The following is a 69427-nucleotide window of genomic DNA, read 5'->3' on the forward strand; positions in this document are numbered from 1 at the left end:
CTTATGAGCCCCGAGGAGAACACACTGCACCCCAGGATCAGAGGCTCAAACTTTTGGTCACAAGGAAGGTAGAAGGTGTGAGTAACAAAGCCTGCTCCTCAGTTAAAATTTAAAGAAAATTTAATAAGAGACAACAGGGGACCAAGTCAATAAAGTAGAAGTAACAGCGCTGGGTGCTTGACTTGGGTACTTAGCCATAACCAGAGGCACACACCAGTCAACACAGCAACAGCCCTAGTATACTCTGGGTATTGCATCAGCCTAATGCATATTTACAAATGGTTATACATTCTCAAACATTTTAACATAGTTCCTCCTCTGTCCTGCCTTTTTGGAGTATGTGCAGTTGTCCTAGTCCTGGTCATTTGTAACTTTTCAACACATTCAACAGGTTTCCATTCCTTCATTGGTTAAATGTTAATATTGCAACAACTCTTCACCAACATTAGTAACACAACACAACATTCTCATTAAAAGAACTCTAAACTTTAGCAAAACTTCTTTTACAAAAGTCATCATTATAAAACATATAGTATTTACTCTAACAATTGTGAAAGCCAATACTGTAATATATTTATCATGAAGGTGATGTGGTCTGATGGTTTCTTCTAGATGAGAACCTGTCCCCCGAGCCATCCCCCATCAAACACTCTGATGCATTCCCTCCCTCTTCTCCCGTCCCTGCAGGGTTCCCTTGCACCTGGCAAGAAGCGACTGCTGAAATTTTCTTACATGCCAGGATTACCAGGAGCCTTCAGCAGGACTTACCAGCTTAAAGTGGGTGACCTGGAACCAGAAAATATCTGCCTGAAAGGAGAAGCGTCCTTTCCCATGATCAGTCTGGACCTGCCCTGGAACATCAGAGGTGGGCACTGCCTGTCTGCCCCCAGGAAGGGCCCCTCTGGTTTTGTTCCCTACCGTGTGCCCATAGGGCAGCTCATGGCAACCTCCACCGAGCCTGGAGGGTTGCAGGACTCCCAGATCAAGTCAAGCCCCCTGGTTGCTTCATGAGTCTTGAGCAGAGGATCCCATGTGGACTTTGTCCCAGGAACCAACCTGCAGAGCCTGCCAGCTCATCTGGCAGGGTCCTGAAGGACGATGGCTAGAGAGAAAGGCTTGGGGAAGCTGTAAGAGAGGCTGGCAGGGCTTCTGGCAGGGTTGGGTCTGTGTGACATTGCAGGGGATGAGATTCAGGGAGGAGCAGCAGCATCCACTTTCCATAGATGTCTTGAGGGATTTCTTTCTGGAAGAAACCAGTGTTGGGAGGCGGGGACTTCCCAGCTTAAATGGGACTGGCACTTTGCTCACCCTTCTCTTTGTGGATGCTTTCTTCCTTCAGGAAATGAAAAATATGAGAAGATACTGAAACAGCTCATAAAACCCCTGCAACAAGACAATCAGAGGAATAAATCAGTTGTTCTGAAGAAGACTCAGAGCCTGAAGACCAAGACTTTGAAGTCTCAGACCCTGAAAACTCAGTCCACTAACAGTCAGACCTTGAAGACTCAGAATCCAAAGACTCGGGACCTGCAGCCCAGCGTGCTTGCCTCTGGCACTGTAGTAAGAACAGCTGCAGCCCCGTTTGGCACAGGCCACCCTCTCCATGTCACCTGAGCCCCTTGCAGCCCACAGCAGCTTCCTGGTGCCCTGATGACACTTGGGACCTCCCTGCCCACTGACAACCTTGTGTCACCTCAGCATTGCCCCTAGGGCTGCCACGCTGGTCATGGTCTCCTCTGGGGCTGCAGCAGCTTCCTGGCTGCCCCAGGGAGAGATGCTGAAGGCCATGCTCCAGGGATGGAGTTGATGGTGCTTTGAAGGAGATGCAGGTCATTGCTGGGGAGTTCATTGTTCCCAACCCTTGCCCTGCCAGATTTACAGACCTTAACAGCAGCTGCCAGATTGTGCCCTGGGGCTGTGCTGGAGGTGCTCATCTCCACGAGGCACCAGCTTGGTGCCAGTTCCCTTTCAAGACAGCTTCTGTCCAAGCTGCCTTGGTACAGGCTGGGGGCAGGCAAGTATCTGGAGCTCTGGAAGGTTCCTGGCTTGTCTGTCTGCCTGGCCAGATCAGCTTTGCTAACAGTGTCTGGGCAGGCAAAGATGCTGGAGTTACTTCCCTGGAGATGAGGTCCTGGCTAAGAGAGCAGGAGGTGTCACAGGCACTGAGCAGCCAGACAGGATGACCCCACACCCCCTCCCAACAAGAGTGGGCTGGGGTCCTTTCTCAGGTGCAAGCTGGGCTTTGGGAAGGACCTTTGCTAACCAGCCACTGTCTTCCCTTTCTTCAGTCAGACACTCAGCTGCAGATAAAGATGATGAGGATGCTGATAGAGAAGGCTGCTTTGGAGCTGCAGCAAAGGCTCACATCCCATCCCCTGAAGAACAGGTTCCCTGACAAGGAGCTGTGCCAGAGTCTTGTCAAGTGAGTAGGGACTCCCACCCCATCTCCAGGTGCCCCTGGGTGGGAACACCCAGCCATGTCCCCTTCTCCTGAGAGCTCCCTGTGTCTGCAGAGCTGGGAACAGCCTGGACTCCAGAAAGGCTCTGGTCCTGGTGGCTGTGACACGCTGCATGTGAGCAGTGGAGTGTCCTCCCTTCCCCAGCACCACGCTGAGCTTTGCACTGCTCAGCTCCCCACAGGTGTGGGGTTCTGTCCCTAGAGCTGGGGGACCCAGTGCAGACCTTCTAGCCCTTCCAGACAGCATAGATTCTGTCCCTGCTGCCTAGCTCTGAAAGAGACAACTCCCAGCTGAGGTCTTGCTTCCAACTAACAGCTGGGCAGCTGTGACACTGAACAAAAGGAGAAGGGAACTGCACGTGTCAGCAAACCCTTTAAAACCTAACATCAGATGATTTGGATCCTGGTGGGGTGGCAGGGCTTATCTAGGTGACTTGGCCTGTCCCTTTGCACCATCATGATGCAGCACAAGCACGGGGGCTTCAATTCAGGAAGGAGATGCTCTGCAGAGCAGCTCATGTGGTCTGGTTGCAGAGCAATGAAGATTTCCTGTGCAGGCAAACCTTATTCCTAGAGTCCAAAGCAATTTCAGGCTCAGGCTGTACACCAGGCTAGGCAGTTCCACTGAGAGCAGTGGAGGCCCAGTGGACTCACCTAGACTGGCTTTTCATGGCAGACGAACTGTGGCCAGTGTCCATTTTAAACTAATTTTATTTTCAGGTACCATTAGTAGCTGATCAAACCTAGGACCTGCACTCCTCCTGACTTCCCAAAGTTATTGCCAGGTGGTCAGGCCATGGGTTTCATGGGCTTGAGCTGAGTTTTGACAGCAGTGAATAGAGAAATAGCCACTTTATTTGTATCCTCCATCCACTTGGATGTGTAGCCAGGCTGTGGTTTAAGGACTGTCCTTATTCCTTGCAGAGTTGAGCTGCCCCAGTATGTCCTGGACATGGGCCCTGTCCTTAAGGGTTACACTGAGTCACACTCTCTGAAGATCACCAATCCTGGGCAGATCCATGTGTCCTTCCAGGTCGATGTATCTGTCCTGCAGGACACAGGTAAGCAGTGCTGGAGACACTTCCTGTGCCCTTGAAGGAGGTGTCTCAGACAGATTAGCTTAAGCCCCTGAACCTGGGGAGGTTTCTGAGCTTTTTCTTCTCAGTGCCCCTGCTGGGAGCTGTAGAGGCAGAACTCTCCTGGCCAGCCATGCCCAGGGACCTGGCCTGCCTGTGACTGCCCTAACGCTTCAGTGCAGGGGCCAATGGTGACCATCACCCTGGTCACCTCTCAGCATCTTCCACCCTTGGCTCCCACAAGCAGCAAGTTTCTTTGGACACTCTGTGGGCTTGTTTTGCCAACCAGTGGGGTCTGCTGTATTTTGGAAGTGCTTTGTTCAGAGTTCACACAGGTTCACAGCACCTGTATTCAGCCTTTACTGAGGAAGCAGCCTGTGAGATCCTCTGGTGGATCAAAAGAGGTTTCCAAAAGAGGCCTTGAGGCAAGGCTGTCCTTCCATCACACAGTGGCTCACTGTGTCTGAAGGGTGTTCAGGTGCACTCTTAAGATTTTGTCCAGGTCACAGCACAGCGTGGGGCTTTTGCCACACCTCTCAGCCAGGACACCTGTAAGGCCTAAATGCTTGTACACATTTTGTGTTTTGTGTGTATCTCAGCTGCTTTGTGTTCATCTGTTCAAGGTTTCAGCGTGGGCCTGGACCAGGTGATTTGCCTGCCCCCCAACAACAGCGTGGACTTCGACGTGCACTTTGAAAGTGCCCACAAGCCATTTGGTGACGTGGAAGTGGTGCTGCCCATAGAGGTACCACAGCTCTTGGGGCCGGCAGCAGGCTGGGCAGAGCAGCAGATGTCACCTGCACTGTCACATTGCTCTGCTGAATTCTCTGTCCTTCTCCAGGTGACAAAAGGCCCTATGTACAGCATCCGCATCCGTGCCACTGTGTCTGAACTGTCACTCACCCTCTCCAAGAACAGATTGCAGTTCTCTGACATCGTTGCTGGGGACTGCCAGGTTGAGACCATCCAACTCTACAACCAGTTCCCAGAATCCTGCAAATGGTTCATTGCTTCCAAGGAGCCTGCTCTGAGGGTAAAGCACAGGCGACATTGAACACAGAACTTGGTTGGGTTTTCTTTGTGACTCTTGCCCTTTCTGCTCTGTGGCTGCTTGAGCACTTGGGTCTACAGTGTGTTTGAGGAAACTTCTGAGGGTCTAGATCAAGGCTGGTTTGCCTTAACCTGTTCCATTAGCTGATGCTTTGCTTTGCTGCCATCTTCACCCATTCCTCCTCCTCCTCTGAGGACACTAGTTCCCTATCTGCCTGCCCTGTCTACGGGGCTTCCCTCCAGCTCTGGGCTTTGGGGCCACACTTGGTTTGGCTGTGGGTGCTCTCAGCACCGTGTCAGTGTCTCAGAACACGAGGAGACCTCACATTATTGATTTCTGTGCCCAGAATAGTCACGTCAAATTCATGACACCCGCCATACGTCAGAAGCTGCAGGCACTGGTGGATGAGCCCTGTCCCTTTCACGTGACGCCCTCCAATGGAATCCTTTGTGCAGGAAGGTGGCAGAATCTGCAAATCCAGTTTGCACCTGAGGAGGAGGTGAGATTGGCGGGTGTCAGCCCAGGAGGCCTGTCAGGGCTATCTGGAAATGAGGGCCTGGTACAGAGAGTGTGGTAGGAGCTCTGCCTTCACAGGGAGCTTTCTGCAAACCCCGTACTCAGCGTGGCTCAGTTCACCCCACAGAGCACTCCCGTGAGATGTGCTTTGAAATGCCCACAGGGAGCTTGCACAGAGAGCACCAGGGCTCTGAGGCTGCCTCTTGGCACATGGGGGGGATGTGCCCAACTCCCCTCAGCCTGCCCCTTGCCTGGCTGTATTTGCAGCTGTGACACTCAGTGCAGAGCAGCTGCCCACTCACAGAGGATAATCCTGGAATGGCTCATCCTGCTGCAGGACTGACAGACCAAACAGCCACCACCCACCTTCCTGGGCACGGCAGGACAGTCACCTGTAGTGGGGTGCTGCCAGCAGTCCCTGGGGCTCTGGCCTGCCTGCACATTCCTGTGCAGCTGGGGATTCAGCTCAAAGGACAAAGCATTCCCAAAAGTGGTTTGCCTGTGGCTGCTGGGTCTTGGAAAGTGGCAGTGTGTACCAGCATGGACACAAGTGCTTCTGTGCCCACACACACTCCCAGGGATCTTTTAATTGCTCAAGAAATGTAACCATCTTGTGTCTGGCTTGGACCAGAGCCAAACACTAAGCAGAGAAGATGACCCTTATTTCTGGCCAGCAAGAGCTCATTTGCCTCTCTCCTGGAGCTGGTGTTTGCCTGATGCAGCAGTGCCAGGACTGTGTCTGGACACTGTAACCCTGAGGGCCTTTCCCATGAGCACTGCACTCCTGCATGACTAGGTGAAAATGTCTGACAGGCCATTGTACATCCATCTGATACCCAGTTACAGTGCACACCAGCATTCATCCCAGTTACTCAGACCCAGACTACTACAGATGCTCTAGTCCCTAGCATAAGTAAATATCTGGTTTCCATTCACCTTGGAGGGACTGATAACACCAAGCATTGCTGTATTTGGGGTCCTGTCATCTGAGACTTCATGGATGAGTTTTCTGCACTTTCCTCTTTTCAGAGGTCTTACAAGAATGAGCTGGAGCTTATCATTTGTGGGAGCAGCAATCGCTTAAAGCTGCACCTCTCAGGACAAGGTCTGGAGCCACGGTTGGAGTTCAGGCCCCCAGCACTAAAGATGGGAGGGATGCCGGTGGACAGCGATGGGGTGGAGGCCACAGTGGTGGTGAAGAACCCATGCAACTTCCCCACTGAGTCTTACTTAATGGATTTTCATGAGCATCTCCTTGAGAAGGAGAAGGTGAGAAGTCTGGTCTCCATTCAGCATTCCCAGGCTTGTGCCAGGGGGATGGAGGCAATCCCCAGGGCAAAGCCAGCTCTGCTGACATGCTGTGGGAGGACCTAAACTAAATAGTTTGTGTTGTTGGGAGGAAGGGAGGAGACAGAAAATGGGTTTGTTGAATCTTTGTGATGAAAGGCAAGAAAAGGAATCTTGTGTATGGCTTCTCTTCCCTCCACACACAGATCCTGCGGTCTGAGTACCAGAAGAGATTTTTTCTGCCTCCACGTGCTGCAGCTGCGACACTGTTCCGAGAGGTGCTGCAGAATCATGGAGCACAGTGGAGGCCAAAGGCTCAAGAGGCAGAGCTCAAGGCCAGGGCTGAGGCTGAGGCCAAGGCCATGGGCAAAGCAGCAGCAGGTCAGAAAAACAGTGAGGGTTTGGTGGTGTCTGTTTTGCCTGTGGTCACAGCAGGGACTCCAGCCCATACACCCTGAACTCTCTGTCACCTTGCTCTCCAGGGAAAGCCCGTGCTTTTAGCAGCTGCCTGTTCCCCAGCTTGGTGGAGGAACTCTTGGCTGAAGGGCTGTGGCATCCTCTTCCAATCCTGAGTGCAGCCAAAGCAAGCTCCTATCTGCCTGCCATAGACTGGGGAAATAATCAGGATATTTCCTTGTGTCCCTTAGCCACAAAGACTAGGGCTGGATGAGTTCCTCAGCCAATAGGACCAGGCCTAATATCACTGGCTCTTTTATATTTGCACCTTCCTAGCAGCAAAAGAACAATCTCATCTTGCTTTCACCGAGTCTCCTTTCCTGGGATCTGAGGGGATGGGGACTTTACTGCTCAGCCATAGTTTGGGGGATTTTCTGAATTGTGGAGCAGGGATATGAGCTCCCCAATATCTCCTGGGATGATAGGCTGCATCAGGAAAAGCTGTGAATCCTTGCAGCTGCCCCAGAGCACCCAGCTCTGCTTGCAGTCACTCATGGTTTCTCCTCTGGTTTGTGCTAAAGATCTGGAATGGGAAAAAGCTCTGCCGAGGAACACAGAACGTATCTTGCAAAGAGATGAGGATGAGTATTATGCCCTCCTTGAGAAGAAGAAAGCAGAAATGGATAAAATAATACTGGGAAGCAAGCACATACGGAGGAAAAAGTGAGTAAGCCTTCCATGGGTTACTGCTCTTCCATGGGTTATCATCCCTGGAGGGCTTCCCTGCTCCAAGGACTCTGAGCTCAGAGGTGCTGCAGAGCAAAGGCCAGAAGCAGCACAGGGATGGCCACTCTGAGCTCCCTGGCTCCCAAGAGAGGAAGGACCTTCTTCTGTTGAGACAGAAGATCTTCTTCTCTATTTGAGTGGTGAGCCCTCCTGCCTTAGATGCTGCCTGCAGGGAGCTGGGCTCTGGGCTTGCCTTGGCACTGCCTCTAGAGGTGTCTTTAGGTCCATGGTGTTGAGTTGCACCTTCTTCATCATGTCCCTTCACCAAAACAGTGGGACTGTGGTATGGGCAGGTGTGGGGCACAGAGCAAACCTTGCTTTGGGTCCTGGTCCTGCCACAGCATTGCAAGTCCTTGCAATGCTGATCTGCCAGGGTGCTCCTTATGGTGGGACAGCACACATGAAAGCTCATGTCCTTTAGGCTCCCCTTCAGCTGCAGCAGTAGGCAAGCCCAGGAGAAGCTCTGCTCCAGCAAGGCAGCCCAGCTCAGGACACATAGGCAAAGTGTGGAGCTGAGAGTGGAGGCTGGTTAAAGCAAGGCTGTGCATCAGGACTTCCTTCAGCCCAGGCTGAATTTGATTTCATGGAGAGGAGACAGATGAGGCTGCTTCAGATGGTTTTCATGGCAGACAGCACTGGTTTGCTTGGTCACAGCTGGGTTCCAGCAGCAAATATGGCTGACAAGAGCCTGTCTTGCAGGAGAGGAGTTCCTGCAGCCTTTGCTTTCTGACTGATAGGATTATTGTCATTAAGGAGCAGGCTGTACCCTGTGGGTTGCTGAGTGAGCTGAGTAAGAATTGTAGGAGAGATAAGCAGATGTTAGCCATCTGTGCTCTGCTTTAAACTGGGAAATTAAGAGACAAAGAGCGTTTTCAGGCATCAGCACAGAGAGCTGGTGGATCAGCCTTTGGCAGGGGCTGGAGGGGTCTGGCTGTGCCTTAAGAGGGAGCTTGCACAGCCAAGACCTTATGATGGCATGGTTCAGGTTTGGCTGGTCCTGGAAGTCCCCTTCCACCAATGCCCTCACTTGGGATGTTCCCAGCCTCTGTGGGTTGAGGAAAATTTACGGAAATGGTCTGGTGGTTCTGCCTGGCCTCAGGGTCAAGGAATGAAGTGCAGGGCAGCCAGGACTGGTGAGCTCAAGTTTCTGGTGGTGACTCTCAGCGATGTTTTCTGTTTTGTTTGCTGAAGTTTGCTGAAGCGGCTGATTCAAATGCGTCAGCGGGAGGCAAAAGCCTTAGAGGAGGAGGAGAGGCAGAAGGAGGAAGAAAGGCAGAAGGAGGAAGAGAGGCGGAAGGAGGACAAGAAGGGTGTCTCTGTGGGTATCCAACCTCCAAAACCAGAGAAGGGGGAAACCAAACCCCCAGAGAAGGAGGAAACCAAATCACCAGAGGGGAAGGAAACCAAGGCCCCAGAGAAGGAAAACAAAGCCCCAGAGAAGAAAAACAAACCTCCAGAAAAGAAGGAAACCAAAATACCAGAGAAGAAAAACAAACCTCCAGAAAAGAAGGAAACCAAAATACCAGAGAAGAAGGAAACCAAAATTCCAAAGAAGGAAACCAAAATCCCAGAGAAGGAGGAAAGCAAAATCCTAAAGAAGGAAACCAAACCCCCAGAGAAGAAAAACAAACCTCCAGAAAAGGAACCCAAATCCCCAGAGTGGAAGGAATCCAAAATCCCAGTGAAGGAAACCAAAGCTCCAAAGAAGGGGGAAGTAAAAGCCCCAGAGAAGGGGGAACCCCCCAAAGCCCAAAAGACAGGTGAAACCAAGACCTCAAAGAAGGGTGAAAGCAAAGCCCCAGAGAAGGGGGGAACCAAAGCCCCAAAGAAGGGGGGAACCAAAGTCCCAAATATGGGGGGAACCAAAATCTCAGAGGACACAGCTGAGATAGAGAACTTGCTCCTGAGGATTCAGACGTATGAGTCATTGCAGCAGAATTTCTCCTACTGGAACAGGGTTCAGGGTACCCTGCGGTCACCTGTTATCCAAAAGAGAAACAAGTCCCAGTATGCAGCTCAAAACAAAGGTCAGAAGACCAATAAGCCTCAGGAGAAGGTGAAGAAGCCTGAACAAAAAATGTAGAGACCAAAGGAATCTTTAATCGTCTCAGCTGGAGGTGCACAGTTGCAGAGGGGGCAGTCAGATGATGATGTTCCACAATGACTGGGTATCATCTGTGTTGACAGGGAGGTTACCACTTCTGGGGACTCAGTTTCTTCACGCAGGGAAAGACCATTCTTTATTCACTCTACTTAGTTTATACAGTTTCAGACTTTGTGTGCAACTTTAATTAGTTAATAGATTTCTTTTTTATTACTCTATTGATTAATAAAATATATTTTAATTGTACATCAAATCTCTCTGTTGTATTGTTTAACTGTTCTCTTCACTGATTCTCATGAGACAAATCCCTTGTTGTTGCAGGTGCATTTGTTTTTCACCCTCAGAATAGATTGTTAACAAACTCTCATTCTCAAAATAGCTTCATATGGGAACTTGTAACTGCTTAGCTGCACTTAGAAGAGATGAAAGGCCAAACTTTCTCTGGAGAAAGAGGTTCTTGTTTATTAAAATAGCTACAAGGAATGGAGTGCCCAGGATAAGCCCAGGTACCCACACAGCAAGCCGAAAACAACAGTCTGCTAACCCCAAGTGCACTGGGTTCTCCCCACCAAACAAGTATCCAAAAAGAAGAAGAACCCCAACCCAACCAAACTTCCCCCATTTATAGCCCCCTTCGAGTCCAGGATCGGTCCATTTTGGATATGCATGATGATTGGTCCATTTCCAGGCTTCGCACTGAGCTTTAACGCCGTTCATTCTGGACCAATTGTTTCTGCAGGGCTTCAAATGATTGGTCAGATCTTTCATCCAGTCCCTCACTTTGCCCCGCCAGACCACCCTTGCACCAAACCCTGGACCCTTCTAGAACATTCCAACAAGCCCCCCCCTCTTAACATAATACAATTAATATAACATAATTAATACAATATAATTGAACTGTACCCTAATTTAACTTAAATTTTACCTATAACGAGAACAAGGCCTGATTTCATAAGGCCTTTCTTTTATAATTCTTCTGTCTATGACATCTCCCACTTTCCGTTCATTTAAAAAAGGCTTCTATGTTCTGATGTTGAAACAGCACATTCTTTTGAGGCTATTATCTCATGAAGGTTATCACTGGTTATCTATTAGATATGGGATAAGATACATAAAAGACCAATTACAATCAACAAAACTTAGCAAATTCTATCAAGTCATTTACACAGGGCTCCACAGCATGAGAAAAGAAAAGAATAATGTCCAATGTCTCTTAGGGAAATGGAAATAAAAAACTATTGTTTTAAAATCCAGTTACTTGAGAACTATGAGGAAGTCCATAAGCATAAGATACATAAGCAGCTAGAGAACAAAAGGAGGATCCTGAAATGACACATCTTGTAGATAATTACACCAAAAGATGGTAAAGCATATGAAAAGCTGGCTATAAAAACAGTAATACAAACATTTATGTAGTTATGACAGCAAAAATGTATCAAAGGAAAACAGTGAACAGCTCACTAGTAAAATTGATGATACCTCAGATTAAATAACACTCAAACCGGATATAAATAAATTTGGACAGTGATAGAGCTTAACAAGATGAACTTAATAAAACTCCACCCTAGAAGGATTTCAAATTAATAAACATAATTTTATTATCACCTTAGTAGAACAAAAAGCACACTCAAGAGAACTCAAAGTTAATTACTATTAATATTGAACATAACTGGAACCATAAAAAACTGGAATAGAACGTGGTTCAAACTTAGGAATACTGAAACTTAACAGAAATAAAGTCGACCAAAATTAACTTTATAAATCTTAGCCTTATACAATTTAACAGTATGTAACTGAGCATTACAATATTGGGCCTTATTTTAACAGAATTAAAATCAACATCCTTAAAAGTTACAGATATGACGTGATGTAACATAGTCTAAGGTTATTAATACAAAAAGACAACTAAAACGTGAATAATCCATAAATGAAAAAACAGCATGATGGTGTACTGGAGGGATTAAAGTTGTAACAAGCATATTAGAATTCTAAGTAAATCAGTTATGAGAAAAACTCATGGGAACTCCAAATTCCATGGAAACAGAAATTCAGTAAGACTTTTTAAAGTGCAGGGTTACTGAAAAATAAATATAATGTGCAATTTAGCATATTGCTGAACAACCCAACAGCTTTTTGTGACTGTATCTGGCATCATTTTATATGGCAAATTTGTTAGCATTCTTGTTAAAAATATCAGACCATGTTAAAATTCGATAGGTAAGAAGGCGTTGCATTTACTACTTTTCAATCTCTCCAGTAACTGTAAAACTATATAAAACAATCAGAATTTAGTCAGAAAACGAAATAAACTTTAAAAAACGTTTTCAAGGCACACAAACACAGTAGGTAAGGCTCCATCAAGCAGAAGTAATCAAGCAGCTCTGCGCCAGAGCAGGGGTCTATGGTGCTCACAGGGAAGAGGGAAAGCACTGCAAAAAGGGAAACTATGGGGAGAAGAGAGGACATTTAAACTACAATGACATAACTACACATCAATAAAGCTTCTCTTAATATTCACACAACAGTCATCCCTTAATTGTGAGGGCCAATCCTCTCATTATCCATGGATCCCAGCAGGGCCCTGTGGCCGTGAATCCAGCCTGCCCTGGGCTCGCCTGGCTTGGCCACCACAGCCCCCCCGGGGCCGCTGCACCTCTGCTCCCCCAAAACACCTACGGGGAAAAGAGCAGGGGAAAAGCAGCAATATGAAACAAACTCTAAAACCAGCACACAAAAGATAAACACAGAAAAGGCACAAGCTGCATTTTATTTCATCTTCTGCCAACAAAGTCACTGACTGAGAGTTGCATTTCCAAGGCAAAGATCTGCCTTTTGAGAAACTTCAAAAACATAGAAATATCTTTTTTACTAGATGCGTACAAGGCCAGGCATCATTGGAGGCACAGCTTTTGTCACAACTCTGCTTCCTTTTTAACTGAAAAAGAATTAAGCAGTGTGGTCATAAGTCTGGCATCTCAGCCAGAATGGCCAGGTATTAGAGGGAAGAAGTCAGCCTATAAAATCTGATTATTTTTCCTCTTCCATTGGTCTGTCAATAATGTTAATCGGAATGTATCTCTACATGTTAACATGAAGGTGTTTGTATTTACATAAGCAGTAATATATCTATAAAGACTTTTGTATTCTCTTCAAGGACAAGAAAATTTGAACGAATAATCCTTTCCTAATAGAGAGGTCCAGTTTAACTTTTCACTGATGATGTTAAACCCAAGGGTGGTTCATGTAATGCTGTCTTTACACGTCGCTGTCTTCATGCACAACAGCCCATCTTTATTCTTCACAGCTCGCATTTATATGGTTTTCTAAAGGCATTGTCTTTCATTTTAATTGGTTGGTAATTTACTGCAGTTCGGTTCATTGGTTAGTAGTTGCTAAAGTACATCTTAGTGAAAACCTTTCCTCCCATTAACGTCTCCTGGATAGAAGATGTGGGTAGAAGTCTTTCTTCTCACAGGTGCAAATTCCTTTCTCACAGGAACTTGTCAGGCTAGCTGTTAGCTGTACTTAGCTGAAGCAGCAGGCCCGAGCCATAATTTTACAAGGGTAACAAGGCTTTTATTTTATATGGCTTTACAATATTGTATGTAACAATGTTGTATGCAACTTTGACATATGATTATTTCAATCTTAAAGAATAATCTTAAATTTCTTTTAGGTGAATTTTGACCTTTGTAATTTTTGTGTATGATAGATTTAGAGTTAAAATCTGTTTTGAATCATTCCTTCATAGAATCATAGAATCATAGAATCATCAAGGTTGGGAAAGCTCCCTGAGACCATGGAGTCCCAGCTGTGCCCGATGCCCACCTTGTCCCCAGCCCAGAGCCCTGAGTGCCACCTCCAGCCCTTCCTGGGCCACCTGCAGGGATGGGCACTCCAAAGCTCCCTGGGCAGCCCCTGCCAAGGCCTGAGCAGCCTTTCCATGGGCAAATCCCTGCTGGTGCCCACCCTGAGCCCAGCCTGAGGCCGTTCCCTCTGCTCCTGTCCCTGTTCCTGGGAGCACAGCCCGACCCTCCGGCTGTCCCCTCCTGGCAGGGAGTTGTGCAGAGCCACAAGGGCCCCCTGAGCCTCCTTTGCTCCAGGCTGAGCCCCTTCCCAGCTCCCTCAGCCCCTGCTGGGGCTCCAGCCAGGGTAGCATCCTAGTGCTATACAAAGAGCAGGGTATAGACCTGCCAAAGGTGTCTTTATCACCACATTTTAAACTTTCATAAATACAGAAAGACTCTGCAGAAAGCACTAAAGTCAAGTCAGCAGCCAAAGTGCCAATGTCCTGCGCACAGCAGCGCGGCCCGGCCCGGCCCCAGGCTCGGTGCCGCGGTTGCCCGGTAACCGCGCTCGGGCCCTCAGCGTCTGTGACGGCGCCGCGGCCTCAGCGCCCGCAGCCGCCCTGATGCTCATTCGCACCCGGTGCGCTCAGCCTGCGGCACTCGGCCACTGCCAGCGGAGTTGTTCGCGGAACAGTGCTGTCTGTGAGCGACAACACGCAAAACATTGCTCTGCGAGGGACTCCTAAACTTGCAGAACCTTGGTTTCTGCCAGAGAGTCCTGAATTTCGTTTGAAGGTAAAGATTGACTCAAGTTGTACTTTCTGGTTTTGTCACATCTGTGCTCTGAAAGAGAATGCCAAAGGGAAATAAAGGATGGGATAATGCCAGTCTTCAGTGCGGTGGCATGTACAGCTGAGGGGATGAACAATACATGGTCTGCTGATGGTGCTTTTTTCTCACCGAAAAAATGCAACATTTCCTAAATATACTAGTCTATACATTTTTTCCTATAGTATGTATTTAAACTACTTATAGGTGAATGAGTTATGTTCAAGTTTCAGTGGGTTGTTATGAATCTGGTTATTAAAATTATTAAGGAGATGCCCCTGGATTAAGGTGCAAAACGAGACCATGTGCCAAAGTCAATAGTTTGGATTTTATGGAACAGTAAATGTGAGGAAGAGAGAGGGAGAAAGAAATAGAAAAGGGGGGGGGGGGGGGGAAGGGAGCTGGGAAGGAGGGAATAGAGTGACAGAGACAGATTTAGTAGAAAATATCACCATTCCATGGATCCCGTCCCATCCCATTCAGTCCTCTTCTGGTCTTCTTTGTGGTGAGGTCTCACAAAATCTGAGACTCCAATGGATTAATGCAGATTTGGCAAGGTGGGACTGCCCAGGTACCTCCCTGGGATGGGGCAAGTTTGGCTCTGTCTCTTATACTACTCTCTAATAATATAAAATCTTTAGCACCAGTATGTCCTTTGAGTCTGCCATGAATTGGGTTGTGGATTTTCAGATCTGTTGTGTTTCTCTGCATGCCATGCAGTCATCTGGTGCAAGGCCTCAGGAATGGCTCTGGGGGCACTTTGGAGGTCTTTGCTGGGTTATGACACCCCCTCAGCTGCCCCTCATGGGAATGTCCCCTGGATGTGGCCTTCTGGGGCTGGGGGGTTTTAGAGCTGAGCCAGTTTGTCTGAGGGAGGATGGGTGTCCACTGCCCCTTACCAGAGGTTGTGTTTCACCCCCAAAATTTCCTCCTTCCCCCTCTGTTGATGGGAAGTTTGTGTGCAAACCTGGCCTCAGCAGACGAGTCTGTGGCTATGACTCCCCCAGCCTGAAGGCAGAGAGAGCTGATTTTCAGGACAGCTGCTGGATTTGACTTTAGTGGGGATATATTTTTCTCCCTCAGCCTTGTTCACTTCTCCCCAGACCTGAGCTAACAGGACAATAGTGTCACATTTATTTTGCCTCAAGTTCCCTTAGGCAGCTTAACTCCCAGTGCCAAGTTCCAGTCAGGAGGCATTTTCAGGGAAGGGTGCATTTGGGGGGGTCTCAGCTTCTTTATTCAATTCTGTCACAATGGGCAAAAAGTCCTTTATAGCAATATTTAAGGCATTAGCCATAACATTCTAGTCTCTCACAAGTCCTGTGAGGAGCAGCTGAGAGAGCAGAGGTCATTTAGCCTAAAGAAGAGAAAGTCCATTCAAGATGTTTTTAAATAATATTTAAGCTACAGTTTTGTTTGTTCTAAGCATTATTAATGTTCAGCATTTTAGCTCCAGGTTTCAGTACAATCAATCTTTAAATTGCCAAGGTACCCATATAGTTGCAATAAAGTCCAACTTGAGGCCTAACAACACTAGCTACTTCTGCCTAATGAGCACTTAGCTGCTTTCAAATCATATAAAACCTTTAGCACCAGTACATCCCTTGAGTCTGCCATGAATTGGGTTCTGGATTTTCAGAGTTCCCTTGTTGTTCCTTCCAGTTCTGTTGAGGCGTTGTCACTCCTCTGTGACATCATCCCTTCTCAATGGCTTCTGGAGTGCCAAAGACACCAACACCTCGTATTTTGCTCAGGGAAAGACTGAAGGCTGATTCTGTGAGTAGCCCCTGGGGCTGTGTTAAGGCTGGAAACTGCCCTGCTGTCCCTGCTCTCCCTGCCCCTGTTGTCCAGCAGTGCTGTGAAGCTGCAGAGCCCCTCCCCAGCCCTTTGTGCCGTGCTCCTGTTGCTGGGGGCTGTCCTGGTGCAGTAGGGAACACTGTGGGATGTGTCAGGGACAGCCCAGCGCCTTGCCTGGCTGTGCCAGCAGAGCCAAGTGAAACCAATGTACAGCTGAAGCCCTGAGCATGGGCTTCTTTCATTCCCCTTTGCCACAGCCATTCCTTCTGTCAGGCTGGGCACTCACCTGTGCTGCTCTGACCATCCTGCCCTTGGGCACCTGGGCATGTGAGGGGGAAAGCTCAAACTCTGCCCAAAGCCTTGAGAGCCACGGCTGGTCCCAGCTGGAAGAGCTCCCAAGGCAGCTGTTCTCTCCCAGCTCCTGGGTGGGCACAGATGCAGCCCTGCAGGCAGCGCTGGATGGAGCCAGGGCCACAAAGGTCCCTTGCTGTCTGCAGCTCACTTGGCTGAAGATGCCCCACTGCTGAGGCTCTGCCAAGGAGATCCCTCTGTTTTCTTCTGTCCAGGGCTCTGTCAGCCCAGACAGAGAAAACCAATGCTAATTGACAGAGTGAGCTAAAACTTGGACACATTCCTGTGCACCTCACTCTTGGTACAGCTTTTCTTGCTTGCTTCCCTTGGACTCAGCCAGCAGTGCTATCTCCTGGCTGTGAGTTTTGAGTGTTGTGCAGAGATGGAGTTTGGGCAGTTCTGAGAGCTCCTCCCCACTCTCTGAAAGGTCACTGCCTCAATCCAGGGAAAAGTAAGAGGAAACAAATGCCCAAAGGGCAGAAATCCCCAACCATGTCCCATCAAATCACAGAGAGACTCATGGGACACAGCCATGTGGCTGGAGTATGTGTATTCCACTCTGTATTATTAACTCATTGGTGCTAAGTATTTCCGCAGGAAACTTCCAGGGCTTCCAGAACTGTGCTAGTGGCTGTGATCACAAATCATTCATCAGTAGTAAGTGAACAAGAAAAGCCTCCATGAGCAAGAGCATTTCTGAGACTCTTGCTGTTTTTTTGCCTTCCAGCTGACTCCCTCTGCCTTCCAGAAGGAGATGTCTCTCAGCACCAAGCAGAGGCTGGCCAGAGCTAAGAAGCTGAGTCTGCCTCAGGTTGTCCAGCCTCAAGACAAGCCTGGGACCTCCCATCACAAGGTAGCCTTTCCCTGCCCTTGCTGTTTGATGTGATAATTGAGGAGGATGCCAGAAGAGCAGCTTGGCTTGAGCCTGCTCAGCCTGGTCCAGGAGCTTTTGGTCAGCCCAGGGCAGAGGTGGAGGAGCCACTGTTTGCCCAGTGTGGGCTGGGCAGATGTGCTCACCCGGAGTCTGCACTTCACTGGGGATCAGAGCAGAATCTTCCTCCCAGCAGCTGAACCTGTCTCTGCTCTCTCTGGCCTCTCCCTGCAGTTCTCAGCAGCTGTCCCAGAGCAGCGCTCGTTTCAGCCTTGCCCACCAGAGGTGGTGTTTCAGAACTACAGCCCCGGTGAGGTCTGTGAAGTGCCGCTGGTTCTGAGGAACAGGGACAAGGTGAGTGCTGGGACTGGAGGTTTAACACTGTGCTGGAAGAGGAGAGCAGAGAAGGGTGGTTAAGGATGGCACCAGGGCATGTCCACCTGTGCCATCACAAGTGGCAAAACCATCATTCCATGTCTGTCCTGCAGGTTCCTCACTTGGTGAAGGTCACCTTGAAGAGCTCACCTTATTTCCAGCTGGTGGGCCCCAATGACGCGTGCCGCAAGGTGCCACCGGGCCTCTACACCACTGTCCGCATCCTCTTCACCCCTGGGCAGAAAAAGGTCAGTCTCGAGGGCCCAAGAGGTTGCTGTTTTCAGTGGAAACTGGACCTGCAAGGCTGGATTCAGGGCATCTGGCCTGACTTTTGAGGACTTGTTCTGGTTTCAGAGGATCTAGAACTGAGAGATACTCTTTGCCCATGCTAAAGATGGAGATAAAGGCTCTGTGCTGAGACAGTTTCTTTTGCCACAGGATTATTTCCACCAGCTCCTCTGCACCACTGAAAGTGAAGAGTTCATTGTACCAGTTTGGGCCATTGGTGCTCGAGCCATCCTGGACTTTCCTGACCAGCTGGACTTCTCCACCTGTCCGGTCAAGTACAGCACCCAGAAGACTCTGCTGGTTCACAATGTTGGAAACCGGCCTGCTTGTTACGAGCTCAGCACCCAGAGGTGAGGCAGCTCATCTGTCCTTGTGCAAAGGATATCTGTCACCTTAGGGTGATGGTAGAGTTGGGAAAGAGCAGCAAAAGGAACCAGAGCATCAGAGCTGCTGCCCTGCAGCCCTGGCTGGAAGTGAGCAGGATGGATGGCAACGTGTTTTGCTTTCAGTGTTCTTAGCAGGATGCAGCCTTTGAGCTTTCTCTGTCTCAGATTTCCTGGAGGGTGCTGGAACATGTTGGTAGCTGGCTTGCACCCTCCTGAGCACAAGCAGCTTCTGAAATGCTTACTCACAACTGTCAGCCAAATAGACCCATTCTCTGGGAGGCCACAGGCACATGGCTTTCCAGTGGTCCCTGCATCAGATGCCCAACATGAGCTGTGCTGTGGGCAGCCTGTGCTGTTCCTGCCAGTCTCAGAAGACAATCACTGTTTCTCCTGTTGGCTGAACTGGAGAGGGTAATGCATTTTTGACACCGTACCTGCAAGGAAACCAGTTCAGTTGGCTGGTGGTGTGTTGAGGGTTGTGTGATCCCAGAGGTCTTGGTGTAGGAGCTGAGGTCAGGAATGCAGCACAGACCTGCTGTCTAACCTCAGGCAGCTGAGTGGCTTTGATTTTTTTTTTCTCTGGCAAAACAGAGGTCAAAAGGCAAATTGACTTTTCTGCTGTGAAACAGGAGGGTCCAAGAGGAGTTTCCACCAAAGCCTGTCAGAGCTATTGGCAGCTCCAATCCAGGCTCCTCAGATGCTGCTCAAACAGGCTGCTGCTTTGGACTGGGCAAACGTGTAGGCAGGAACTTGTAAATCCATGCACGGTTTTTCTCTGGGATTTCCAGATCTTGTTTTGTCACCACCAAAATAAATCCTCAATAACGTCTGGTATCCCTTTACAATGTGCTTGCCAGCAGTTCTGTTGAGTGCTACAGAGCATGTTGGATCCTGCTTGATAGGGATTTAAAGAGTTTCTGAACTTCAGGAATTAAATCTTGAAGTAGATGAAATAGAGCCTAGATGCAGTGACAGAGGGAAAGATGGAGCTTGTGAGCTGCTGACTCTGGACAGAATTTTTCAGCACAGAGCTGGAGCTGCTGTAACCTAACAGACTGAATTTATTAGAACAGTTAATGCTGTTAGACGTCAGCATTAACTGACCATCACTTGAAAGTAATAGATGTTAAGATGAGATCATATTTGGGTTTCTTCCTGCAGTAAGTGTTAGTGGACACATGAGGCAATTCAATTAGCAGTAATTTTTCTGTCTTCCTTGGTGAGGGAGGCAGCTTTTAATGAGATCAATTCTCCCAAAATCAAATCATTTAATAATGGCATTTAAGACACCAGTGGACAAAAGAACGTTTGGCTGAAGCAGATAACTGTACCATGGGACTTGAAACAGATTGCAGCCTCCTTGCATACAGCATCTACCAAAAGTGCAGGTGAATGGTGCTTTGAGAGACTTGGTCACAAAATTGCCAGCTTTGCTCACTGGTCAGCTCTGTTTCTAAATTATGTTAGGAGTACTTGGTCCTTGGTATCCATGGCCATAACTTTTGCCCAGCTCTGTCAGTAAGGGGAGCTGATATCTGATGAGAGTAAGCAAGATGCAAATGACCCTTGAGCCTCATTGCAGAGAGCTGGATACAGAGTATGGGGGAGATGAGGTCATTTCATCCCACAGGATCTTGTGAGGGCTGGATCTCCTCACACTAGAGTCAGTGGCTGTTTCTGACCCTGTCTGTTCTGTCTTCTGCTGACTGTGGTTGGTTTGCTCTTTGCTTGCACAAGTGAGCACAACTGGACTGCAAAAGGGTTAACGTCCCCAAATCTCCACCAAGAGTCCTACTGTCTCTGTGTTGCAGCCCTTTCTCTGTCACTCCGGCCATGGGAACTCTGGATGTTGGTGATGCCGTGGAGGTGGCAGTGGAATTTCAGCCACTGAAGACTGGTGACCATTCCAGGTCCCTTGTTGTGCACTATGACACAGGTGAGTGCTGGGCAGTGCACAGGGCACTCTGTGCATCCCTCAGAGCAGAGCCTGTTCTAAGCAGAAAGGCTGGTGTGGCCGTGGGTTTCAAGAGGGAGATGATGATACTTTTCATAGGGTTCATTTTCTAGTCATCTGGTTTGTAGTCATGTAGTTTGTCATCTTGATCCTTGTAGAGCTCCATGTAAATGCCATTTCTAGAGAGCATGTCTGGTATTTGTTGTTTGCATCTCGCCTGGGTAACGCTCACCTGCAACAGGAATGGTGAGCTTGAAGTCTGAGCCCAGATGCATCCCAGGAGCTGGCTGGGAATAATGAAGCTTTGAAAGCTCTGGAAATGAGGGAGCCTTGGTAGGGGTCTGTTCTAGAGGGTGAAATGCTGGCAGGTTGTCAGGACAGCGTCATGCTGTGCACATGCAGCTCTCAGCTTGTGATCCATGGACTGATCCATGGAACTGCTCGTTCAGCTAAAAGCTGTGACACTTTCTTCTGCTGCCTGTGGTGTGCTCTGTTCCTTGTGCTTCCATCAGCCAGTGAGGTGAGAAAAGACTCCCCTCTGCTTTGTTCCAGGTGAAGACACCCACACAAGCCTTCATGCCAGAGCTGTGGATGCCCACATCGAGCTGGACAGGAATACTGCGACCCTGGAGAAGACGTACATCACCATGTCAAACAGCGCAACTGTGGTCATCCACAACCGCAGCGACATCACAGCCCGCTTCCAGTGGAAGGCTGTGGATACTGAGGAACAGGAGGAGCAGCTGAGGCTGAGGTGGGTTTGAAAGATCCATTTCAGAGACATTCCTTGCCCAAGGGTAAAACTAACATATGGCTTCAGGAGGTACTGGTGCTTTTAAATGGCTTTGGGTAAGTAAACCAGCCCATCTCTCCTGCCTCCCCCAAGCAGTTGTGTATCAGGAAAAGCTGCCTGAGGTGGCTGGTGGATTCTCCCTCAGCTGTGGCAGAGGCTTTGAGCCAGAAGGCTCTGTTGAGGGCTGCTGGCTTTGGAAAGCTCTCCTGAGCTTGCAAGTGTGGAGGGAACAAGTGACCCTCTGATCCATTTGGGACCCCATGGCTCAGGGTCAGCCCTTTGCTGTGGAGCTGCTCCTGCACTTCCACTTCTCTCTGCAAAGACGTGGCTTATTAAACAACCTGCTGGGTTTGTCTTTCCTATGCCTGCAGGCAGTATCACAGGATATACCAGCAGCAAAGGCACAAGTTGTATAGTTTTCTGAAGGAGCGTGAAGTGGGCATCACTTGCCGAGAACGCCTTGCTCTTCTCAACCACACCTTCCAGAGTGAGATAGCAAAGATCAGAGGAGATCCCATGCTGTTAGATGATGACATTTTCTCCCTTGAGCCAAAGGTAAATGATGGCTGAGAACCTCCCTTCCTGCTTCTCTCCTTCCTCTTGCTCCTCATCCCTGAGTAAGGTCACTTGACTGATCCCTGCCTCAGCTGGCTTTGTGCGCCAAGAGAGAAGTCATTGGGATTCTGGTGAGGTCAGAGAGCTGGTTGCAAAAAGCATTTCTGCCCTGTGGGCTCCTGGCAGGCAGCAGGAGCCTGACTAAAGCTTCCAAACTCTGTTCTCAGTGTTATTGATGAGTGTTACTCACTCCTTGCTTGTCACTGATGCTCTAGATAACAGCTTACAGGACTGTGGTTGAAAACAAGAATTGTGGTGTCTGAAGATAAAGGTTTTGCTGTGTCCTTCTGCTTTAGGAGGGTGAGATCATGCCGAAGTGCTCGGCTGAGATCAGCGTGTTCTTCACGCCCCAGGCAGCCCAGGTCTATGAGCGAACAGTTTACTGTGACATCTCAGGTATGGCTCCTTCCCCTGCCCCTCTCTGCAGTGAAGGCAGCTGCAAACACTCCCCCAGATCACTGGGCTCCTGTGCCATGGCTGGGGAGGGTCTGTGCTCAGCAGGGCACTGCTGGCACATGCCCACTGTCCCTGCAGCTTCCAGGGCATCTCCTCTATTTTGATTTTTTCCCCTCTCAGCTGTTCTGAATGCTGCCTGTATTTAGTCTGCTTCTCCTCCCTTGGGGAAAACACTCTGAGGTGCACTCAGAAGGAGGAAGAACAAAATTTCTGGCATTTCCTAAAGTTCCACACTCAACATAAGGGTAGAAGAAAGGATGGTGTCTATGCATGTATGGATGCATCTCCTGAGGGAAGGGAAGGGTCCATATCTGCTCCTGGGACATCAGGAGCTGGTCCCATGCAGCACAGAGTCAGGGACTAGCACTAAGGCAGTCTGGAAAATGCAGGAGAGCAGAAGGAATTCCTGTACTGAAATAGAAATCTCTCCCCAGGCCGTGAGAACAGGCTGCCCCTGCTCCTCATGGGGGAAGGCCTCGGGCCCCGGGTCCATTTCCACTTTGAGGAACTGAACATTGGGGAGGTTTTTGTCAGAGTAACCCACAGATATGAGGTAAGCAGCAGGGTTGGGGTGGGTCCTGCTGGCTCCTAGGGTAGCAGTGAGCCTTGTGGACCTGTAGAATTCCTGGCAACTTGGGTAGTTGTGATGCTAGTCAATTTTGGGGGGATTTCTTGGAATCTGGATCTTTTGGATGGGGTCAGAAAGGTGTGTCTGTTGTTCGTGAGACCCCAGGCCCTGCTTTTGGGCAGCCTTCTTTGGAGGTCAGCTGGGAGGCTTCCTGCAAAACCACTTGGCACATGAAACCAACACTGGGTCAAAAAGCTGCATGTTCAGAGGCTTTTGTTCCAGTCCCAGACACAAATCACCTTTGTGCTCAGGCTGTCCAAAAGCAGCTGGAACAAACTGGCTGCATTTGAGTTCAAGTCCATTGCAAACAGTTTTCAGCCATGTCCCTCCTGCATATTCGTGGGAGTCAGAGGAAAACCATCCACCCTCCTGGCTCAGCGCTGGTCAAAGCCCTTGGCAGTGCTTTCCCTTGCTGACCAGCCCCTCACCACACTTCAGCCATGATGTACCTCTGGCTCTAGAAAGAGCAAAGTGTTTCTGGGCAGGAAGCCAAGGAACTTCCTACATCTTTGCTTCTGGTTTCTCCCACTCCTGCTGTAAACAGGTTGGGCTGCAATGGAAGCTGAACGTGCCCTGCCCATGGTGGGGTTGGACACGTTTGAAATCTCTGTGGTGATGTCACTGTAATGCTGTGATGCCCAGTGCTGCTCTTAGGGCCAGGTGTGAATGAACTGGGTGATGCTGAGCAGCCCCTCTGTGCTGCAGGTCAAACTGGACTGTCTCTGCCAGTGGGAAAACCCCAGAGGGGCTCTGGTTATGTGAAGTTATCACTGCTTTGAATGAAACACCCAAAGCTATACAAAGCTGTATTTCACAGTTGTATTTTTGGCTTCTGCCATGCAGCAGCACAAGGCATCTTCTGTCTTTTACTGGTGTTAATAGTTTAATCTGAAAGTGACTCAGACTTCTGTAGGAAAGGAACATTCCTCATGTATTTCCACTTTGCTTTTCTGCTGCTGCAGGCATACCTGATCAACAAGGGGCCTATTGAGGCTCCCTTCAAACTCATCCCTCCAACCACAGCCATGGGCTCCTGCTTCACCTTCCTGCCCCAGGAGGGCATCGTGGCACCAGAGAAGCTCCAGGCCATCCGGGTCTCCTTCTGTCCCACCATCCGGGGGGAGTTTGAGGAACAATTCTGCTTCCATGTGGCTGAATCCCCTAAGCCTGTGATCTTCACTGTCAGGTGAGGAGGGCTTTGGGAGCTTGTTGGGCACATCTGTAGCTGTCTCTGGGTAATCATCTTCCATCTGCCTCATTTTGTGGTGGAGCAGAGAAAAAAGGTGTTGCCTGAGGTGGCTCTGGCTCTGGCATCCCTTTAGCGTGAGGCTGCCTGCTGCCCTGTGTGGTACCCAGGAGCTGCAATGACTCCTCCCTGCGGGGATGGCTCCTGCTTAGGCTGTTGCAGGCAGTGGGATGGATCAGCTTTGGGCAGCAGCTGCTCTGGGATGTCCCACCTGAACACCAAGCAAGGCCCGCAGGGCTTTGAGATGGACCAGCCTGGGTGATTCTGCAGCAGCAGAAGTGTTTGTAAAAACTCCTGTTCATAATCCCTGCCAGATGGGCAGCAGCAGCCTCAGCTCCCCTCTCCCAGCCATGCTGTGGGGACAAGCTGTGCTCCCAGCTCCTGTGCACAGAGGGCTCTGGTGCCTCCTTTGCACAGCCAGCAAAGGGCTGATGTGGGAGTCAGGAACTGTGCAGCAGGAACTGTGCCAAGGACTGGGGCATCTGTCAGCTGCTGAGCACTTTGCTTTGGCTGCCTCCTGCCCCCGTGGGTGCTGTGCTGAGCACAGGGTGCTGGGGTGATTTGAAACCCAGGGTGGCTCTGACAGCAGCATTTATCCACCCTCTCCCTAAGGACACCCGAACCCTTTGTGATTGCCTTTAACAGAGGCACTGCCTCCCTGCCTTTGTCCCTGCAGGGGCTCTGTGATGGGACCCACTTTCCATTTTGATGTGCCCGCCCTGCACTTCGGTGACATCGCCTTTGGTGAGTGTGCCCTGGGCTGGCACCACAGTGTCAGAGCTTGCTGTGGTGCTGAAATGGAGCCCTTGAACATAAGAGCATTCATCACTCGTGTTCCTCCACCACAGCCTCTTCAGGGTGTTCATTCCAGGGCTGCTGGTGCCTCAGGTACCCTTTTGCCATCATGAGATCCAACAGGACCAAAGGAATAAAAAGTCAGCATCACTGTTTGGCCACTTCTTGTTTCCCTTTTAGTAAGTGGCACAATAACGAAAGGCACCAGGCAGGAATATGGTTCTGTAATAGATTCATCCTGCTTAATCTGATTTCATTCCTAAGGTTTCTTCAGCTGGGGGCAGCTCTTTTATCTTTGTTTCTTTAAACTGTGCTGCTGAATGTTGTCTGCATGTGTTACCTCAGTGGCATTTGAGAGCGTGACATCCTTTTTGTGCCTCTCCTGCCTCCCTGCTGCAGTCACTGTTGATGGGCATGGAGAAGCCCTGGGCTGTGCCTGCAGTTGGTTTTTCCTCCCCATCTGGGTTTAAATGACTCTTGGTAAGCAGGCTGGGAGATGTCTGCTCCACACATAGCTGGCCAGCCAAGCCGTAGATCCACTACAATGAGCTGTAGTTCAGATAACAAAGAAGTAAAATCCAAGCACAGTTTTATCCTACCAGCAGGATATTCACACCAGGAATCACGAGGTATTGATGCCTAAATGGGGATTTGTGTCATTTTCTTAGGTTTTCCTCACACCTTGAAGTGTTGCCTGTTTAACACCTCCCTGACACCCATGGGCTTCTCCCTCTACATTCCTGGGGATGGCTTGGGAGTGCCCAGTGTTAGCAGCACTACTCAGATAGGAAAACCCAGCAGCCAGTTGTGGAGGAAGGAAGTTCAAGTTCTGATAAAGCCACAGGAATTTACCATCAATCCCCCCAGCGGGACCGTCCGTGCCCTGGGATCCCAGGATATCAAGGTATGGGAAGAGTCCAGCTGCTGGGGCTGAGGCTTCACTGGAGTGTGGGAGGGCTTTAGCTCTGGTGCCAGCTTTGAGCATCCTGGGAGTGAGAGATCTGCACTGCTGGGAGGCCTCTGCTAGCTGGGTTACCCAGGATGTTCCTCAGGGAGCACTGTTTTGTTTCCAAAATCCTGCACTGAGATCAATACCATATGGTCAAGTCCTGAAGCCATTCTTGTGTTTTTGAGAACAATTTATTTGATTGCAAGTGGGCAGAGGAAGGATGAAAACAGAAAGTTGCTGTTAAAGAGAGAGATATCATTGTGGAAAGCAGTTTTCTTTTCTTCCTGGTCTTGTTTCTCATCTCCTGGGCAGCAGATGAGTTGTATTCACTGCAGGAATCTTCAGTGGGGACAGAAAATACTCTGCAGCCACAAACTGCCCAGCATGTGCTGGGCCACACTCTGCCCTCAGCTTCCTGCTATAAGGCTGGACTTGTTCCATTCAAGACAACAGACTTCTTCTGCATTTATGTCATTGTAGTCAGGTGAAAAATTAGTCCCTTTAGCAAATCTCATATTGCCAGAGGGCTTTTTTTACTCTCAAAGACTGCTGCTCTACTTATGGACCAGCAGAAGAATTAAAGGACAATTCTCCCTTTGTCTACCATGGAACAAGAGCTGGAGGACAGCACACATGGGTAATGAGAATTTTGGGAGTTAGCAAATACTTGCTGCACTTCATTTCTTTTCTGCCAGGTCACCCTGTGTCCCAACACTGTTGGGGACTACAATCTGGAGCTGGTGCTGGACGCGGAAGATGTTGGCAGGAAGGTGTTTGCACTGCCCCTCACAGCCAGGTACCAACACCTTTCCTGCACCTGCTTGTCTTTGCTCGTGCATCCAGCACCAGCACACTGCCTGGCTGCAGCTCCAAAGGAGCAGTGCTGCTTCATGAGCTGGATCTGCCCATCTAGACATGAGAACAGTGCCAGGAAAGCAGCCCTTAGTGAGATACCCCCCTGCTCACAGCCAGCCATGGCCCTAGGCCTTTTTCTAAAGGGAGAAGGAATAACATTAATTGTTGGCCTGGGCTTTGGTGCTTGAGCTGGAACAAATTTCCAAAGGCTTGCCTGCCCTTCTTCCTGCAAGTGGTGAACTTATGCTGGCTTGTGACCACCCTGCAGCAGTGGTTTGGAACACAGTGAGCAGCCTGCTGAGAGCTGGGGTCTGGGTCCCTTCAGCAGTACATGTGCAGTGGGGAAGAGGCTCCAGGCAGGAGTGGGGAGAGCAAAAGGCCTTACAAAGAGGACTGTAGTCCTTGATGTGGCAGGTCACCTCAGCTTTCACTGCTTCCCTCTGGCTCTATTGAGTCATGTTCTCAGAGCTGAGACCAAAAGTTGTTCTTGCTGCAGCAGAATTTCACCCTGCTGTGCTGCTGTGGGTGTCAGTTTAGTGCCAAGAGGGATGCAGTTCCCTGGTGCTGTTCCCTCTCCCAGGCAGAGCCATCCAGTCAGTGCCTGGGCTGCCCTTTTGTAAAGCAAGCACAAATGGGGACAGTCAGTGTAGAGATCCATGGGGGAAGGAATTGAGGGAGCTCTAGGAACTGGAAGAAGTTGATCAGCTGCACTGTGGGCCTTGTGCCCTCCACCGCTGGAAGAGATGATTCAGTTTTCAGGCAGGACAACAGTGCTGGAGGAGAAAAGGGAGTCATTATCACTGATACACTGGAGTCTTGTGTTCCTTGAGCCTTGGTGGGCACTGGTCCTCACTGGAAAGGCTCCCCCAGAGCTCAGGGACCACTGGCACTGTTACAGGAGCCCTTGCAAGTATCCTTGGGCAGAGAAGGGGCAACACTGCTAAGACAGCTCTGGACTACTGTAGGACTGCTCTACTACTCTACTCTGTTAGATTTGCAAATACCTTACACTCCCTTGTATGCTCTTGGAGGACAAAAGTTCTCCATGCTCCCAGTGTCTCTCATTCCCCTGGGGTCATTTCTTTGCCCAGGTGCATCGTTCCTACACTGCGAGTGCTCAACCCTGTCGTGGAACTGGGGCACTGCTGCTTGAAGGTGCTCTATGATGAGAAGGTGACCCTGGTGAATGACAGTGACTTCCCTGGCTGCTACTGTCTTCTCCCTCAGGTTTGGCCTTGCATCCATCTCCTCCCCTCAAATGTTACTGGGGGGGTTATTAGGGGAATAAATGGGTTTGGATAAGACCTTGCTGGTTTCTATTCAAAGCTAAAGGTTTTCTGAGAACAGGAACCTAAATACAAACTTTAGGAAGCAGTTTAACATCTTGAGGAAGGTGTTTAGAGTCTAGTCCTTGACTAGTTTTCAAGTGGCAGAGCTTCGAGGGCTGTGAAAATCTGATGCAAGGAAGCTGTCAGCAGCCAAGGGAGTGTTTGTGGATGCAGCAGCTTTTGGACCCCTGGGGATGCTGAGCACCTACACCTTGCATCTTGGTTTTTGCCTTCTTGCTTTCTCCTGAGAATTTTTACGAGCGTGTGGGAGTTGCACTTGTGGTAGAGGTTAAGGAGTTTAAAGTTTCCTCAGTTCTGAAGATGCCTTTGATTCTGTCCCTGCCAGGAACACAAGGAGGAGGCTGCTGCGTGGTACTACAGCCTTGCACCCTCTGGGATTATCGAGGCTCACAGCTCGGTGCAGATCCCAATTACACTCCAGGCCCAGTTGCTGGGAAAGTGCAGCCTCACTGCCAAGCTGGCCATGTTTGGAAGACCAGAATCCCCACTGGTGAGAGCAAGGGGACTTGTGTGCCTTGAGCAACTCCTCCCAGTGGGGTTAAACTGCACAGGGATTCTTCCAGGAGCTTGTGATTTATGGCTGGTGTGGACAAGGACAGAGGGGACTGGTGGCACAAGCAGCAGCTCATGCCTAGGAAAGAGGAAGAGTGGAAGCCTCACAGGTGGCAATCTGAGTGCCTGACCCAGCATAGAGTTACAAATCTGGGAGACGGGATAACAAGCCCAGGCTGAGACCCAAACCAGTCCCTGGGTCTCATACTCTACCATGTTATCAGATGAACACAAGTGCTGCTTCATTACAGCTGTTCAGCATCACATCCCTGAATCCTGCTAAAGCAAGCACTGTTTGCTAAAGGAATGTTTTGTGCAGAGCTGGACTGAGGCTTCTCTGAAAGCCAGGTCCCTCAGGCCTGAGAAATACCCAGCATATCTCCTCAAGAAAAGCCCAGCCAAAACCAAATGAATGCCCACACAACTTGCATCTGGAGCACAGGCTTTGCTTGTTTTTTCCACCAAGTTTGGAAATGGATAAGGCAAGCAATTTCCCGAACTAAAGCCTCCTAAAAGAGGACTCTGAAGATTCTGAAGAAGATTCTAAGGATTGTAAAGAAGATTCTAAAAGAGCTCCTAAAAGAGGCACATATCATAACAGCAAGTGACTACAAAATACAGGCCCAGTCTGCCAGACATGGATGCTCTTCATCCCTCCACAGTCTGCTTTGTGCCATGAGCACCCCACAAAGGCAGCAGTGCTGCAGGATGTGGATGTGTGTGTGTAGCAGCAACACTGAAGACAAAGCTGCTGTCTGCTTTTATTCTCCCTCCTGTGTGTCACACTGCCTGTGACACTGCTGAGCAGGACTGCTCTTGTCCCTTTTAAGAATCCTGTAGATGAAGGGCTTGTGTGTTTTTATAAGCCTTTTCCTCAGTGAGGATCTGTCCCATTGTCACACCCCAACTGAAGCTGGGTCAGGCATCCTCCAGGTGCTACTCTGCTCATCTCCAAAGGGCTCCACCCTGCCTCTGCTGCTTCTATCCCATTGTCACCTAGAAGCAAAGCCAGCTGGTGAGGCACAGCTCCTCCCTCCAGCTTCTTCCTCCAGGGAGCCTTGGGCAGTATGAGCCAGGCTGCAGCCCCCTGGGCCTCCCTTCTCCCAGAGGAATACAAGATCCCTCATCATGCAGGGCTTTAGTTCCTTATTCTTGAGGTACCAGCCATGGTACATAGTTTCTGGCTCTTCTTTGCACAGGCATGCATGTCCCAAAGGGATGTGCATTTCTGGATGCTGCTCCTTCTGACTGAAGGTAATTCTGGCAGCTGTCAATGCCATTCCCTCAAGTCAGACATCACAAAAGGTTTTACATCATAGAGGCTGGTTTCTTCTGTGGTTAAATCATACTCCAAGCCCTCCAGCGAATCTTGTTCGTGTTGTGAGTTGTATGCATTTAATTCTTGTGTAAGAGTTGGGGTATTTAGGACCAGTGAAATACAACAAGACTGAATAAATTGTCCTGGTTTCCACTGGTGTGAGCAGGTAGTTTAGCAAAGGGATCCATTTTCCTTGTCCCACCATCTGTGCCATTTCTGCAAGAACAATCCTTTTGAGTTTCAGACTATGAAGTCAGTTCAGACTTTTTTTTAAGGACAAAATACTGCTTGAATGATGCAACTACTAATTGATGCCCCTTACTCATATATATGAAGATTACACATCAGCACAAATTGAAGGCAGCTAACTTGCCTCATCTCCACTCTGAAGAGCCTGCCTTGCTTCTGGCTCGTGCTGCTTTCACCAGTGCAGCTTTTTGAATTGTAAAGAACTTAGTGTTCAAGGATGGCTGTGCAGCAGCAAAAGTTGGGAAGGTGCTTTGGGCCAAGGCGGAGCATTTGAATGAAGCAGGCAGGAGGTAAAGGAAAGAGCCATGTGGAAGAGGTGTGAAGAAGCAAGCAGGGCAAACAGAAGTGCTTTGTCCTCTGATGATGGGGGCTTGTGGCTTTCAGGTGGGATCTCTGCAGACCCCACACTTGCTCCAGGCCTTCTGTTTCAGTCTGCACCACTGACAACTTCCAAAGGCCATCATTGGCCCCAATCTAGGAATGCTCTTAGAGCTGGCTGTTTTTTTTAAAACTGCCTTTGTTGCATCTTTTTTTTGACCTTTCCTACCTTCTTCCTGGAACAGGAAATCCGTTTAGAGTGCGTTGGCCAGGGCCCCGTTGTCTATGTCCATCCCAGGGAGATAAACTTCGGCTCTATCCCAGTCCTAGAGGATTGTTCCAAAACTCTCCACCTCGCCAATCAGTGTGAGATTCCTGCAACCTTCCAGGTGGAGCTGGTAAGTGTTTGTGGGGCTGTTTTCCAGGGACAGGTGCTGGTTACCAGCAGCCCTTGACTTGTTTTTTGTATGTAGTGTTTCTGTATTGTTCTGTGTGAGTGGAAGAAAGATATTCCATCCAAGTGCAAGCAAGAGGAGCCAGGATCTCAGGCACGCCTCTGTGAAATAGTTTGCAGAGAGACTGGAGCAGAAATGAGTCTGGATCATGTTTGCAAGTTCTCTCTTTATTTTATGGAAAATACTGAGCTGTGCAAGTCATGTTTTTGGAGCTCTGAGATCAAGAGAAGCCTGTGGCCCTTTGCTCCTAAGAGGGCATGGATTTCCCCATGGACTCCCCATTCCATCTGCATTTGTTTGTGCCAGACTTGTGTTAATGGCAGAAAGCAGGGTGTGAGATCTGCCCTCAAACTGCTCACGAGGAGGCAAGTTTCACAACTCCTGTGGGTCAAACCAGTGGTGCTGTTGCAAACAAATGCACCTGTGAGGGTTGTGCACCCCCAGAGCCTGTGGTCTCTGTAGCACTGCAGAATGGCTCTGGAGATCACCTGCAGAGAAGGTTGTTTCATTCCTGGAGGTTACACAGGGGGACAAGCTGCAGGGCTGGAGCTGCAGCTGCTCCTCTGGCAGGAGGAGCAGCCAGGAAGGGTACGTGGCTTGGGGCTGAGTGGGATGTGCTCCCTGCTGGAGGGGGCATCTGTGGAAGGCTTGAAAAAAGCTTTGAAAAGAGATTTGATTTTCTGTGTATTGGATGAGTTCAACTTCTGGAGCTGGTTAAAGCCAATCCTGATCAAGTGGACTTGTTTGTATTTGTGGATAAATCATCAGGTGTTGTGCGAGAGTTCAGGCTCAGCCTCCTGGGCCAAGGAGGAGGGGCGTGAATTTTCCTCTTGCTGCTTTTCCAGCTGTTTAGGAGTTAAACATTATCTGAAAGTGGAGGACTGGCAGGGCAGTTTTTCCTGACTCCACAATGGAGTTCTGCTTTCAGCCTCTGCAGGGAGCAGTGCACCTTGGCTGGGTGCTCATGGTGTGTAAAGGCTGGGTTTCACATGCTCCTGCCAGGGCCAGACCTGCAGAGCTGTGTCTGTACAGCTGTGCTGGTGCAAGGCCTTTCCCCCTCCTTTGGGCACCTTCCAGCTCCCTTGCTCAGTCCATGAAGTCCATGAGAAAGCAGATGACAAGAGCTCTTGGGAAGAGTGGGCCATGCCCACAGAGCACATGTTGTCCAGTTTTCTTTCTGCTTCCTGCTTTCCTGCTCTGCTATAAGCACTTAGAGGTGACTTTTCCAAAGCAGAGGGCCCTGGGGCACCTCCCTACAGCTGATGATTGGTGGGGAGTGAGGGCTTCAGTCCTTTAGGGGTGTTGAGAAGCACTGATGGCCCCTTGGGAAAGGAGATTTGGGATTTTGCTCAGCTGGCTTTGCAGAGTGATTCTACAGGCTCTCAGCAGTGTCCTCCAGCTGTGTGGCTGCTGGGCTGGGATTTGAGCAGTCCTGCCTTCCTCCAGCCATAAGCCTTTGTGCACACCCAGCTCCGCTGCCAGGAAGCCAGCAGGGAGTAAACAGCTTTCCTTGGCAAGCATTCCAAAGAGAGCCAGCAGGGGGAATTACCTTCTCCTGAGGAGGAGCTTCCCTTGGGTTGAGCAAAACAGGGCTAATGACCCGAGTATGTTAAAGGAAGGTAAAATACAGGTTGTATAAGCTCTTGGGGAGTTGCTGTGCTGGACACCATAGCTTACATTTAGGGAAATTAAACGTTTATGGTTTTTATACTCATCTCTTTAGCCTTCCCGTTTTCTGCACCTCACAGCAGAGCGAGGTCCATGGCTTCCATCTAACTTTGTGTTTGGCTTTTCCTGCAGGCTGTGGAACGTTCCTGCTGGAGGATTGAGCCCAGCAAAGGAGTGGTCCCCCCACGTTCTGAGGTGTCCGTGGCTATCGTAGCTAACCTGAATGACACAGTGAAATTCCAGGAGAAGGTGAAGGTGTTAATTGAGAACAACCCTGTGACCATCATCTCTCTCCAGGCTGTGGGCATTGGCACCACAGTTGTCACGGACAAACCTCTCGTTCCAAAGCTCGACTTGAAGTCCTGCTTCAGGTAGGAGACTCTAGAAACTTCCACATCTCCTGTGTGTTCAGCAAGGAACAATTTTTCCATAGCCCTTCAGGCTAGATCTTCAGTACTCAAGATCCCAGCTCTGTTTCCATGAAACCACAGGAATTATTTAGAAATATGTCAAATATCAAGATATCCTGGAAAGCCACAGAAATGGAAAAGCTGGAAGATCTGGCAGGACTGAAGCTTTGAGCCTGGGCAGCCTTTTGGGCAGAGGTTTTATTGCAGAGTGCGCAGTCAGGGAATGCCATCAGGGTGAAGCTGAAGCTGAGTGATGCCAGGGAAATAGCAGCTCCCGTGACATTTTCCATCTCTCTTCTCTTGCAGCTTTAGTCGCTGCTTTTACCACTTCCAGCTGACGAACAGAGGCCGCCGCACGCAGCGGCTCTACTGGAGCACGGAAGGGTTCCGCACCTTCCGCCGCAGCGCTCGGGCCCCGGCCCCCGCGGGCACCCAGGGCAAAGGGGCTCCCCCCATGCCCAGGCCTGGCAGCCCCGTGTTCAAGCTGTGCCCAGTGCAGGTGGACCTGAGGCCGGGCCAGACTGTGGACATGGTGCTGGAAGGCTGCTCCAGCACTGTCCAGGTGAGGCCCTGCCCAGGGCTGAGCCTTCCCATCAGATCCCCTCCACTGCAGCTTCTTCTGCAGCCCCTTGACACTGGCCTGGCACAAGGAGCAAGTGACTTCAAGAAACTGTTTCAAGGCCAGTTGCTTTCCTTGCTGGCCACCATCAGTTGTAAAGGCTCTTTTGTGTTTCCCTAGCTACCATAAACCCAACTTGCTGATCCCAAAATACAGACTGAAGGAAGTACTGCTCCTTTAGGCAAACAGGGCTTACCTGTGTCATGTGCTGAGGCAGAAAGGGAGAGCAGAGAAAAGAAGTTGCACTTAGGCTAGAAGCCCAGGCAGGAAGCAAATTAAACTACTGTCAAGTGCTTTTTCTGAGGGAAAAACCCTTTACCCAGGCAGTAAAACAAATGCCCTGGGAATAGCAGGAGCATCTGGGAGCAGCATTGCTTTTCCTCTGAAGACAAACCTGGGCACAGGGCTGCTCTAGTTATCAGTCCTGGAGGGGGAAAACATAGTGTGCTAGCTCTAATGATCAGTGCAATGTCCATCCAGGCAGGAAACTGTTCACAGGGATCATCAGAATTGACAATTTGACTTTGGTCAACTTTTCTATCACTGCTTGCCCCAGTCTCTCAGCCAGCCCTGGTGTCCCAGGGACAGCCAGGTTCTGCAGCACCCCTGGAGAGCAACTCAGAGGGGGAGATTTTAGCAGAGTCTGGGAGTGTTCTCCTACCTGGACTGTTCTTTCCAGGGGAAATGAAACTCTGCAGAGAAGCTGCCAGCTAAGTCTGGTATGCATTCCCTGGCTCCAGGACCCCTGGGCAGAGATATTTAGAATAAATAGATGGCAGCACAGAAAGAAAAGAGAGCTGTTGAGGAGAGCAGAGACTAATTTCAGTCCCTAATAACAAGTGGCAGGAATGGGGCCCATGGGTGGGTGGCAAGGCAGTGTGGGGTGTAGGGCCTGCCAGCACACACTGGGACACAAGGGAATTTTGTGTGCAGGAGGTGAAGGAGCGGCTGCTGTGCCACGCTGTGGTGGGGAAAGAGACAGCAAAGAAACAGATCCTGCAAACGGATGTCATCTGCAACTTCATCTGCCCTGCAGTGCAAATGTCCCCCAGAGCCATCGCTTTCCGTGTGGAAAAGGTAAAGTCACCCCATTGCATCCTGGCATTAAAAGGTGTAACTCTTAAATTGGCTGGAAGTAAATAGAAATATATGCACTTTTGGGGCTGAAAAATGTGAAATGCATTGGAAAGGGAAGGAGGTCTATGGCACTTGAGGTTGTGTTCCCTTGTCTCCTGTTTCTGTAGAAACCCAGTGATGTCCTGAAACTGCAGTACCAGCCGCTGACATTAAAAAACACCAGCTCCCTGCCATTCAGCGTGGTGCTGGACTTGGAGCAGCCCTTCCTGGTCTGCAATGTGAACCGGAAGCCCCTCCCTGCAAATTGCAAGGTGAGCCTCTGTGGGCTTGTGCAGTGGGGTTTGAGGAGGAGGGATGTGGTGCTGCACTTCTGCTGGGAGCTCCTCAAGTTGAGAAGCTCATTCTGTAGTGTCAGCAGTGGATTGGCCTGAACTGAATCAGCAGAGCTGCTGAAGGAATCAAAATCTTATCTGAATTGGTAACATCCATGCTGGCTCTAAAACATGAGGAGAGGGGAGCGGGAAAGCAGATTGAGGCAAGCCATGCAGTAAAGGTGTCTCCTGGAAAGCATGCCAGCTCTCCAGCAGCCACCCCCTTGGACTGGGGCTGAGCACAGCAACGGGAGCCTGAGGGATCCTGGACTGGACTGTGGTGCCTGCAGTCAGACCCCTGCTGTAGAGAGATGAACCATGAACTGAGGAGCCCATGCTGGGCTCACTTGGAGCATTTACTGTTTGCTGCTGTCAGGCCTTGGGACATCATCCCACAGGTGATTAATTACTGCTCATCTCCTTGCAGCCTTTGACAGTGGGTGTAGGGAAGGAACTTCATCTCTGCATCCGCTTTAACCCAGCTTATAAGAACAATCTGATCAGCTGGGTGATAAAGAAGGTTCTCAGGGTGAGCTTCATGGAGCATCCTCATGTGGAGAAGATCCCTCTTCGGGGGGAAGTCTACTTCCCAAATCTCCACCTCCCCACCAAGGCCGTGGACTTTGGCTGCATCATAAATGACACTGAACAAGAGTTGAATATGGAGATGACCAACTGCAGCCCACTCCCTGTCAACTACCACTGGTCATTCCTGACAGACAGCCAGGTGAACACCATCAGGTATGAGCATCATCACCCCCGTGCTGCTCCCAGCATGGAGCTGCTCCAGCCTGGCTCTGAGTGGCTGTCACTGAGCTCAGCACACCAGCACCCAGCCAGGGGCTGCAGCGCAGTGAGGAGCTGCTCTTGCAGGCACCTCTCTCCCCCACTACAGGCCCACCATCACAGTTATGTTATTTTCCAGGTTCATCCCTTCACCACCTAAATTCAAGCCACGGTTTTCAAAGAAGAGGAGAGTGTTTCTACGGAGATACTCCAGGACTGTAAGCGTGGAGGAGCCGACCGAAACCCCAGAAACAAGGCAGGATTTTGTCCAGGAGGATTCTGCCCTGGAGGATTCTGCCCTGGAGGGTCCTGCCCTGGAGGATTCTGCCCTGGAGGATTCTGCCCTGGAGGATTCCGCCCTGGAGGATCCTGCTCAGGAAGGTCCTGCCCAGGAGGATGCTGCCCTGGAGGATCCTGCTCAGGAGGATCCTGCTCAAGAGGACTCCTACCAGGAGGATTCTGCTCAGGAGGACTCTGACCAGGAGCCAGAAGATGCAGAACATTCCCTGAAATCAGAGGTGGATTTTCTTGTGCACCTACCACTTGCTTTGCCTCCTCTCAACTTGCCACCAAAAAGTCATACTCATGCCAACCTCCCTTTTTGCTGCCCTTCTGTCCTGTGCCCTGAAAGTAGCAGTTGGACATGGGGGTCTGGGGAGGTGGAAATAGGAAAGTTTTGCTCCGAGAAGCTCACTCAGATCCTACAGACCTATGATGACTTTGGGATTTTTTGGCTTAATTTCTTTACAATGTAAAATGAGGTCTTTATCTGCATCATGATGAGAGGGCTTCCAGCTTCCCATGTATGTCAATCCATGAAGAGTCCTGATCTCCACGTAGCCCCTTCCAAACCCAGCTAGGGCACTCACATCTGTGCCTTCACCCAAAAGCTGGTATTGCAGTGACAGCTCCAGAGCTGTCTTTTGTAAAGCAAGACTTTGCAAAGTCACTGTCTCTTCCTCCAAACAAGGAAAAAGGCCTTTGATCTGTCTGGTGAACATTAGTACTTTGGAGTGGGAAGTGGCCCCTTGTTGTGCATCAGGGGGAACAGAGGCTGCTCATGGGGCAATTAAAAAAAAAGATGTAAGGAAGCAGAAGAGTTTCTCAAAAGCCCAGTGTTGGCATTAAGTTTTTGGAGAAGGGTTGTACCTGCTCACACACAAATACCAGTTGTTTCTACACTGCACAGTTTTTCTGAATCAGGAGAAACAAAGCCCTATATGAACAGTGTGGCTGAATGTTTTCAAATAGAAGCAAAAATTATCTCTATTTCCTGGTTGTTGCCATGTATGCACAAGCAAACCAGGGAAATTCAAGTGGCCATCCTGGAATCCTGGAATGGTTTGGCTTGGAAGGGACTTTCAGAGACTATGTAGTTCCAGCCCTCCCTGCCTGAGTGCTGGGGGCACCCAGTTCCCTCAGGCAAGTTTGATGTACCAAGTGCAGATGGAGCCCAGGTCTCATCTGTGGCTGGCCTTGGACCCACACTCGACTGATGGCCTGGACATTGTCACCCTTGGTTTGTGCCCAGGCCCCTTTCCAGCTGCTCCTGGTGTGGGAGGTGCTGGAGCCTGCAGCAGAGTGATCTTGCTCACAGCAGCCAGCTCACTGCAGCCTGTGGTGCTTTTTCCAGGGGCTGTCATCCACTCCTGGGGCGTCTCAGAGGCCACTGAGGATGAGGGGACTGAGCTGGTTCTCAGAGATGGAGCACCCCAAGCTGGGAATGCAGGAGGTAAGTGGGAATTTGTCTCACATCCATGTTTCCAGTGTGGGAGGTGGTTCTGTAGCCCCAGTGCCACTGGTGGCCCTCAGCACTGCTCACAGAGGGGCCTCACATCCCTCCCAGTCCATCACAAAGCTCTGCTGAAGCCAGTGGTTGCTGGAGAGGCCATGTGGGATGTTTTGTAGGGCTGCCCCAGGATGCTCCCTGTGCAGCCCCTGTGGAGGGCATTGCTCCCATTTACCTCATCAGGTGGTTTTCAGGACATTTTTGTAGGAACTTTGGCTGTAGCAGCCTGAGAGAACAGCACATAAAGTCAGAGAGAGGGAGAAAGGCCTCAGAAGTCAGATGAGCCTTCCCCCAGCTCCAAGGGCTCCCACCTCCAAGTCTCCTGGTTTTCTGAAGACAGTGAGAAGTGTTTCCAAAGACAAGTTCTGCAGCAGAGAGAATTTCTTGCTGCCAGGAGACATTCTGGTTGACTTTAATGTAGTCTATACTCATGGATAAATGATTATGGGAGAAGATTTTCCCCATGGTCTCTCCACTGGTCAGTGGCATGGACACAGGATGAGATTAGGGTGATTCTGGCTGTGTTTGGGGAATAGGCCCCTCCGGCTGTGATTCTGCTTTATTTCAGGACACAGCTGCTCTTCTGCATCCATTTCCACTCTCACCATCTCCATCTCCCCTCCCTGCAGGTTTTTGATGTGCGGCCGCTGTGGGGTGAGCTGCAGCCAGGAGAGAGCGAGCAGGTCACCTTCACCTTCTTTGGGCACGCCAACGTGGTGGCGCGTGTCCGGGCGCTGTGCCACGTGCAGGGAGGCCCCAGCTACGAGGTGGTGCTGACCGGGGAGGCCTCGTGCCCCAGCTACCAGCTGGACCTGCAGGAGATTGACTGGGGGCTGCAGGTACCACAGGCTGCTCCTGCCTTGGCTGGCGTTGTGGCCACCTCCATCCCAGGCTCTGTCCCCCTCTCGGCTCCTCTGCTGGCTCTGGGGCTGGGAACACAACCTGTGAGAGACAGTCCAGCATCCCAGCTGGTTTGAAATGGCCATCCCCACCCCTCCCTCCCTTGCCCTGGCTGAGGGACAGGACACTGTCCTCTCCAAGGCACCTGACCCTGCCTCCTGGGGAGCACAAGGCTCCCAGGGAAGATGTCCAGAGGGACCTGTCCCTGGGATACCCCCCCACTGATCTGCTCCTAAAGCTTGAGCTCCAAGGAGATGCTCTTGTCAAATGCTCTGGCTTGATCCACAAAATCATCCAGGGAGGAACTTGGGCTTTCAGTCACTTCAGTACCTGAAAACAATGTCCCACAATAATCCCCACTTTACTTCTTTTCACTTTAAAGTCCACAGATACTTCCAGTTGCTGGCACTGCCTGTGTTGTCCTGTGTGTCTCTCTTGTCACCTGTCTGTTTCTTGCCAATATTTGCATGCAGCTGCCTTTTCTTCTGGAATGCCTCTCAGAAATGCACTGACTTTTAGATACAATTCAATGGGGACAAAGTTGTCAAAGCAAAACAAAACTGTTCATTAGCAACAATTCAGCCGAGCTGGGTGTGTGTCTCCCTGTCCCCGGAGAGGAGCAAACACACCCTCCAACAAAAAGGCAATCTTTGTATCCCCTCTGTACCTAGCTGGGACAGTCCCTGGCCCCTTTCCCCTTGGAGGGGCACTCAGGAACTTTCATTCTCTCTGACCACCAACTTTTCTGTCCCCTCCCCTCTCATCCTCCTTCCTTTTGGTCATGTCTTCAACCCTGTCCCTCTGCCAGCTCACAGCAACACCCAACAAACCAACCTGAACAAATCCAAACTGCAAACAGCAACATGCAGAACCAACAACTTCCATTCTTTAGCTCCATAAGCTTTTGGCTTCATCTCACACATCTCAGTGCCACCTCCTCTGTTTCTCCTGGCTGTTGGTGGCCCCTCAGAGTGCAGAGGACCTGGTCCCCTGGTTCATTTATTGCTGGCCTTTCCAAGGCTTTGCCACCTCTCTGTAGCTGTGTGTTGCACTGTGGCTGTGTGCTTCCAGTGCCATGAAAGAGGCAGGAGGTTGCCAGCATCAGGCCTGTGTCTGTAACTTCTCCCTGCTCTGTCCTCTCTGCAGAGGTTTAACAAAGCCCTCAAAGCACAGGTGACCCTGCGGAACACCGGCGTCATGGAATTCACCTTCGTGGTGCCAAACTGCAGCACTGGCACTGCAGCAAAGCCTCTGCCTGGAGTGCCCGTGGTCGTGCCCACCACAGTGAGTAGCACAAGTCATTGCCTCTGGCCCTCTGTCAGGCAGCCCAGGAGAGAATTAAAGGAAAAAAGGGGGGAAAAGAGGGAAAAAAATGGGGGAAACCCCCCAGCCATGCTGGGGCTGCAGCCCTGCGAAGGCTCAGGAGCACACACTGCACCCCAGGGGTGGAGATGCCAGCTTTTGGGCACAAGGAAGGTAGAAAGTGATGTGGTCTGATGGTTTCTTCTGGATGAGAACCTGTCCCCTCAGCCTGTCTGTCCCCTGAGCCATCCCACAGCAAAGCTCTGATGCAGTCCCTTCCTCCTCTCCTGTCCCTGCAGGGTTCCCTTGCACCTGGCCAGAAGCAAGTGTTGAAGGTCTATTATCTGCCAGGAAAGCTGGGAGCCTTCCACAAGACTTTCCAGGTCCAAGTGGCTCATCTGGAACCGGCAGAAATCACCCTGAAGGGAAAGGGGACCTTCCCTGGGGTTACCAAGTACCGGCCCAGGAAGCTGAAAGGTGAGCACTGTCTGCTGGCTCCCAGGAAGATCCCCTGGTTTCCCCCTGCCATCACACATCAGGCAGCTCACACCCATCTCCACAAGCCTGGAAGTTGCAGAGCTGCCAGACCAACACTTTGGCCTCTCTGGTTGCCTCCTGAGTTTTGAGCAGTTGAGTCCATTTAGGCTTTTTCCCAGGATCCTTTTCCCAGGATCTTGCCAGCACATTGCTGTAGGCCTGGAAAGATGATGGCCAGGCAGAAAAGCTTGGGAAAGCTGTGAGAGAGGCTGGAAGGGCTTTTGGCAGGGTTGGATGTGCGTGGCATTGCAGGGGATGAGATGATGCCCTGTGAGTGAGAATGAACATGAGGATTCAGAGAGGAGCAGCAGCATCCATTGTTTCTGGGACAGGCCAGTGTTGGGGAAGTGGGACTTCTCAGCTTCAATGGGATTGGCAATGTGCCTTGCCTTCTATTTATGGATAATTCTTTCCTTCAGAAGAGGAGGAGATACTGCAAGAGGAAGAAAAAAACCCAGAGGAAGAAGAAAAGGAAAAGGATGAATCGTCTGTGACCATCTGTGATGATGGAGTCACTGATGGGTCACTGATTGTCACACCTGAACAACAGGCTAGTGTCCAACATCTCCCCAGGCCCCTTCAGCTGAGGGCTCCCCCAGCAGCACACTGGATCTGGTGGAACAGGTGGGAGGGTTATTCCCACTTGGGAAGTTGGAGGAGTAGCAGCTGTGCTCCCTCCCAGAGCTGCCTTTGCTTGTGGCCAGCCCATCCTCCACACTTGGAGCTCTCAGATAGGTACTGCCACAATCAGATTGCAACATTTCTGGGCCACTTGCTGAATTTGGAGAGCTTGTGGTGTGTTCTCTTTTGTGACTGAGAGAAATATGTGTATTCAAGGGTTTCTACCTAGAAAGTGAGCAGAATATTCAGAGTCAGTGAAGGGCCAAGCACCAGCAAACTCTTCTTCATTTGCTGTGTAAATGGCAAGAAGGGCAACTGAACTGGTGAACTTTGTGATCTCCAAATGGCCTTATTCATGATAGCCCTCATTTACTTTTTTTATTGGTGTATGATTCCATAAAGTATTTCTCTCCTGTTCTGGAATACAGAGGTTAAGCAGAAAAAAATACTATTTAAAAAAAAGGCAATTTCTATACCTGTATGATGGGAATGATGTGGTTTCTTCTTCAGTGATACTGCCAACCTTGAGATTTCAGCTGAGGATAAAGAAACTGAATCATCCAAATATTCTTCAGAAGACAAACCTTGAGAAGACCAAGGGAAACTGGGAAGCTCTTTGAAGAACCTACAGAGCCATAAGAACCTCGAGGATTGGCATTGGCACATCTTGTTTACCAATAAAGGAGGGAAAGGAATCTCTTAGGGAAGAAATCTGTGAAAGCTGAGCCCTGCCCAGGCATGGTGCAAACTCCATGAGATCCTGCACTGTCTTCCTCTTCTCCCAGTAAAGCTCTTCAGGACAGAGAACTGGATCCTTTCCACCTCTGGGAAGCACCTGGAGCTTTTATAGCCACCCTTAACCACTACTTGAAGTCCCACCTGTCCCTTGCCACTGGAATTGGAGAGCTAATGCTCTAAACCCCTGTCATGAAGGCAGTGACACCCTTAGGATGGTCATGGATGACAGTCTGAGAGCAGCCACGTTACCTTGGGGTACTTTGGCCCAGATAACCCTGGGGATTGCGGCAGGCTCAGAGAGAGCACTCTTGGTCAGGTGTGAGATGTGTGGCACTGATCGTGTGGGTCATTATGACTGAACTTATTGCCAATACAGTATCTACATATTGTCAGTGCAGTATAAAATATAAGCAGGTCTAATATAACATGAGCAGCTTAGGCTAGAAACCTGCAGGTTTACAGACTGGAACTGCAGAACTCACAGGGACAAAGCAACAAAGCACCTGTGGAGCTGCTTCAGGATTTTATCTCTGGACAGGACTGGATCTTAGCTGGATCTGCAGCCAGAGGCACCAGGAAGCTGCTGGGGCATGCAAGGAGCTCAGGTGGCACAGGGGAGGGTGGCAGGAGCCTTTCAGCCCTTGCTCCTGGCCAGATGCAAGGGAACCCTGCAGGGCTCCCCTGATGCTCTTCCTCTGCCTTCTGGATGCTTTCCCATCCAAAATGGGATTTCAAACTCCAGAAGAGCAGCCTCTGTGAGGTGCACTCCCAAAGGCAAAGGTGTTCTAAAGTGAAAATCACTGCTCTAACTTGTGCCACTTTGCTGCTGAGTTTAACAAGAGGAGCATCCCCAGCAGCACCCCTTTTTGCAGCTCTCTGGCTCCCAACTAACTGCACACGTGCCAGCTGTGCCAAGCAATGGGGATTCTAGCTGTGATCACACACTGGCCAGATTGTGCTATCATGGTAACTGATTTTGAGAGGAATGGCAGATTTGTCTTTACAAACTACCTGTGGGTCTGCTGGTAGATAAAACCAGCACTAGGAGATAAACAATGGGAAGGATTCCACTGACTGATGAATGGAAAAAGAGATTTGCTTTTACAAATAAACTTTAGGTTTGCTGCTAAATTAAATTGGACATTGAAAGATGAAAGAAAACAATGGGGAAGAAACCCCCCCCCCCCCCTAAATTCCATAAGAATTAAAAATTAAAAGGGAGGGTTATACCTTAGAGGAAAATCTTTGGTATCAGGCATACTGGGGAGTCTGAAGCTCTCAAGTACCTCAGCCAAGGGGGAAAGAGAGAAGGGAAATGTGGCTGGAAATTGGGATAAAAAGGAGGCTGTGTCCTCCAAAAATTGGAGAGACCCTGGGGAATGCCCCATGGCCTCTCCCTTTATTCAAATAAAGTAAAAGGACTCCTCTGGCTCCTTTTTGGACATAAACCTCTGATGTTTGTGGATTAATTTTCCTAACAACTTCTTGACTCAAATTTATACTGCTTTATCTTGTCTTCAGGTTTCAGTGTGTTTGGCGTGGAGCATTCAGTCATTAACTGTTCAGAGGCTCTTGCTGTGCAGTGTTGGTCTCTGACGATTCTTCAGGGGCTGTTTTGTACGTTCTGAACCCCTCTCTGTTGTTGTTTATTTGGTGGGTTGTCCTCATGAATCCTCACCTCCACTTTTCTGTCCTGCAGAAGGCTCCTGCCAGCAGCTGAGTGAGATTTGATAACAAGATGGTGAGGGACAAACTTCAGTCCTGTTGTCTGTATCCTGAGTTTTCCATAGCCTATGGAATTGCCTTGTGAGAAATGTTAAATTAACCAAAATTCACTGCACATATTGACCTGCCCTCTTCCCTCCACAAACCCAAACAAAACAAAAAAAGATTGTGAAAGCACCTGAAACCTTTTGTACTTTTATTGTGCATTCTGTAAGTGCTCAAAGACACCCCACAAGACTGTATGGATCATGTTGTCCATGCATGGCACATGTAAGAGGCAGACAGATCCCTGAAAGCTTTCCTAGGCTAACTCAGACACAATTTCCATCAAATAGTATTATCTCATTACAGACAAAACAAAGCACAGAAAGTATCTCTGATCACACAGAACAAAGGCACTGAAACTGAGAAAGAACTGAAACAGACCTTTTCAAGTCTGTTTCATAAAAAAATATTGTGTGCTTCTCACAGCTCTTAGATTAAAAATTGTATTAATCTAATTAGAGATCGTCATCTTAAAGTTCCCAATTCCGATGAAATTCAAGTGTAGCTTTCAAAAAGTAGGTACAAAGGAAATGAACCAACCTCCTTTTTCCTCTTTCAAAATAAATTCATGACCAGACCATGTTGTCACAGATTACTCTTCTTCCTTTCATGTATAGATGCATACAAATTAGTGAAGTAATTCTCAGAGGATGAAAATAAGTTGTCAAGATCATAATCCACTTCAAAGGTAGGTCTCTCTCCAAAAATTACAAGAGCAAGAAATACAGCAAAGTGTGCAGTCAGTCCCCATATCTTGAATGACTTTCTGTGTTCCTGGTCATGGTATGTAAAGCAGTGTACTCGAGTTGAGTACCCTGAGGAGGTTTTATAAGAGAAGGTCTTGTAATCTAAGGGCTTGACAAAGTACTCCAAAGGCACAACAAAAACCTCGCTCACTTCATCTGGGTTAGGAGTGACCTGGAATGTTTCCTCTATAAATCCTATGACTGGTGTCACCAAGTTATTCATCTAAAAAGAGACAGAAAAAAACAAACAATAAATAAGTAAATTTAAAAAAATCAACAAAACCCTCATACACTTATGTTTGTACCGAGTAAAAATGTTCATTACTTAAAAAAAACATTTCATTGTTACAAAATGAGTACAAGAAGCCTATGAACTGTTTTCAACTGCAATGCAATTTAGTCCCCCTAATGGCAATCTATGTAATTTGACTTGAAGAATTTGAAGTCATATTTTTGTATTGTCAAAAATGACTTTACAAATACTCTGTTCATCCTGTATAATCACAGAGCAGTTAAAAAGGCTTGCCAGTTTGCTACAGAAGTACAAAAGCATGCATGCTTTCCCATGGCTCTTCCTTACTGACGTTTTTAATTCTGATTTTAATCCAAATTTTCCCTATCATAGATCATATTTCTGTATTGTTTTCCCAGGATATAGGAATTTTCCAGAATATGGAACTATTTTTCTATAGGTACAGAAATATTATTGCAATGTATTTAGCCATAAAATGTAACACTTTTTGAAACACATCATTTATGGACATTTTAATTCTAAATGTAATCCCTGCTTCCATGGGAAGGCAAAATCACTGAAATCATAGTTTGCATCAACAGAACACCAAAATTCTTTAGGATACATTGCTAGTTCGGTTTGTTCACACTAACAAAGACCACTGTCCTGTAGAAAGGAGGAAGAGCAAAACAGTGATTGTGGTATTTGATTCAAGTCTGGAAAGATTTCGTCCAAGTCAGAAGCACCTGGAATGTATACACTGAGCAGACAGAGTGTCATCTGACATGTACAATGCTCATGGTCCAAAACCCTCACCATCTCTCCTACTGACTGAAGTAATTGGCTGGAAAACAGGGAAAATATGATCCTTTTTACACACTGCTATGGAGCTATGTGGCTTTAAGGTTATCTGTACAAAAATGTAGAATAATTTAAGAAGTTAAATAAAGCTTTTTGCAATAAAATTTCAAAAGTAGTTGTTTCCATTTTTAATGGGGAGAGGATATTGCTATCAGATAGAAGAACAGGAGGCATAGTGATAAAGTGCTACCTGGTAAACAAAAATAATCTTCAGAAACAGAAATGCCTCTGTTCTATGGGAAAACTGACCCTATGTAATACTGAACACTGCTATTGAAATTGAGAACCTGTTAATTTACAAATGGTGACCTACACTCCAAAGACACCTCTGGGAGTCTCCCTGCTAGAGGAAGATGATGCACACAATCCAGGTGCACATCCCCTCTCTGTCTGCACAGCCCTGGAGTCAGCAGACACCAGACAGGGCAGCTGTGAGGCTACAGCAGCCACCCTGCCTGGGAGAGTGAGCCCTGCACAGCTCCAGGGATGGGGACTGTACAGCCTGTCAGCAACATCTGCTCTGCTTCTGGGCTGACCTCATGGTGAAGAGAATTTCTTTCTTGCATCTCATCACAATGTCCATGCCGCTGCTGTGTCCATTGCCTCAAGAAGAGTTCTGGTATCATCCCCTCTCTGACACGCCAGGAGAAGAAAGCAGCCAAATCCCCTGGCAGCCTTCAAGCTGAGCAAGCCCCCCTCTCTCAGCCTGGCTGCTCATCCATCACCCGCTCGCTGTGACTGCTCTCATGGCTCTCTGCTGAGCTCTCACAGGGCAGCGCTGGCTGTGGGGTGCCCCAGAGCTGCTCTCACAAACACCAAACCCTGGGCAAGAACCCTTTCCCTGGCCTCTGCTGGACACACGGGCTGGGCACACGAAGAAGTGGCGCCTCTTGACAGTTCCAGGCTTGAAAAGGTCACTGCCAACCACACAAGTGAAAACCACCCAAACTTATTCTGTACTGATAGGCTGACTTACTTTATCAATTCCAGGCATCAGCCTACAGATGACTTCCACCTTCTCTGGCTGAAGACCCACTTCTTCTTTAGCTTCTCGGAGAGCAGTGTCAATGTCATCTCTATCAGTGTCTTCCCTTTTACCTCCTGGAAAACACACGTCCCCTGGTGATCTTCTCAGCTAGAATGTAAAGGAGTAAAGTACTGTTAAATAGAACAAGGTTTATGTTTCTCATTGGATCCACACTGATACGTGTTGGTATTGCAGCATCCCTTTGTGTTTATCTTTCCAGTCAAAGAAGCTGGAAATGGTGGTTTAGGATTCCGCAGACCAGAAGAAACATGCCTTAGCAAGAGTAGCCAGCTAAGAAAATGCTGAGGTAGCTATCTCCTGCTAATCCATAAATCCTCACTATCAAAAAATACCCTGTACCTGTACACCATTGTGTAATTCATACCGGAACTTCTGCTTTAGTATGCCAAAGTTCACATTTTGCATCATCTTGTTTATGTAAATGACTGACAGATTAATCCAGACAGACAACTTGTAGAGCAAGATCAAAATACTCTAAGAGCAAAAACCTTTGAAAGACACAATTAAATAACATACCCATGAGAGAGGAAATAACATTTTGCTTCAGCCCAAAAGATTACAGAGCAAAAGAATGGAAATGGTTGGAAAATGGTTAAAATGTGTTTTGTTTAATCTGTTGGGTGTTGTTGAGAACTGGAAGAGGGGCAGGGTTGAAGACATAACCAGAACAGGGAGAAGGGTGAGAAGAGAAAGGACAGAAAAGTTGGCAGTCGGCAGAGCCTGAGTTCCTGAGTAGGCACTCAATGGGACGAGCCCCAACTGCAAAAGAGGATAAAAGATTGCCATTTTGTCAGTGTGTGTGTGTGTGTGTTTCTGCCTTTGGGGAGGGAGACACACACCCGACTCAGCTGACTCATTGCAAATTAAATTATTTAGTTATTGCTTCAAAGACTGTGTCCCCTCCTGACTGTATCAAAAAGTGAGTTATTTCTAAGACAGCTTTAAATACATTCCAGTAGTAGGCTTGTGCATCAAGGATCAGTAACAAACACATTTACATTTAACAGCTATGTAACTGTGATTGTTTTTTAAGTAAGACCCAGCAACAGAAAAAAGTAATTCCTGAGCACAGGCAGTTGATGTGACACAAGGACGGAAAACAAGAGTTGTAGAAGAAAACAAAATGCTGGAGAAAGAGTTCTGTCACCCTTGGGTTGTTGTCTTTTGTATAGTAAAGGGAGAGAAGAGTAATATTAACCGCAGACTGAAAAACCTCATTTAACAAAGCTGCGCTCCACGGTCAGTTTCCTTATTTAAGTAAGCAACCATTGCCGGCTGTGCAAATGTTAATTTCCCGTCACGGGTTTCCGGGATCCCGGCGTGTTCCTGGCACGCAAACACCAGAATCACATCAGTGTAAAAACACCCGGCCGTGCCCTTGGGCACAAGGTCGGGAACAGGGGGCACTGGGTGGCGCAGCTGCCGGGATCGCGCCCCGACGGTCCCCGGAGCCCCCGGTACCTGCAGCGAGCGGACGGTGAGCAGCAGGTGCAGCCGCCCCGCTCGCACCATCAGCGGCAGCAGCACGGCGGCTCTGGGCAGCGGCAGGCCGGAGAACCTGTCCCCGATATCGAACTGCCTCAGGCGGTGCCGGGCCCTCTCCATGGCGCCGTGCCCAGGAGCGGGCAGAGCGGAGCTCGGGCACCCTCGGGCCGTGCCCCGCTCATGCCCCGGGCCGGGACCGGGACAGGCACCGGGAGCGGGGCCCGGCTCCTCCCGCTCCGCCGCCATCTCCGGCACCGCCCCCGGCCCGGCCCCGACGCGGCCCCACCACTCGGCGCTCGATCGCTCCTGTGACAAATGCGTGCTTTTCGTGTTTGGCTGTTCGCAAATGTTAAAATGGATATTACATGTGTTGTGTTAGAAAGTAATGCTGTGTTACTTCTCTTAAATATAGTTTTAAGTGCTAAAAAATGTTAGAATAGAAACTATGCTATGGAGGATACTTTTTTTTTTTTTTTTAAGAAAGGACTCTCAGCGATACAGCAGCCACAGGACACCTAAATCTTTCACAGAAAAAGAAATTATTGCCCCATTATCACAAGAAACGAACTTCTTCCTGCCTCAAAGGCGCTGTTAGGATTCAGAGGAAGAAGGTGGCACTGACCAGACAGAATCCTGTGTTTGAATGGAATTTATGCATCATGTATGAAATATATGAATATGCAACAGGCTATTATTGCTTTTAAGGGTTAATCCTTTGTTAACGGGTGTCCTTTTTCGAGCTTGTGCTTCCCAGAAAAAGGTACCCAGACGTCCATAACTCTTTGTCTCTATTGTCTCATATTGTCCTAATTCAAAGTGTCCAAATTATTATTACTCTAATTGTATTGCTATTTTTATAACCATTGTATTACTATTAAACTTTTAAAATTTTAAAAACAAATTATTGGCGTTTTCCACAGTTCCCTTTTTCCCTTTCCCCCTCCGGGCTGTCCCTGTGCCGGGAGCTGCGGGGCCGCGCTGCCCCAGATGTGCGGAGGCTCCGTGGATTCCATCCAGTCCCGCCTGAACTCCGGCACTGGAGCAGCTCCCAGTGGGAGAAGGACCGTGAAAGGGCTGCATTTGTGACCAGTCACAGAACCATAGTTGGGAGAGGAGGAACCACAGGAGGTCCCTTCCACAGAATGTGGATGGGACCTTAATGATCACCTTATTCCACCTCCATGGTGTTGGAAATGCACGGACCTTTAGATGCAATTCAGTGGGGACAAATGGTGGAAGCAAAAGAATACTCTATTAGTAATGAGCCAGGTGTGTGCTGCCCTTGCCTGACAGACCAAGACTGCCCCCCCTGAGGAAATGGCTTCTTTTTGTAGCCTTTCCTGGTCGGGGCTGTCCCTATCCCCTTTGCCATTGGATGGGTACTCAGGAACTTCCATTCTCTCCCGACTGCCAACTTTTCACAGAATCACAGAATGAATTAGATTGGAAAAGACCTTTAAGGTCATCTACTTCAACCCATGACCTAACACCTCCTCATCAACTAAACCATGGCACTGAGTGCCACATCTACTCTTTTTTAAACATGTCCAGGGTTGGCAACGCCACCACCTCCCTGGGCAGGCGATTCCAGTGTGCCGTCACTCTTTCAGTGAAGAATTTTTTTTCTAACATCTAATCTAAACTTCCCCTGGCACAGCTTAAGACTGTGCCCTCTCCTTCTGTCACTTGTTGCCTGGGAGCAGACCGGGCCCCACCTGACCACAACCACCTTTCAGGGAGTTGTAGACAGTGGTAAAGTCTCCTGAGTCTCCTTTTCTCCAGGCTGAGCACCCCCAGCTCCCTCAGGGGTTCCTCACAGGGTTTGTGTTCCCAGCCCCTCTCCATCCTCGTTGCCCCCTCTGGACATGCTCAAACATCCCAAGATCCTTCCCAGACTGAGGGCCCAGACTGGACACAGCACTCGAGGTGTGGCCTCAGCAGTGCTGAGCACAGGGGAAGGATGATCTCCCTGCTCCTGCTGCCCACACCATTCCTGATCCAGGCCAGGAGCCACTGGCTTCTTGGCCACCAGGACACACAGCTGGCTCATGCTCAGTTGGCTGCTGACCAGTGCCCAAGGTCCCTTTGTGCCTGGCCGCTGCCCAGCCACTCTGTCCCCAGCCTGTAGCGCTGCAGGGGGTGTTGTGGCCAAGGTGCAGCACTCGGCAGTTGGACTTGTTAAACTTCATGTTGTTGGACTTGGCCCATCTATCCAGCCTGTTCAGGTCCCTCTGCAGAGCCCTCCTACCCTCCAATAAGTTGACACATGCTCCCACCTTGCTGTTATCTGCAAATTTACGGTCCCCTCCCCTCTCATCCTACTTCTGTTTAGGTCTCCAACTCCGCCCCCCTCCCAGCTCACAAACACTCAACAAACCAACCAGAACAAATCCAAACAACACCACATAGAACCAACACCTTTCATTCTTTAACCTAAGAACCTTCTGGCTTCAGCAAAATCTCACCTCATCTCTCACAATCCACCCTTTCCTTTTATTATCCTTTTATTGCTGAACCCCTTGATTTAATTACCCTGTCTGGTCAGCACTAACTGGCTCCTTTTGTGAAGCAGTTATAAATAAGATTAATCAGTCTTTTCTGAGGTCAGTGTTAAATTCAGTCTATTTAAAAGTTCCTGATTTGTCAGTTCTGGTTGCTGTCCATAGTTCTCCTCCAACTCAAGCAAAGCAGGATGTAGATACGCTTGTGTGCAGTGTCTGCCATCAGCAGTTCCATCTGTGCTTGCTGGGATGATGCAAACCTCAGATGGTGACTGTAGCACCAAAGGTTGCCTTCCTCGGTATCCATACCTGTTTCCTGAGCTCTGTGCACTAGAACAGCACACTGCAGGGATGTAGAGGTGAAGCATAGAAGCCATGACACTCCATCCAGCAATTTGCAGAGGCTTAGAACATAATCTCCTATTCCTCTTTTGTCAAAGTCTGGTTTGCCTTATATTCCCACTGCTCAACGCCCAAGGGGTTGCAGCCCACAGAGGAGCAAAAGGCTCTCAGGTGGCAAATACAGAGGTCAGTCCAGTCTTGCCCTTGACTGTTCACTATTAAATCATCTTTTGAAGATTAACTTTTAAGGGTCACTTCCTTGTACCACTGCGCAAGTTTGGGGAGGAGCTTCCACTGGCCCTTTGACTTGAGAGGCGTGAGAGCTTTTCTGCAGTCCTGGTAATTGTTTCAGTTGTTAAAAGTACCTGAAAGGGACCTTCCCATGCTGCTGTTAAGGCATCATCATTCCAAGTTTATTAGAACCCAATCTCCTGGTTTTACCTGGTGTATGTGAAAGTCTAGAGGTGATGTTTGGGGTTACAACTCTTTTCTTCTAAGATCCATGAGAGAGAGTGCAATTGCCTGCAAATAATTTCTGAGAGCTGAGTCATTAGTTTCAGCCATTGGCAACCCCTCCTCCCTTCCCAGATAAGGTAACCCAAGTAACATTTCACTGGGAGAAACTCCTCTGCCCTTTCTTGGAGCAGTTCTGATCTCTAATAATGCTAATCTGCTTTCAACCATTAATTTGGTAATATGGTTCTTAAGGATAGCATTCATTCTCTGCACACATCCAGAGCCTTGAGGGTGCCACGGGGTATGAAATCTCCAATTTATGTCTAATTCCACACATATAGAATGTAAAATTTCTCAAGTGCGTTCCCTTATCTGAGTCTATTCTTTCACTATGCCATATCTGGGAATGGTTTGTTCTAATAGCATCTTAGCCACTTTGGAGGCAGTTGCAGGTGAGGTAGGAAAGGCTTCTACCCCGTGGGTGAGGTGATCAACTATTACAAGAAGGTATTTCCACCTCTGTATTCTGGGGAACTCAGTGTAATTTATTTGCATATTTTGAAAGGATCTAAGGGCTAGGGCTCTTCCCTCACCAGGGTGTTTTCTCATCACTTTCTTATTTACCTTTTAACAAATTGAGCATTGTTCAGTCTCTGTTTGATTCCTGTATAGACTCCCTCACAGCAATAAGTTCTTCCGAATTGATCACACAGTGCTTGAGCTCGCCAGCGTATTCCTTGGTGTAGCTTAATTAAAATTTCTTCAGTAATTGCTTTATTCATTAGCTGCCTCCCTTCCCTGCCCAGCTGTGACCAGAACTACAGCAAAGGGGAAGTGCCTGCAGCGAAGGGAAGGCCGTGGTTGGGTATCTGGTTCTGTTTGTTGTTGCTGCCAGTGTTGTTTTTGTTTGCCTTACACGCTAGTAAAGAACTGTTACTCCTTTTCCCATATCTTTGCCTGAAAGCCCCTTAATTTCAGTTACAGTAATTTGGAGGGAAGGGGGTCACATTTTCCATTCCAGAGAGGTCCTGCAGACACCTGTCTTTCCAACCAAGACAAGCTGACAACTAACGATTTATTGCCAGTTGTTTAATCAACAATTAAACAACAGTTAGTGAATTAACTTAGGTAACTAAAAGATAAGCTAGAGGCGTTCACTGGAAGGGTAGCTGCGGAGGTCTCTGGTGAAGGGTGGGAGACCACCAGCAGCAGAAGGCACGGTGCTGCTGGCTCCTGTGGAGGCTCCAGCTGACACAAACGCTCTCACTCAGGGGGCAGTTTCCAGTGCACCTTCTTCTTGGGCTTCGGGCTCTCCTCTGCCTGCCGTAACGCCGAGCGTTTGGGTTTACCAAACCTCATCTTCTTCTTGTCCCGGGCCCTGCCTCTCAAAATCAGCCGCACCTTCTTCTGACTTGGCCTCAGCTTAGGAATCCTAGGAAGAAGGGGACTGGTGTTAGCCAGAGGAACATTTACAGCCAGCTGCTTTTCTGCCTCCTTGCAAAGCACACAGTGTTGCATCCTCTCTCTGTGCAAGCAGTGAGCAGCACATTAAATAACTGCACTCACTGCACAGAGGTGCAAGGGCAGGACCATGACCTGTTAAGTGCCTGGGAACCACCTACAGCACACAGGGTTCCATGTAGAGAAGCAGGCCTTGCTTGTCCCCAAAGGAACCAGAGCTAGGGACTGGCTGGTGCCCAGATCTCTCATTCCAGATTTTGCAACCTTCCGGGAGCGTGATGTTTCATACGGTGTCTTTTCCCAGTGCCTCCCTTCCAAGGCCAGATGATCTGGCCTTCCACAGATCTTTCTGTGCTCCTGTGGGTGTTTCTGCTGCCTCTCTGGGGCTGCCTGACTCCATGCCCACCTCCCCATCCCAGTCAGAGGGACTGAAGGGAGGGTGTTAGGGGGGATGAACCAGGCTGTGCTTGGTGATGCCCAGCAATAGGACAAGAGGCAATGGCAGCACCTGAACAGGAAATTCCACCTGAACTTGAGGAAGAACTTCTTTCCTGTGTAGGTGACAGCTTGCCCAGAGAGAGTGTGGAGTGTCCCTCACTGGAATTATTCCAGAGCCCTCTGGACACAACCCTGTGCTCAGCGACGACCCCACCTGAGCAGGGAAGTGGGACCAGATGACCTACTGTGGTCCCTTCCACTCTGTCCCACCCTGTGATTCAGTGACACCCATCGGTAGCGTGAGTTGGTGGAGACGTTTCCCACCTGCACACCATGATGGTCTTAAACTTGCCCACAGCCTTCGGGGCGAAGCGCACGTGGAAGGTCTGCATCTGGCCAGGAGCGAGGGTGCCGCGGTAGGGGTCGATGGAGAACAGTGCCGCCGGTGTTTCATCGGTCAGATCTGGGAAGATTTCCATGGAGGAACTGCTATGCTGTAGAGAGACGTGCTTTGTCTTTTTCTTCTTCTTGGAAGGGGCTGGCTGCTCGGGCTGCTGCTGCTGCTGCTGCAGCTGCTGCCACCACTTGGAATGCTGCTGCTTCTTGTCAGGCCACCGCCGCACTTTAGGAGGACGGGCCAGCCGCCGCCAGTAACGTCGCAGCAGCTTTCTGCGATGCTTTATAATTTTAGAAGAGAGGAGCCGACCTGCAAGGGAGCAAGAGAACACCTTTCAAAGACCTGTGTTCCCAGCAACTCCGCCTCCTGCTGCACGTAGGTGGAAGAGAGCTGGGATGCACTTGGAGCATCTCTGGCCAAGTCCTTTATTCTAGCAGGAAATAGTGTCTGGGAGCAGGGTCTCTGCCTGCAGCACACATTCCTGTGCCAAAGCAGGAGAGTTGCTTTTAGACAGTGACTTTGCATTTGCCCTGGAGTGAGGAACTGCACACAGACAGTGGCTCCAGGGCAGGTCACTTGTTACATCACTGCTTTTCCCAGTCTCAGACTTCTCAAAGAGATGACCTGATGTCCCCCTTCCCAGTCCTGACCCAGCACGTGGCTCTCCCCAGAGCCTGGCTCAGCTCCTTTGCAGAGCAGAAGGGGCAGAGCAAGAAGAGAAAAGGCTGAAAGGCAGAGAGGGACAAGGAGAAAACTCTCCAGCTGCGGCTGGGAAGATGCTGATGAAAGTGGACGTGTGGACAAGGATGAAAAAGCAATTCATGTTTTGGGGTGAAATGCCCTTACGCATCAGAGCGACCGAGTATCCCTTCTTCACTGGTTTACTAGCTGTAGGTTCCTCCCAGTAGTATTCCAGAGGTACCTTCCCTGTGTTGTGAATTCTGAAACTGAAAAGCAAGAAGGAGGAATAAAAAAAAATGTCCAATAAATATAAAGCAATTAGTACAGTAACATTGTCTGAGGAACTCCTGGTATCACTTTCTGCTGAGGAGCACCTTCTTCCCCAGGCAACCCTGCCGCTCAGACTGCTGTCCTGGGTGGCCCTAAACAGTATTTCCAAGTCTGGATCTTTGAGAGGAAAGGGCCAACATGGTGCCCAGGACATGGAAGCTAAGGGGCTTACTCTGGACTTTAGGTCTTGGTTTGACTGCAAACTTATTCCTGAGCAGATGAGGACAGGTGACATGCAGTGAGAGCAAACCCATGGCTGCTCTCAGCAGAAAGGTCTGGCAGCACTGAGGCTCTCCTGACCACCATCTCCTGCTTGGCCTTGTGTGCACGACAATGGGCCTGTGCTGGTTGGGGCTGGGGCAGAGTTGTGGCAAGCAGGCACTGGGCCAGCCCTGGGCAAAGGCAGCTCCTGCTCCCAGGAGGAGCAGTGCCTGGCCTCCAGCACTCACGTGGCTGTCCTTGTGTGGAAGGGCAAGGTGTTCTTGAACTGAACCACGATGGTGTTCGTCTTCAGCTGGGTGTAGGCCACAGCAGCACTGAGGCGCACCTCGGCCTCCTGGGTGCTACCCTCCACCTCAGTGTGATCCGTTTCTGGGACTGGCTCGACCACCTGCAAACACAGGAGGGAGGAGTCACTGAGCAGAGCCCAGAAGGTCAGGCCTGGAAGGGAATCCTCTGGCCTCCAAGGTCAGCCTCACAGCGGGACTAGAAAGGACCATTCACTTTTACTTCCCTGGAAAGATGACAAAATTGGGACTGCTCTGCTACAGTAGTTGTTTCTACCCACTGATCCAAGCAGTCACTACCACAGCTGTTAATATCCCCACGGAGACTATAGCTGTGTTCCAGTCCCTGTACTTCAACCTTGTAGAGGGACTGACTCTCTTCCTGTCCCCTATAAATCCAGCAGGTCTCAAAATTTGGTTTAACTTCCCCTGCTGGAGCTCTGTAGATGAAGAACCCCAAGACTGAAGAGTTCTAGAAAGCACCTTTTCCTTATCTTAGGAGAAAGTGCTTTCCAGATTTCTTGTGTGGAGCAACAGCCACACTGCTGGGAGCTGGGGATGGGCATTTTGGGATGTGAGAGATCTCACTAGGAAAGTCTCCAACTGCAGATGTTCTGATAGAAAAGAGGATGGTTTAGAAGCCTTAAAATGGTCCAGAAACTCAGAATGAACCTTCGCCCAAGATGAGTTTGCGTGGCAATAATGAAAATAAAACCCGGAGTCTCTGGAGATGATCCTTCTCTGGACTCCTCCATACTGTCACACAGTGCCTGAGCTACTCCATGATGAGATATCCCACACAATACAGAGACTACAACCAAATTCTCTGGTATCCATGCAGACAAAACTTGGACTTCACCAGCATATGCAGGAGAAGTGGATTTCTCTCTGCTTCAAAAGAAGAGACAGAGTGCAGCAGACTTAAGTCCTTGTTGGTGAAAAGGCACCAAATGAGATGAAGACATTTCTAACACCATAAAATGGGATAAAATCATAAAACATTGCCCCCCTTCAACATGGGCTGCAACACTTGTGCTTGTGGCACAGACTGATGGTTTGTGTAGCTAAAGGTCTCTGGTCCAAAGGCTTCCCCTCTTGTGTGAGTGCATCCAGTCACTGTGCATCCACCTCTCCCCTGGACTGCACTGCTGGTGAACCTCACAGCTGTCTGATGTCAGAGGAAGCAGGAGCTGCACAGCCAGCAGTGATGGTGTTATGGTGGTTCTTTTTGTAAAAGCTGGGTTGGCTTTTTTTGCCATTTTGCTTCTTACCTTCTGCATTTTATAGAATTTGTCTCCTGGGTCTTTCCTGGGGGTACTCTTCCACGTGACAATGCACTGTTGGTCATCCCAGTCCGGAACCTTCCTTGGTGGCAGCTGAAACTCGATTTTGGTCACCTTACATTTCACAAGGTGCCTCCTGTAGGTGACTGGGACATTTGATTTGAAGGACACTCTGATCTCCTTGGAACGGCGAGGACGGAGGTGTCCCACCTAGGGGGAATCAGGGAGTCAAGACCAAACTTGAAGCACTGCCAAGGGCAGGACTGCCAGCAAAAGGAACTGATGTGGTAAGCAGCTGTGCCAGGAATCTGCACCTCAGAGTGGATTTATGCAAAGTCTGATAGACAAAAGTGTGAACAGAAGGTGCCACCTGCCATAACATGAAGCCTTTGCTGCAAGGCTGGCAGCCTTGGCCCAGCCAAGCCAGGGACTGCATCTCCTACATGGCACTGGAACAGGCTATCAGTGGCATGTGAGGACTCCCTGCCAGCTCCTGGGAACACCAGGGCAGGGCCTGAGCAGTGGGGAAAGGCAGAGCAGTCCACGCTCACCTTGGGGGAGATGTGGAATGGGCCGTCTGCCTCCCACTCAAAGCGCAGGAACTGGTGCCGGGTGCGGTTCCTGATGGCGAAGGTCCTGCGGCAGCACTTCCCGACAGGACAGTGCCCAAAGTCCATGTGATTCACTCTGATAGCTGTAAAGGAGGAGAGCAAGAGATCTCAGCATGCAGGGAGCTCCACACACCTCCTCACGTGCACAGACACCTGCACGTTCAGTGCTTCCTTGCTCCAAGCCTTCCTCCCTCTGGAGGGAGTTCCCCATCCCACCACTTCCAGGGAAACACCCTGACACATCCTTAAGCCAGCAACGGGCAGCACAGCACACACTGCTCTGCATGCATGGCTGCCACGCCCACAGGCCACCAAGTCCCGTGGGTGACAGCCCAGGCCTGGCTAGAGGGAGGACACACATGATCAGACATTGTCCTCCTCCTTGCTCCACCTTGGCAGCCTCTCCTCTCTTACCATCAATGATGTCTTTATTCAGGCTGCTCTTAGCATCCCTTTCCTCTATGTCTTCCTTTAGTCCTCTGAAGGTGAATCTGTCTCTGTGGCCTTCACCCACCAGCTCTACTAGGATCTTGTTAGAGCAGGCGTCCGCCACCAACAGATGAATCTCCCCTTCCAGACGTTGAGCCAGGGTGGGTTTGAAAATGACATCAAACTCTGCTGATTCCCCGTGACGCAGAAGGAAGAAAGGCTTTGTGGGCTTGCTCCCTGCACAGCAATGGAAATCAGAGTTAGGTGATACAGCTGTACAGAGGAAATATTTCCATAGGAGATATGAGGAATAAGAGGTTGAAGCCAGCTGCCTTCTAAGCACAGGTTCTACCCCCAGTAGTTCCAGACCTTCTTCCTATGTTCACAAGACACCTTGTGCCTATGCCACCTCCAGACACATCACCACTTAAGCAGCTTAACCTCAGGCTGATGCCCAGCCCTCACTCCATCTGCTTCCAGCCAGCTCCAGCCATATGCAAAGCTGAGCCAAAGAGTGCTTTTGGCTTCTGCTGGCTGGCTGTGTGCTCAAGGGCTGTGTCTGTTCAGGTTGGTACCTTCCTACATGCAGCAAATACCTCAGAGGGTCCACTGTGGTAGTGACAGTCCCCCACAACTCAACGCCCCACATCTAGAACAGAAGAACTTCCTACAACTTGCTAGGAGGAAACCCTGCAAAAAGGCCCCAAGAAAAGCTTGGGGGACAGAGAGCCCAAGGAACAAAACTGTGCCTAACATCTGGCTGCTGCTCGGAGAAGCCAAGAGCAGGCTTGGCTGAGTTTTCCCTCTTTGCATGATCACATTTCACGGGTAATGAATTTACCATTTATGAGGGAGTCCTCATCTTCAGTGCGGAATACCTCGAGTGTGGAGGCCCTGCCCTTCAAGAAGAACGCTCCGTACTCGTGCTCCAGGCGTAACATAAACTGAGAAAAGAGAAACCAGAGCACAATGATGCTGGTGTGAGTACAGGGTGGCACAGGGACTGACACCACAGTGCTGCTGGTCCCACATGGCAGCCCAGCACCTCTCCCACTACTAACAGCACTTAGCACAAAAGTGAAGTCAAACCAGACAAGAAAAAAGGGCGTTCAGAGGCATCTGGGTAGAACTGACAGAGAACCAAACAGGACAGAAAGTAATGAGCAGAATGTAATTAAACCACATCTAAGTCTACTTCAAATGTAGTAAACTGGGATCAAATACAATGTAATGGAACTAGAAAATCACACATGTCCATGAGAACAAAAGGTGACCTGAGAGACGGGGGGAAAATACTCCACCACCTTTCTTGTGTTCAACTTAAAGAAGAAAGACTGGATGGAAAATTTCCAAGAATTCCCTTCTTGGAGAACAGATGTCAGTCACTTGCTTCAAAAGAATTTCTGACACCTCTTCCCAGGTCTGCCGTGTTTTCTGGGACCCTTCCCCTGTGCCACAAGCGCTCGTTCCCACACCAGACCATTCCTTGAGCAGGTCCTCCCCACCTTGAGAGGTATGATGCCATCGTTCCGGACGACCAGGGGCAGCTTCTGGGATGTCCCCACACGGCGCCTCTTGAAGCGCAGCACGGCCGTTCCCCTCTTGCTGCGAGCGCTGGGGCACACGACCGTCAGCTGCGCCTCGTGCGCCTTCCCACTGATGGTGAAGGTCACGGTTTGGGGTTTAATTTTCACAGGGCTGCAGAAGAGGCACAGAAACAATTTCGGCTGGCACTAACGCATTTCTCACTAGGCAGGCCACAGCGTTTTCCCTGCCTGGTGCTCCTGTACCCCACAACACGGCCCCCCACCAGCTTCCTCCCAATCCATTCAGGGCCATTCACAAGAGGAATCTGCTCCAAAGAGCCAGAGCCTTCCACAATAACAGTTAAAAATAATTTCATTTAATTGAATCATGCAGTACAGCAGGTAAATAATGAGGCACCAGATGAGATATGGCAAATCCCCTGGCTGCACTGAGATGAACTTATGCAACAATCAAAAGCACAGCATGAAAGCAGTACAAAAGCAAGAAGGCAAAAACACATCATCATCACCATCAGTAAAGATCATTTCCATGAACAGTAAAAAAGCAGTTGCTTATTAGCAATTAGACTTCTCTTGTTCCAATTCAGCCACTAAAGGGTTGAGGAAGAGCAGGCCAAAGCCCCAGTACACAGGTCCCAGAGCAGAGGAACCAGACTCCTCTTTCATACCAGCTCCAATCACTCACATAAAACAGCTTAATGAATGCCAGGGAATCACAGAGGATCACCTAATTTTGCAGAAACAAAGAGGAAAGTGTGACTTCTGACTTGCTGGTACAGAAACTGCTTCATCCAAGCCTTTGTCCTTGGAACCCCCAGCTCAGCTGCAGCACATCTCAGTAACTTCCAGTTGGCTACCTAATATTTGCCTGTCTTCTTAGTTCCTCATACAGGCTAAACCATCAGCCTCATTTTTCTGCTCTATCTAAGAGTTACTGCCTCCCAGATCATCTCATGCCAAGTACTCTGCCTGAGGCTACTGAAAGCATTAGAGCTAACAAGAGGTCTGTGCCTTTCCAGGGGAGAGGCAGCTATCAGTGAGGCCTCCCGAGTATTTCACAGGGTCAGTTACCCTTTGGGGATGACAAGGGAAGCCTTGAAGGTGCAGTTGTAGTTCTGCTCATCTGGCGGGGTGAAGGTCACTGTAGCAACAGCATAGGATGAGCCAGGAATGGACATCTTGACTGGATCCAACTTGAAAACGTTGTTGATAGGGATCTGTTCCTTGGGGGAATCCAGAGAGCGTTGTTAGGAGAAAACACCTTTCAAGATGACACAGTTTTATACATAAATGCATTACTGAGAACAGCCCCAGACATTGTGTCTTCCTTCCTCCTTCCCTGGGCAGGCTCCCGTCCTCCCAGGGAATGCTGACCTTGTGCTAAAGCATTGTGTGTTTGGAGTGCTGGCAGCTGCCCCAGCCTATATGGGAGATGGGCACTGCATGGAAGATCCTGCAACTAACCCAGAACTGGCCTTCAAAGAGAAGGAAAAGCCAGGGAGCCTGAGGAAATGCTGTGCTTTGAGCCCTGGCATGTCAGCTCATAAGAGCCCCTCTCTGCGTGTGCTTCCAGGAGAGGTTCCGAAGGATTCACTTCTCCCTCTGAAGACCCAGAGGTGTGAGCCAAAACCTTGCCCGAGACATGCAGAATTCCACACAACTGTTCCCTGCCTCTGCTGGTCTCCCCTGCAGTTTGACCTGCACTGATCAAGACTAGTCTGGGCCACAGGAAGCAATGCACCTGGAGAACAAAAGAGGCTCTCACCCGGCCCTTAGAGGGCAACCACCACCTTGGCCTCCTGCTCTTACCTCTCCAGGCAGGGATTTGATGGAAAGGACCACATCACACGGCAGGCTGCTTGCACTGTAGATACTGAAATGAGCTTCTGCCTCTTGGCCAACCAGAACCTTGTTGAAGATGAACCTGTTCTCATCTCTGACGAACAGGCCCGTGCCTTTCACCGACTGCATCTTGCGGTCGAGGTCGGTGCTGCTGCAGATCAGGTACTCCTCAAAGATTAACAGCACGTCCTCAGCAAGTCCTGGGGACACACCAGAGGGATGAGCATGGAGAAGCCTCCCTGATGAGTTTATCTGGACCCTGCTGGCCTCTCAGAAGGCTTGATAAGCCCTTTCTGCCCGGGTGACTGCTAAGCCCAGCCTTGGCTGGGGGAACTGGCTGTGAGGATGGAGCTCAGTCCACCTCAGTCTTAGAGAGCATTGCTTTCCTTTTATCCTTCCATGCATCCCTCTCAGCCTGGGAGGCGTGAGTCCACTGGTGGACTTGAAGAGGGCTGGAACCTCTGAGGATTTTAAGGTGGGACACCAGGGCTAGCATGCCTCTCTATCCAAGCAGCAAGTTGAGGTGTAGCATTGTGTTTTTTAATTGTAATGCATTTCTAGCAGTCAGTTTTGTAATCTTTCTTAATTTGTACTGTCATAGCATATTTTATTCTTGATGGATTGTTCCTTTCTGCCCTGTGTTATTGGGTTTGCCCTGGCTGCCCATCTCTCCAAAGATCTGCCCCTCTGTTCCCTCTTCCTCCTCCTATTGAATGTCTATCCCTCCCCAAGCCTGCCTCTTTCTCTAGACACTTCCCTATCAATCTTGCATCCTTTGAAACCCCACTGATTTGTTTAAATTATTCTCCTCCCCTGCAGCCCCTTATTGGTTTAAACACTGTATTCCCCGCCTTGTGTTCCACCCCCAATTTCTCCCTATTGGTCTAAGATTGTATGCTCCCCTGAGACCTCCTCCCCCTTATCATCTGATGTATGCATTTGAGTTTGCCCTTTCTGTCACTGAACCTCCGGGAGTCAACTTCTTTGGGAACCATACAGAGGGCCTCTCCCTGATCATTGTCCCTACCCTGGCACAGTCTGCAGTCCATGGCAGCCGTAGAGCGGCCGTGCCCTGCAGCTGCAGCCCGGATTGGGCAGCTTTCTGGGGCAGCCCACCCGTGCTGTCGGTGCCGGGCGCTGGTTGGAATAATCCGGCACTGTGGCACTGAGGTGCTGCTCAGCAGCAGGTGTGACCAAGGGCACTGTGGCCAGTAGGTACCTGGGAGGCAGGACTCGGCAATCAGGGTGAAGGGAATGCCCAGGGGATTCTCCTTGGGGTCTCTGCCCGGGATGTCAATGTAGAGCTGCTCCTCACATTTCCCCTCCTGCCCCGCGAAGCAGTCCACTGTGATCTTCTGCTGGCCCCACGGACCGATGGAGCCGGAGCAGGGGGACACCGTGAACATGCCAAGATTGAGGTGACTCTGCAGAAACAGTTCCAGGAGAGGTTGATGGCTGATAGCTGTGCCTTGAGCACCCCACCAAAGAGTATGTCCTGCCTTGGCCTCCAGCTGGGCCCAAGCATCCAGTCCCAGGGCAGGGAAGGATGACTTCATGGCCCAAAGGCAGCCCCAGGCTGGGAGCAACAAGCCAAGAAGAGCTACAAATCTGTCCCAGGGGGCAGAGAGAAAGGAATTTAAGTGTAAAGAATTAAGGTGGTAGCTGTGCTCCTTCAGTCTCCAGAGGTAACAGAGGAGAGCAGAACTACCTCTGAGAAATGATGGGAGAGAGGTAGGGGACTGCAAAGAAGAAAAAGCAATGTTGTCTGAGCTCTGTGGACTGGGAGTTCAGTGGGGGATGTTTTTGCTTCTGAGGTGTTCACAGACCTATGCTGGCTTGCAGCTACCAAACACAGGACCTGCTCCCCTCTGTTGACCCCACAACTCCAGGTCAGAGCCAGACTACAGGACTGTCAGTGGGACTGAGCAGATACTGGTCTTGCAGTGAGCCGTAGCCTGGGCACAGCAGCATCTTCTCACATCCCCTGCAGCAGCACTGCTGGGCAGCAGGAGTCACCCACCTGTGTGAAGGAGCTTGATTTCCTTGCTGTTGAGAGCCTAGCAGCCAATGGAGCAGATTCCCCTTCCTTTGAGCTGAGAGGAGAAAGCAGAGGTATCTGTCATCTGAGCTCCCCTGCCTTTCTCTGAGGCCGAAGCTGGCCTTCCTGCTCACAGAGGAAAGCCTTGTGCTCCTGCTGGCTCTCAGAGAGCAGCCAGCAGCACCCATTGAGAGCACCTGCTGGACTGAGCAGCTCTACCACCAGCTTCATACTACACATGTGGATACCCAGGCCTTTTTTTGCTCCCTCTCCTCAAGCCAGGGATGCAAATGCACATCAGCCACAACAGCCCAGGTCCCCTGGCTGCCTGCCACATACCAGCCGTGGGGTGGTGCCTCCTCAGACAGGAAGGGTGGTCAGGGCTGCTCGTACCTTTTCCTTTCTGATGTAGATGCATCCTCGGGTGGTTGGCGGATGCAGAATTTGAAGTGGAGCATGCCTTTGTTCTCCAGCACCACAGTCTGGCTCTTCTTGGTGCCCTTGATCATGGCCCCAAAGTTGATGGGTGAGGCAGGCTCAATGCTGTACTTGCTGTACACGGCTTTGGCCGACACCTTCAGTGGGATGTCAGCCACAACCTGGCCTCCTCGACCTAATCTGGCATCTGTCACCTGTGTCCACAGGAAGGGCAGGTAAACAATGCAAAGAGGCCAGCCTCTACCCCAGTCCCCAGGCTCCCTCCCCAGCCTCCAGTTTACCCCTCCCTGTTTAGCACCTCCTCCAGAGTCACATTCTCAGCTCCACTTAGGAAGCCTCCCAAATGGTGTCGAAAGACTTTGTGCATGTAGGAGAGAGGATTCTCCAGTTAAAGGCCTCCTTCCATTAGACATCTATCCTGTTTACACTCCCAAAGCACCGTGTGAAAACACAGCCTGGCCCAGGCAGCTCACCTGGCAGTACAGGATGGGTCTGTTCTTGAGGAGCATTTCACTGGTGGGGTGGAAGAGCATCTCAACATTCACAGCAGGCTGGGAGGCAATCAGCACGCCCGACTGAGGCGCAACAGTGAAGTGGGATGCCGCGTCTCGCATCCTGGGACCTGCACCCTTCAGCATGAACCTGGGGAGAAAGGGAAGGAATGGAGATCTCTGCAGCTAAAAGTACAGGTGCCACCAGCACAGCCAGGACTTTGCATAGGACCAGAAAAAAAAGGGAGAGTCCAGCTCTGCTCAGGAATCTTGGATCTTGACAGAGAGTGCAGACAATCATGAGGTTACTGCAAGAAACCTTGACACCAACATTTTTCATTCCCTTCCTTACAGAGTCTCAGAAAGGGAAAGGAGGTGACCATCAAAGAAAGGCAATGAATCTCAGCATTCCAGTGGCTGAAATTTCTGGGGCTCTCCTTTGGGTTCCTGCTGAGCTGTGAAGAACTGCTGGTTTGTGGCTGGATTCTCTGGTAGAATAATGGAGATTAGAGAGTCCAGGTTTTGTATTTACCATGAGGTAGCCAGCATGGAAATGGTTCTAGCCATTGACAGAGCATGCAGGCCTGGGAACCCAAGGAAATGCTCCCTACCAGGCAGCAGGACTTACCTGTACTCAATGTTGTATACCCCTTTGTTGTTTAAACTTAGGACTTTCTTCACATTATCCAGGACATTAACGGTTCCAAATTCCAAGCTTCCTTCTGGACCTGCAGAAAACCCACAGAGTGGGATCAAACATGGTATTTGTGAGCTGCTGCAGAATACAACAGGCCACAAGCTACATAGAGGTCTTGGTGCAAACCCCCTTCCAGCAAGTTTCTGTTCCTGAAAGTGTTTCCAGCTGCCCTTTCTCTTCACACTTAAAATATCTGCAGGCTTAGTAGCTAAAGAGCTCGCCTTCCATTTCCTCGCTCCCAAGCACAAATCCAATTACTTTATTTGCTGTGCCACGCCTGTGGGCATTGCCAACTGCCGGTTCATGTCGCTGTTGTTTCAAAGCCCCCAAATCCAGTCTGCACATGAAGCTGCACACTTCAAAGTTCAGAGGGGAGAGACTTAAGGCTGTCAGAGCCCTTTATTTCATGCAGGTTGCAGGGTACATGCTTTATGTGTCCATGCCATCCTTGTATCCCATCTCATCCCATCCCATCCCAGTGCTTTGGCTGCCCACCTCCCAAGGTAATACAGTGCACCTGGACTGCTTTGTTTAGGAGGCATCCACTGACCTTCAGGTATGAAGTCAATGGTCAGAGAAACATCGTAGACCTCTGCAGAGATTTCGATGTTTTCAGTGTGGACAACCCCTAGGACATTTTCTATATCTGAAACCTGAGGCAGCAAGAAACAAACACTGTTCAGATTATTCTTTTGAAAAGTCCTTGTCTCTGCTGGCTGCTTCCCCTATGGCCTCCCTGGCTTCACAAGCGTTGGTGGACTCCCAAGCTTTGCTAACCTGTTCCTCTCAGGGGCTGCCCCAGTGAGATTCTGCTGCAGTAAAAAACCCTATCAGCCCAACTCTGCACTCCTGCAGCAGGGAATGCTGCTGCTAAAGCCTCCTTGAGAGGCACAGGGGGGTAAGAACAACCACAAAAAGTGTGAGGTGTCTCAGAGCAGGTGGCATTGACAACCCTCTCCAATCACCTAGCACCCTGTCTGAAATGCAGCCCCTAAACCATGGGGAACAAAATCCCAGGGGGAGAGTTTGTTGCACTATGCAAGGGCTTCAGACAAAGTCCAGGAGGAATGTAGAGATCACGCTACAGTTTGTACAACCAGACAACAGCCTTCAGCCATTCACAGGGACAAGGTGGTTGTGGTGGAGGCTCAGGATGCAGTGTCTGCTATCTGGGGGGATGTGGATGCACTGCATGTTCTGGCAAATGCTGTGCAGAGGCAGAAGTTGGGGTCACAGCACCCTCGTGTCTGGCAGGTGCAGCTCTTCGTGACTCTGTCCCTAGGAGCACATGGCTGCTCACTGTGCCCTGCTCTGCCAGGCAGAGCACAGTTCCTCTCACCTCTAGTCGGAGGATCTTCTCCATTATGCCAATCTGCTCAGCCTTGAAATGCACTGTCACTTCCAACTCTGAGTGGGGATCAAGGATGCCATTATCTTGTGACAAGGAGAAGTTCTCAGCAAGGTAATCCAGCCCATTGAGCTGCCAGGCCATGGGCAGCAGGCTGTTGTTTTTCAGGACCAAGGTCCTGCTGTCAGTCCTGCAGAGAGAGGAAGGGAAGGCACTTGGCATCAGTTGCTGGATGGTCACACCAGCCTCGCCACTGAATGCAACTTGGAGCAGCTCCATCCATGCCCCAGAAACCAGAGTCAAACGTTTTCTCTTTGTCACAAGTCTTGGAGTGCTTGTGGGATCACTGACCTGTGCAGAAGCAGCTTGTCAAAAGAGAGCTCTGGGGGGCTGACCTCCAGCTTCACATGCACCCCATAGCAGCACAGGCTGAAGACCACTGGCTCCGGGTTCTTCTCAATGCTGCAGATGAGCTTGTCTTCCAGGAAGCCAAGGGAAGTGGGGTATGCCCAAATGGTCAGCTCCTGGACACGGCCCCACAGGAAGAAATTAAAGGAGCTCTGAGTGTGAGCAGGAGGAGCAGCCCCTGGGCACTTCTACAGTGCCTGCTCTACCTGCCCTTCTCCTACCTGCTTCTCCTTTGGTTTCAGGGTTAGGCTGGGAGGGTCCAGAAGGAATGTTTCTGCTTCCCCATCATTCTCAAAGGAGAAGTGGACCTCTATGACCATGGGGGAGATGTTGAGGATGGTTAGCTTCTCCAAGTTGCCGGGACAGTTCAGGGCCTTGTACCTGTCCACAAAAGAGGAAAAGGCTGCAGAGGAGACTGTTGCCTTTGCCACACACCGAGGAGAGCACCGTATGCACCCGAGGAAGTGGTGCTGGGAGACCCTGCTCTAACAGACAAGTGAGGGAAATGGATCCCAGTCAGGGGCATGGGCGTGTACTCATCCCTGCCTAACTCTGATGCCTTCCCCTGCACTTGGTGCCTCCAGCCCAGAAGCCTGATCATGCTCAGGCCACTTCAAGAGTTTTTAACAAAACGTTAATTCAAGGGTGCCTAGAAAAATAACAGCGCACCAGACACATGGGTTTTTCCCCCCTCTTTCTTGGGATGCCTTCCCTGCAGGGTACAAGGAAAGGCCTTTGGAAAAGGAGTTTAGCTAATCTCTTTCATAAAAGTCATGAAGGTACTTTGGATTTCATGGGTTAGCTCAGAGGCTGAGAAATAAATATAAAGCATCAATTCCTAAGAGGAATGCAAAAAGATAACAAATGATCCTTCTCTTAGGTGTGGAAATGACTTTGGAGTGAAAGTTAGAGAGAAGAATTTGGAGAAAGGGTTAAAGAGGCAAAGAGAGATCCCAGACCATCCATCAACCTGGCAAAAGATTGTAGTATTTCAATTTCATTTCCTTGGGCTGTCAAAAGAGACCTAGCCCTCCAGATCTCCCATGGAGATAAGAACTTAATGTTAAATTTTTATTTTTTTTTAAGTGACAGTAAAAGTAGAAGTACACAATAGCTTCAATGACAGTGTGTTTATGCAGATTTTATCCAGCAGTGAGCACGCAATGTCATTGCAGGAAAATGTAATTCCTGCAGTGTGTTCCCCTCGACACCTATTGGCAGGTCAACCATAAAATCTTATTAATAATTAGAGATTAATGAAAGGTTTACAAAACCATCTACAGAATAATTGCTAGATCAGGCTACCTGCAGAGCTCAAAGCACTTCAAAAACCACCATAAAGTTCATTTCCTATGGGTTGAAGCTGACATGTGGGGGGACACAAAAGTTGCCCCCCAAGTCACCTTTGGACTCGCAGCAGCACGCGGCTCTGGCCACCAAGGCGGCCACCAAGGCACCCACTGGGTAGGCAGAGCAGCTCCTCCAAGGCTCATTTGCCTCTTATCTGCTCAAGTTCACACATCTGTGGTCCTTCAAACCCATGTGTCTTCAAGCCCACGTGTCTTTGGTCCTTCAAATCCAGGACTCTGTTGGGATTGTGCCACCAGGACAGCATGTCTCTCCAGGCACGTCCAGAAAAGTACAAGGCCCGGCAGGGAGCACATACCACTCTCTTGATTTCCCACACAGCAGCGGTCCAAAGTGGAATTGCTTTGTGCTCTCAACGTATTCCTTGAAGATGACTTCGTCTTCCTTCATGGTTTTCCTGCACTGTGGAAACACCACCCTGGGCAGAGAAAGTGGGGAAGGAGGAGCTATGAGATGCTCCAAGTAGGAAATGCAGTCAGAAAGCCATAACCCTTCCTGGTGGCTGAGGTACCATCTGCCTTCCCAGCTCCCAGCACAGGAAGAGGGGCTGGGCAGCCTCAGGCAGCACGATCTGCCCAGGCCAGAAGCCCCAAGGGGCAGCCTGGCTGTGAGTTCAGGGCAGCTGTGCTGTGGGAGGCTGCCAGGGCCCAGCCTTACCGTGGGTTCTGGCTGATGCTGGGGTACAGGCCGGTGCCACAGCAGGGCAGCTCGTACTGGCGCTTTGACTGCACGAGCTCAAACCTCAGTGTCTGCTCAAACCTCCCTGGCTTTTTGGCGGAGAAGTTGACCTTCAGTTCCACCTCACCGTGGGCAGGCACTATCCACCGGTACCGTTTCAGCCTGGCAATTTAAGAGGAGGCTTCAGACATTGCTGAGGAGCCAACAGAACAAGGAGGGTGCACTCGCCATCCCCCAGCACTGGCACGGGGTCACTGTGGAGCTGGGGACGATGGACCTTGTTTGGCAAGAGGACCAAGAAGCAGAGGCATCACCTCCTCCTGTGCAGCTCACCTGAGGAATTCTGTGGGGACTGAGGCACTTCCCACTGTACTTTTGGATCCTGTTGCAGAGGAATCCCGGGGACTTTGTGCTCTCTGTGTGGAGATATGCTTCTCCTTGGCAGAGCTGTCTCTGCTGGTTGCTTTACCTGTCTTTGGATGGCCCTTGGAAGAACTGCCCTTCACATCTGGATCTGGGGCCTTGGGCTAAGGAGAGAGAGAAGAGGGAGAGAGAGGTGAGCCCTGAGACATCCCCATCCTGGAAAGCAAAAGGGGGGTTTGTTCACCAACGGAAGAGAGAAAAAATAAATAAGTCCACCTGCCCATGGACTTGGTCTCCCTTATTGGTGTTTGTTTTGCCTAGGACACCCCTGCTCACTCAGGACCCTCTCCTCAAAGGAAGTTCATGGTTTTAAGTGCTTTTTCCCCCTCTTGTCTTACAGAACTGCTCTGTCTCCAGCAGAACAGTCTCTTTTGTCCCATCTTTTTTTTTTTTTTCTTTTTCTTTTTTTTTTTTTTAAGATGGCGGAATTAAGAAGCCTTATGTGATGGACAAGACTGTGTCCCTGCACTGAGCTGTGCCGCGGAGCTGTGCCGCGGAGCTGTGCTTTGCTCCTCCCTTCCCCGCATTCTGCATCCCTCGCAGAGCCTCTGCTACCTCCTTAGTAGCCCTGCAGCGCCGACCAGCTGCTGGAGAATTCCTGGAACTCTGAAACCCCGGATTTCCAAATCCCAGAATTTCCAAATCTCCGCATTCTTGAACCCCTGGATTCCTGTAACCCCGGAATTTGGAATCCTTGGATTTCTAAACCCTCGGATTTCTTGAATCCCCGGATTCCCGAACCTCTGGATTTTGAATCCCCTGCTGTCTGGTTGTTTTTGAGGTGTTTGTTAATAATGGTTTCTACACGGTCAAAAGCTGTGGCTGGTACAAGTGACCAAGTTGGGCCCTCCAAAAAGGACGTGA

The 69427-nt window shown here is 49.7% G+C and overlaps 2 protein-coding genes and 1 long non-coding RNA gene across 4 annotated transcripts; 2 read left to right on the forward strand and 1 right to left on the reverse strand.

Annotated features, from left to right (window-relative positions):
• Positions 1-15997: 15997 nt before the first annotated feature.
• Positions 15998-35535, forward strand: LOC128951048 (hydrocephalus-inducing protein homolog). Its single transcript, XM_054296204.1, has 22 exons — positions 15998-16066; positions 17166-17291; positions 17544-17663; positions 17798-17932; positions 18123-18322; positions 20170-20294; positions 20865-21066; positions 21477-21660; positions 22017-22116; positions 22611-22729; positions 23767-23990; positions 24727-24794; positions 25514-25749; positions 26490-26590; positions 27741-27876; positions 28324-28488; positions 30681-30833; positions 32691-32929; positions 33275-33530; positions 34521-34664; positions 34832-34975; positions 35518-35535. Exons 1-22 carry the CDS (start codon positions 15998-16000, stop codon positions 35533-35535), a joined length of 3264 nt encoding a protein of 1087 aa, XP_054152179.1.
• A 728-nt stretch (positions 35536-36263) lies between these two features.
• LOC128950997 (uncharacterized) lies at positions 36264-38385 on the forward strand. The gene is made up of 3 exons (XR_008484415.1): positions 36264-36339; positions 37455-37553; positions 38240-38385. It is a non-coding gene; the product is annotated as an uncharacterized LOC128950997 (long non-coding RNA).
• A 4899-nt stretch (positions 38386-43284) lies between these two features.
• Positions 43285-48096, reverse strand: LOC128932771 (peroxisomal coenzyme A diphosphatase NUDT7-like). 2 transcript variants are annotated; one of them, XM_054269473.1, is made up of 4 exons: positions 47827-48096; positions 46294-46452; positions 44019-44447; positions 43285-43414 (listed from the first exon to the last, which is right to left on the reverse strand). In XM_054269473.1, the coding sequence occupies exons 1-3, from the start codon at positions 48094-48096 to the stop codon at positions 44064-44066; spliced, it is 813 nt and encodes a 270-aa protein (XP_054125448.1). In that variant the 3' UTR covers positions 43285-43414; positions 44019-44063. The 2 variants fall into 2 exon arrangements, with proteins under 2 accessions (XP_054125448.1, XP_054125447.1); XM_054269472.1 differs by lacking the exon at positions 43285-43414 and having other exon boundaries at positions 43731-44447.
• Positions 48097-69427: the final 21331 nt, after the last annotated feature.

Source organism: Melozone crissalis, unplaced genomic scaffold (assembly GCF_028551555.1).
Source record: "Melozone crissalis strain CALT ecotype California unplaced genomic scaffold, PUWL_Pcris_2 ptg000007l_1, whole genome shotgun sequence".
NCBI lineage: Eukaryota > Metazoa > Chordata > Aves > Passeriformes > Passerellidae > Melozone > Melozone crissalis.

Coding starts and splice junctions, on each gene's coding strand:
- LOC128951048 (XM_054296204.1), top strand. CDS start 15,998: ATGGCTTCTGGAGTGCCAAAGACACCAACACCTCGTATTTTGCTCAGG. Junction 26,591..27,740: donor GCACTGCCCCTCACAGCCAG/GTACCAACACCT, acceptor TTCTTTGCCCAG/GTGCATCGTTCCTACACTGC. Junction 28,489..30,680: donor GAAGACCAGAATCCCCACTG/GTGAGAGCAAGG, acceptor TTCCTGGAACAG/GAAATCCGTTTAGAGTGCGT.
- LOC128932771 (XM_054269473.1), bottom strand. CDS start 48,096: ATGGCGGCGGAGCGGGAGGAGCCGGGCCCCGCTCCCGGTGCCTGTCCC. Junction 46,453..47,826: donor TCACCGTCCGCTCGCTGCAG/GTACCGGGGGCT, acceptor TTTACATTCTAG/CTGAGAAGATCACCAGGGGA. Junction 44,448..46,293: donor TGATGCCTGGAATTGATAAA/GTAAGTCAGCCT, acceptor GTCTCTTTTTAG/ATGAATAACTTGGTGACACC.